Here is a 72,089-nt window from a genome sequence, read left to right as displayed (position 1 = left end):
TACACCAACTGGAAATTTTGTGTATGTCGTATTGTATCTTCCTACAGTCACTCAACTTCGACACCTTACCGCACACCAGGCATCATCAGAGAACAACAGCGGACTTTCATACTTCCTTAGGGCACTCCTGATGATACGCTTGTCTCTGATGAACACTCACCATCGAGGACAACATATTGGGTTCTATTATTTAGAAAGTCTTCGAGCCACTCACATATCTGTAAACTTATTGAATATGCTCGTACCTTCGTTAACAGCATTGTCAAATGCTTTTCGAAAATCTAGAAACATGGAATCGACCTGTTGGCCTCCATCCATAGTTCTTAGTATATCATGTGAGAATAGGGCAAGCTGAGTTCCGCACGAGCGATGCTTACTAAAATCATGTTGATTGTGGACAGAAGCTTCTTAGTCTCGGGAACATTTGTTGTATTCGAACTGAGAATATGTTCAAGGATTCTGCAGCAAACAGAAGTTGGAGAATGTGGTATGTAAATTCCTTTTACCTTTCTTATGGACCGGAGTCACCGGCGCTTTTTTTGAGTGGCATAAGACTTTGTGCTGGGCGAGAGATTCACGACAAATGCAAGGTAGGTAAGGGGCTAATGATACTTCCTGAAATCGAACTGGGATTCCATCGGGACCTGGGGATTTATTTGTTTTCAAATCTTTCGGATGTTTCTCTACCCACGGGATGCTTATTTCTACGTCGTCCATACGGAAGTCTGCCCGAAGGTCAAATGATTGTATGTTTGTATAGTTCTCCTGTGTCAACGAGTTCTTGAACGTGAAATTTAATACTTCGGCTTTCGTTTTGCTATCTTCAACTGCCACACCAGACTGGTCAAGAAGGGACTGAATGCAAGCCTTAGATCGCTTAGTGAATTTACATACGACCAGAATTTTCTCGGGTTCCCTGCCACATCTTTTGCTAACGTGTGACGGTGATAGTTGTTTTATGCTTCGCGCATAGATCTTTTCACAGACGCACGAATCTCTACCAACCTTCGCTTGTCGTCATTTGGGCGTTCCCTTTTGCAACTAGAGCGCAACAGCCTCTGCTTTATCAGCATCTGCCGAATTTCGTTAATAAACCATGGTGGGTCTTTTGCACTGTTTATCCACTTACTACGCACTTAACTCTCCAGGTCACGATTTACAATCTGCTTAAGCTTTGCCCATAATTCCTCTACATCCATCTTACCGGAACTAAGTGATGCCAGTTCACTGTCTAAGTGGGATGTTAATAGCTGATTATCTGCTCTATCTAGCAGAAACACTCTCCTAGAGTGATTTATTAACTTTCGTAATCATAATTTCTATAACGACATAATGATTGCTAATCCCCGTTTCCACACTGACATTGTCGATAAGGTCTGGCCTGTTTGTAGCTACAAGGTCTAAGATATTTCCATTGCGTGTCGGCTGCCGAGCTGGCTGCTCAAGACAATTTTCAGCAAATGTGTTCAAAATTATTTCGCATGACTATCTGTCTGTACCGCAGTGAATCCGTAGACGTCCTACTCTTTACTCGGCAGGTGAAAGTCGTCTCCAACTAATATTTGACGATATGGGTATGTCGGCCGGTGTGACCGAGAAGTTCTAGGCGCTTGAGTCTGGAAACGCGCTACCGCTACAGTCGCAGGTTCGAATCCTGCCTCGGGCATAGATATGTGTCATGTTCTTGTGTTAGTTAGGTTTAAGTAGTTCCTGGGCATTGTTGACCTCAAATGCTAAGTCCCACAGTGCTCAGAGCCATTTGAACCATTTTTGATCTGGGTATCTATGTGCTGTTGACCGTAGACTTTCCTTGAATGACTCTAGAACTGTCACAGCGGAATCGGGTGGTCTGTAAAAACATCCAACAATTAGTTTCACCTATACCTACTATACACTACCAGATGACTTCACTGTCACGCACGACTTCGTCCTCAATAGAGACAATATTTTTGTCAACTGGAATGAACACTCCCCCTCCTATTGCCGGTAATCTGTCTTTTCGAAGTACGTTCCACCACTCGCTAAATATCCTAGAGCTTTCCACTTCGGGCTTCAGCCAGATCTCTGTCCAAAGATTAATTTGAGAGCGAGAACTTCCCTAGAGGGCAGTAAATTCTAGAAATTATTACTCTTACTTTGACAGTTTACTGATAAAATTGTGACAGTCGAAGTTTCTTTATTCTGAATGCCGTTTGACTTCCCTTGCTGTGAATCGACTGGCGAGTGTTCATTAGAGCACCACAAACTATCCCCTAGCCTAATAAACCCTCATGTGCACTCCACAAGTATTCTGCTACCCGAGTAGCTGCTTCCTTTGTGACAACCATAATAAACTTAGCTATTAAAAATGTCATTTTAAAAAGAGTCTCAATTAACTCCAGTGACGCCTTTGACGAATTTCTTAGTAGAAACGATTGATGTTCATTCAGGATATAAGGGGTGTAAGTGGAGATATTCTTGTATGTGGTACCTTAATATGCACACACTCATTGTGTTAGTTGGTTTTCCTCTGTGTCGAATAGTCTTCCTGTAAACCTGGAACATAATCATCTACATGATGTTTTCTGCATGGTTGTAACTGCACCACTAAGTGCACCACACCTGTCAGTATAGACTAATCGTTTTACGTCCACGAGTCCGCATAGAACAACTGACCAGCTGCCCAGGGAAAAATAAGCAATAATGAGTTGCTGTTGCACACATACATGAAGCTACTACCCAACCTAAAAACATATGACTTGTAATAGCTATAATTTTTAGTCTGCAAATGATGTAAATACCGACGTCATGTTTTTCAGTACACTATCCCAGTTGCAACAGTAATATTTGCTTTTTAATTGTATACATATTTTGTAGCTTCAAACGAGACTGTACTCAGTACACTCGAGGTATAAATTAAAAAACGCCTTCAGTCACAATTTTTTGTGTTCTATTCAGTACACGATGCATTTCGGACCCTGTGGGTCCATCTTCAGGTGTAATTCGTCTTAATACATGCTTTATTTGTTCTCTTGAATGAGATGAAATGCATATTCCTGTCACGACATGCGGTTCTAGGCGCGCAGTCCGGAACCGTGCGACTGCTACGGTCGCAGGTTCGAATCCTGCCTCGGGCATGGATGTGTGTGATGTCCTTAGGTTAGTTAGGTTTAAGTAGTTCTAAGTTCTAGGGGACTGATAACCACAGCAGTTGAGTCCCATAGTGCTCAGAGCCATTTGAACCATTTGAACCTGTCACGAAAATGTTTGATGTTAGGTTATGAATTTCGTAAGTCAGACACGGAAAATATATGTATGACCCCAGGTATTTAAATTTGATGACCGATTTCAGCTCATCATCCTGGATCTTGCAAGACCTCATCCTCAGTGCTAAATATTCTGACTTTGAAAATTAGCAGGACAAAGAATATTTAGCACTGAAGGATGTGCAAATGAGGTCTTGCAAGATCCAGGATGATGAGCTGAAATCGGTCTGCAAATTTAAATACCTGGGGTCATACATACAGATGAACGGAGGACTGGAAAGCGAGATAAAACACCGAATAAATTGCGGTTGGAACAACTGGAGGAAAATGAGTGGAGTGTTGTGTGACAGGAAGGTGAGCACTGGGTTGAAAGGGAAAGTGTACACGTCGGTGGTAAGGCCTGCTATGATATACGGGGCAGAGACATGGCCAATCACAATAGCCCAGGAAAGGAAGATGGCAGTGACGGAAATGAGGATGCTGAGGTGGATGTGTGGGGTAACAAGGAAGGACAGGATTAGAAATGAATTTGTTAGAGGAGCTGTGAAAGTGGAACCCATGGGGAAAAAGGTACAAGAAAGCAGACTAATGTGGTACGGACACTTACAGAGAAAAGGGGAAGAGTATATTGGAAACGGAGTTGAAGATTGAAGGAGCGAATAGGAGAGGAAGACCAAAGATGAGGTGGAAGGATAAGATATCCAGGGACCTAAGGGAGAAGGGATGGAAGAAGGAAGAGGCAATGGATAGAGTACTATGGAGGAGAAGGATCCAGAAGAGCAACGCCGACCCTACGTGACGTGGGACAAGGCGACGATAAAGAAGAAGACGCGGAAAATACGTGCGAAACAGTGGAAAAGATGAATAGTGTAAACTGACCAAATAATCCAAGAAAAGCGTTTTTAACGTTTTAGTAACAGCATAAGTTTTTCCTCCATCGTTTTCAAGCATATCACTTCATTCAAGAGGCACATTCGCAAATACATGTTTGTAAACGCTTCACATATATTTTTGTACATGGTGCGGTCAAAGATGAATTTTGTATAGTGCTAAAGACATAATTATTAAACAGTTGATATATGCAGCAACGAATTGACATATGCAGGAAATAACTTTAGAACAGATCTTTAAAATTACTGAAATAGCTGTGGCTTGCGAAACCTGTCTGTCTGTCCATTTAACATCTAATCTGGTTTTTTGATTTTGTGGAGGTATAGCCGGCCGCGGTGGTCTCGCGGTTCTAGGCGCGCAGTCCGGAACCGTGCGACTGCTACGGTCGCAGGTTCGAATCCTGCCTCGGGCATGGATGTGTGTGATGTCCTTAGGTTAGTTAGGTTTAAGTAGTTCTAAGTTCTAGGGGACTGATGACCACAGCTGCTAAGTCCCATAGTGCTCAGAGCCATTTGAACCATTTTTTTTTTTGTGGAGGTATTTCTCCGGCTGTTCTGACAGATTTAGGGTCTTACCATTGGCTTCATTATGTAATACTAACAAATTTTTTTCTACATTGTTGATGACATGTTTCGTTTCCAACATATGTTGTGCAATGGCTGATTTTTTAAAGTGGTTGAGCCTGAAAGCATTTACATGTTCTTGAAAACGGGTTCTGAAGTTTCTGCCTGTTTTCCCTACATAGTAGGCAGGACAACGATCACCTCTGAAGTATATTGCGCCACCATCTGGAAATTAACGAACAACTTCAGTGCGTTCGTCGGCACAAAAATGCAAACGAACTTCTCCTTCTCCATGACAACTCAAGGCGTCACAACAGTCTGCGCATTCGAGAGGAGCTCACAAAGTTTCATTGGACTGTTCTTCCTCATTCATCCTACAGTTTTATAGCTAAAAGTGTGGGGAATAGTATAATGTATTGGAATCCTGAATAAAACCAACCTGATTCTAGAAAGGAAGTGTTGCATTACCTATTGAACGCCCCTTCTGACTGTATCAGGTGCTGACAACGCTGTCTCACACTAGTATGCAGCAACTCAGTATTCTTCACAGTCATCACGCAACATCTGACATTGCTCACGTCCCTTATACACCCTACTAGGCCTAATAACAACATTAAAAAGGATCAAAACTAATGTATGTGGTGGCCCTTCTACCTGTCACAAGGCATTGCAACTCTAATAATTTAAATACCCAACGATGGTGAGGAAGTGCACGTAGTTACAGCTACCTGACATCCAACCAGGTCTTCTGGGTGCTTCAGTCTTTTTTTTTTTTTTTTTTTTTTTTATTAGGCAGCGTATTTATGAACCGAAACCACGTTTCCAATCCATTGTCAAGGAAACAACACCGACTTGACCTTACATTTCAAGAAGAATAAAAGCTTACTAGCAAGATATCAGTCCCAGAAATCGATCTGCGTGAAAATTCCCGCCAGAATTCTGATAATATGCTGTTATAACCTTCTGAGTCTATAGATTTAAACTTGGCGCACGCCGGTTGTTTTTCTCTCTCTCCTCCCCATTGTAGTCGCTTAGTATTCGAGCACAAAGTACCGTACGATGAAGTGAGTAAAATGTTTGTATTCATAATGTCGGACAACCAACACACGATTGTGCTTTGTTCATTGTGTCAAAGTGCGCGTATCCAACCTGTAGGTGGTGCCAAAGATTTCTTTACTCTGAATACTTTCATGTTCTGATTCACAAAGACAGGGTAAATTTATTAAATGAATGTGTGTCTGATTTCAGAAGTAGCATAGTAGCTATTTTCTTTGGACTCCTGACACTATTACAGAAACGGTGTCAATTCATTCTTCAGCATGATTGGCACGATTGAATTGTAAATCGAAAATCATTAACTCCTTTCATAAATTTAATAGCTTATTTTTGCTATTCATTGAATGTGATGTGAGCTCTATTTTCATTCCATGTGTCTAACGTAATGTATTTACTCTGGATATTTTTGGACTGAAATTATAAATCGTCGATACGTTACAAAAAAATGGCTCTGAGCACGATGGGACTTAACTTCTGAGGTCTTCAGTCCCCTAGAACTTAGAACTACTTAAACCCAACTAACCTAAGGACATCACACACATCCATGCCCGAGGCAGGATTCGAACCTGCGACCGTAGCAGTCGCGCGGTTCCAGACTGTAGCGCCTAGAACCTCTCGGCCACTCCGGCCGGCGATACGTTACACCAAAGAGGTTCTGAGTACAAGCAATGTGATCTTTGGCTGCTAGTAGAACTGTCGTTGCCTGCAGCATTCTATGAGAAGTAAGTAAATCGGCTATTGCTTATGTTACTAAGCGCTATGTAAATTGCTAACAGCGCACACAGATAAAGACATAGAGTACATTGAATTTTGGTAATATGATTTGGTAAAGGTTGATTTGAGAAGTGAGAAGATTTTCACGTAGTATTGTTGCTGCATTGCTTGCTCGTGCGTAATTTATGATGAATTTGTGAAAGGTAAATTTTTGGTGATTTCTCCTTATTGGTTTGGGTCAGTTAGATGGATCACACGGAGATCAAGTAAAATTATCTATTCACATGCCTTGCTCTTAGAGGTTATAGATTCGCCACTCCTTCAACCTTTTAGTAAATAATTTCATGGTAGAGTCATATTTTTAATAATAAGCAATTTTTGTAAAGATGATTGTAATTATCGAGGAATTACTCTCAGTATTCACAATACAGTTTTTAAAAGTTAGTCTCTTATCAGTAATTCAATAAATGCAATATCTTTCACCATCTCCTCATAAAAGACTGACTTCAGAATTGGGAAGATTTTCAGGTAATGTTGCTGCTGCATTGCTTGATAGCGCGTAGTTTATAATGAACTTACGATAGGTAAATTGTCGGCGATTTCTCGTTACTGGTTTGAATCACTTAGTTTCATCAAGTCGAGATCAATTAAAATTATCTATTCACACGCCTGCCCTCTGAAGTCATAGACTCACCACTTCTTCAAAATTTGAGTAATTAATTAATCATGGCAAAGTGATATTTTCAATAAAAAGTAATTATTGTGGAGATAATAGTAACTGTCGGGGAATGACTTTCAGTATTCGCAATATACTTTCTTAAAGGTTAGTCCATTTCAGTAATTCAGTAAATGCAATATCTTTCACCGTCTCCTCGCGAAAGGTTTGTTTTTTGCAGTTGCTTCGCCACATTGCACTGAGCGGAACACAGTCAAAATGAAAGTGTAGTCTGCTTAGCATAGCTGCAAGTTCTTGCAGTGCAGTTGCGCAAGGCCTTTCTTTACTTGAGCTGATTTGTTGTTGCGCCGTATTGTAATGCTCATCACTTTCGAGCAGTACAGGAGTACAGATAAGACATAAACATTGGTTAGCAGCAACGTACTCAAGTTAGAAAACCGCAAAGTCATTCGTAGTTAAGCATTGCATTTTAATACCAGGTTCAACTTAGGTATTGTTCAAGCCAGATTACATTACAGTGGAGTGATACAGTTGCGTGTGAATTATTTGAAGTTTGAATTTTTCTTTGTTCAAGCTGCACACATAAATTCACAAGACATCTTGAGAAAAGCATTTTGGATAGTTGTTCTTTCACAAATTCGCTTTGTAACTTTATGTAGAGTTTTTATTCTGTTAGTTTTGAGTGTTGGATCTGCAAGTTACGTACTGTGACGTCACACATTGTAGAAAGTTCACTGCACTCCGTAATACAGAATTTCACAGGATAGCTTATTTAGTATATACTTTTATGTTTCCTAATTATTTGGTAACAGTTAATTAAAATGCAGTTATACAGTTTCAGATTCTTCTGGCGGCTTTTTTTATCGGGCAGTGATACGTAAGCACACTACTTACACTGTTCAGATTACAGCTCAGGCACACACGAAGTCAAAAAATGGGAAACTAGTTCGGTTCAGTTTAGTTCATAATAAAAAACAAAACCCAACAAGTTACACTTTTCTAATAATTACTCAGTTGCTTGGCTTTATTCATCTTGATTTTTAGACGTAGTACTGAATATACACTGACCAGCCAGAACATTACGATCAGTGAGCGTGTTGTCCACGTGTTCAATGTGGGAAGGCATGATTTGTCGGGTGTTCGAGGAGTGCTGTGATAAATGTCTTCAACACGTGGTGGATCCAAGGTGGAACCACGTCCAGACGTCTTGAAGTTAGGCCGCGACCCTTCATTAGAGATGTCGGACGTCGTTGGATGGTCAGCGGCGAACTCTGGTGGAATTAACATCAGACTTTAATGCTGGCCAGAGTTCAAGTGTGTGCGAAAACACAGTGCACCGAACACTCCTAAAGATGGACCTCCGCAGCCGACGACCCAAGCATGTGCCATTGTTAACACCACGACATCGGCAACTAGTCTGAAATGGGCACATGACCATCGGCACTGGACATTGGCGCAGTGCCAGAGCGTTGCATGGTCTGATGAATACCGATACCGTCTTCACAATGCCGATGGGAGAGCGCGAATTCGTCGTCTTCCAGGGAACAGCTCCTTGACACCTGTACTGCAGGACAGAGGCAAGCTGTCGGCTACTCCATTATGCTCTAGGCACCATTCTCGTGGGCACCTATGGGTCCACTGGAGCTCGTGCATGGCAGGATGACGGCCAGGAAGTATCGTACAGTGGTTGCAGATCACCTATATCCCTTCATGAAAGTCTTGTTTCACGACGGCAGTGGCATTTTTCAACAAGATGTCACAAGGCCAGGAGTGTGACGGAAGGGTTCGAGGAACACGGTGACGAGATCGAATTGATGTGCTGGACTTCCAAATCTCAAGATCTGAATCCGATCGAACACATCTGGGATGTAATTGAACTCGGCGTCAAAGCTCATCGACCCCTCCCTGGAATTTAGGGGAATTAGGTGACTGGTGTGTGTAGATGTGGTGCCAACTCCCTCCAGCGACTTAGCAAGGCCCCATTGCTTCCATGCCACAACACATCGCCGCTGTTATTCGTGCCAAAGGTGAACACAGCGGTTATTACGTTTGTGGTCATATTGTTCTGACTGATTAGTGTATGTATACGTGAGGTTGACGTATTAGGTATTGTTTTCGCGTGTTGTCGAACAAGATTTCAAAACACGTTCAGCAGACGAGTTGTATTCCCCCCCCCCCTACCTCCCCCCCCCCCCAATCTTTCCTCGCCGTTAACAGATCCGCGAATAGGAGGGCGCTGAGCGACTGCTACGGTCGCAGGTTCGAATCCTGCCTCGTGCATGGATGTATGTCATGTTCTTAGGTTGGTTAGGTTTAAGTAGTTCTAAGTTCTAGGGGACTGATGACCTGAGATGTTAAGTCCCATAATGCTCAGAGCCATTTTTGAGGGCGCTGATTGTTACCGCACTCTACAGTACCAGGCACTCGAACAATGGAGGCTGCAGCGGAGCGAGTGACAAACAACCGGTACGCACGAAGCTTAAAAGTTGTACACTGAGAAGGTCATTACTGCGTACCGTGAGAATTATAGCCCAAATTTTCGTACCAGATTGTCTGTTGGCGGGGATATCTTTGCAAGTGCTTTTGCCTCCTTAAAATACATCAGTTTAGTGATGCTGCGTTGTGAGACGTACTAGTGATTAACAGATCGTCCTAAAAGGGTATACAAAATGTCGGAAACGAAGCAGGTGGATGGGAATAAAACGTATAAAAGATAGGATTGACAGGAAGTACAAAGTTGCTAAGCAGGAATGGCTAGAGGAAAAATGTAGTATGTAGAAGCATATTTTATTAGGGGAAAGATAGACACCGCCTCCAGGAAAATTAAAGAAGCCTTTGGCGAAAAGAGAGGCAGCTGCATGACCATCAAGATGGTCAACTAGTCCTAAGTATGGAAGGGAAAGCTGAAAGGTGGAAGGCGTATATAGAGCGTCTATACAAGGAAGGTGAACTTGAAGGTACTATTATATTAAATGGAAGAGGACCTAGATGAAGTGATGAGAGATACGATACAGCACCGAAGGACCTAAGTCGAAATAAGGCTCCTGAGATTCATTTAGAACTAGTGATAGACGTGGGAGAGACAGCCATGACAAAACTCTTCCATCTGGTGTGCAAGGTGCATGAGACAGGCGAAATGGCTCGGACTTTAAAAAGAATGTAATAATTCTAATTCCAAAAAAAAGCAGGTGCTGACAGGTGTGAATATTACAGAACTATCACTTTAGCAGGTCACGATTTCAAAATACTAATACGAATTCTTTACACGAGAAATTAAATACCGGTAGAAGCCGACCTCGAGGAAGATCAGTCGAGATTACCGAGAAATGTAGGAACACGTGAGGCAATACCGACCCTACAACTTATCTTAGAAGATAGACTAAGGAAAATCAAACCTACGTTTACAGCATTTGTAGACTTAGAAAAACCTTTTGACAGTGTTGCCTGGAACACTATCTGCGAAATTGTCAGGGTAGCAGGCAGAATACAGGGAGCGAAAGGCTATTTATGACTGTACAGATGCCACATGGCAGTTATAAGAGTCGAGGATCATGAAAAGGTAAGCAGTGATTGAGAAGGGAGTGAGACTGGGTTGTAGCCAATCCCCGATGTTATTCAGTCTGAACACTGGGCGGTAAAGGAAAAATATGCAGTAGGAACTTAAATTTACGTAGAAGAAAGAAATAAAAAGTTTCAGGTTTGCCGATGACATTGTAATTCTGTCAGAGACACCAAAGGACTTGGAAGAGCAGTTGAACGGAATGGATAGTGTCTTGCAAAGAAGATATAAGACGAACATCTCAACAAAAGCAAAACGAGGATAATGCAATGTAGTCGAATTAAATGACTTGATGCTATGGGAATCACATTACGAAACGAGAATTTAAGGTAATAGATGAATTTTGTTATTTGGGCAGCAAAATAATTAAATGTAGGCTGGCAATAGCAAGAAAAAGTCTCTGAAGAAGTGAAATTTGTTAAAATCGAATATAGATTTAAGTGTTAGGAAGTTTTTTCTGAAAATATTGGTATGGAGTGTAGCCATATATGGAAGTGAAATATGGACGACAAACAGTTTGGACGAGAATAGAAGCGTTTTGAAATGTGGTTTTACAGAAGAATGCTGAAGATTAGATGAATAGTTTACGCAACTAATGATGAAGAGGTCCCATACAGCGAGGAGCGTAAGGAAATATGCGGAAGACTCGCACCGCCGACTAGGCACTAGCGGAAGTGGTTTGCCATTGCCTTCCTCCGACCGTAATGGGGATAAATGATGATGATGACGACACAACAACACTCAGTCATCTCGAGGCAGGGAAAATCCCTGACCCCGCCGTGAATCGAACCTGGGACCCCGTGCGCGTGAAGCGAGAACGCTACCGCAAGACCACGAGCTGCGGACACGTAACTGATGGGGAGGTACTGAAGAGAATTGGGGAGAAAACAAATTTGCGGCGCAAGACTAGAAAAAACGATCGGTAGACGACACATACTCTGAGGCAGCAAGAGAAGAGGAACTTAGTGCAGGAGGGAAGTGTGTGGGGAGAGACCACGTGGTGAATACAGTAAGCAGTTTCAGAAGGTTCAAAAATGGCTCTGAGCACTATGGGACTTCACATCGCAGGTCATCAGTCCCGTAGAACTTAGAACTACATAAACCTAACTAACCTAAAGACATCACACACATCCATGTTCGAGGCAGAATTCGAACCTGCGACCGTAGCGGTCGCGCGGTTCCAGACTGAAGCGCCTAGAACCGCTATGCCACACCGGCCGGCAGTTTCAGAAGGATGTAGGTTACAGTAGCATAGAGAGCTGCATCAAATCAGTCTTCTGACTGAGGGCTACAACAATGAGAAAAAGTTCATTTGAGAAGTAGACTACCGATTTCCTGCTCCACGCTTCCCGGATCTGAGAATATGCTACTTCCCTAATTACTTCGACGTCGACGGTACCCTACGTTAAACTGTTCGTTTTTCGTTGCTTTTCATGTGTACTTAGTTCATCCTTTTGTCCACGTGTTGCTCTATCGCGGGAACTATGTGGTGAATATCGAAGACTGTTGATGCAAACCGCAGGGAACGGAGAGAGGTGAGGGGGAGCAAGCGGAAGAAGAAGATGAAGGGAAAACAGATGACCACAGGAGGAGGAGGAGGAGGAGGAGAAGAGGCGGGACCAGGATGTGGACGTGAGCAGGGAGGAAGCAGCGGCCGGTATCGTGCGCGGCTGCGGCTGCGGCTGCGGCTGCGGCCGCTGCGGCGTCGCGTCGTATCGCGGCCGCTTCCTTCCGCCTCCCATCCCCTGATGTAGCTGCCCGCTGTACACAGCGTGCGGTCGCATCCTTGCGCTGTTGCTGATATGCGACCACCGTATTGCATCAGACCAACATCCAGAGTGGGTCCCCGGCTTTGCCCACCTGGTTTTCAGTGTCTAACGCTGAAGATTGATCCCATCTGCTGTCAAACTTCGAAGTGAATCTTCCTCCTTTTTTCATTCCAGATGAAGAAATTACAAGAACTGAACCGAAGTTTCCGTTACTTTCCGCAGATGTGCCGTACGGCAGTAAGGCTGATACTATCACCTTCTACACTACTGGGCATTAAAATTGCTACACCAAGAAGAAATGCAAATGATAAACGGGTATTCATTGCAAAAAATAGATTATACTAGAACTGACATGTGATCACATTTTCACGCAATTTGGGTGCATAGACCCTGAGGAATCAGTACCCAGAATAACCACCTCTGGCCGTAATAACGGCCTTGATACGCCTGGGCATTGAGACAAACAGAGCTTGGATGGCGTGTACAGGTACAGCTGTCCATGCAGCTTCAACACGATACCACAGTTCGTCAAGAGCAGTGACTGGCGTATCGTGACGAGTTATTTGGTTGGCCACAATAGACCAGACGTTTTCAGTTGGTGAGAGATCGGGAGAATGTGCTGGCCAGGGCAGCAGTCGAACATTTTCTGTATCCAGAAGGGCCCGTACAGGACCTGCAAAATGCGGTCGTGCATTATTCTGCTGAAATGTAGGGTTTCGCAGGGATCGAATGAAGGATAGAGCCACGGGTGGTAACACATCTAAATTGTAACGTCCACTGTTCAAAGTGCCGTCAATGCGAACAAGAGGTGATCGAGACGTGTAACCAATGGCATCCCATACCATCACGCTGGGTGATACGCCAGTATGGTGATGACGAATACAGGCTTCCAATGTGCGTTCACCGCGATATCGCCAAACACGGATGCGACCATCATGATGCTGTAAACAGAACCTGGATTCATCCGAAAAAATGACGTTTTGCCTTTCGTGCACCCAGGTTCGTCGTTGAGTACACCATCGCAGGCGCTCCTGTCGGTGATGCAGCGTCAAGGGTAACCGCAGCCACGGTCTCCGAGCTGACAGTGCATGCTGCTGCAAGCGTCGTAGAACTGTTCGTGGAGATGGTTGTTGTGTTGCAAACGTCCCCATCTGTTGACTCAGGGATCGAGACGTGGTTGCACGATCCGTTATAACCATGCGGATAAAATGCCTGTCATCTCGACTGCTAGTGATACGAGGCCGTTGGGATCCAGCACGGCGTTCCGTATAACCCTCCTGAACCAACCGATTCCATATTCTGCTAACAGTCATTGGATCTCGACCAACGCGAGCAGCAATGTCGCGATACGATAAACCGCAATCGCGATAGGCTAAAATCCGACCTTTATCAAAGTCGTAAATGTGATGGTACGCATTTCTCCTCCTTCCACGAGGCATCACAACAATATTTCACCAGTCAACGCCGGTCAACTGCTGTTTGTGTGTGAGAAATCGGATGGAAACTATTCTCTTCTCAGCACGTTGTAGGTGTTGCCACCGGCGCCAACCTTGTGTGAATGCTCTGAAAAGCTAATCATTTACGTATCACAGGATCTTCTTCCTGCTGGTTAAATTTCGCGTCTGTAGCACGTTATCTTCGTGGTGCAGCAATTTTAATGGCCAGTGGTGTAGTTTTAAAAAAATGGCTGATTTATTCAAAGAGAACACTTTCACAAACTGATCCACCCTTATGCATATGGGTACTTGGCTCTTTATTGATTGATGGAGCTGTTGGTTGTTCTTCTGAGGGATGTCAAATTGGCCCGTTACGTCGTCAACATCGCGAGCTGCTTGGAAGACCCTACCCATAATACTCTAACCATTCTCAACTGGGATCAGACTAGGCGACCTTGCTGCCAAGGTTCACGCACGAAGATACACGTTAAGCACGAAGTCAAGGAGCAGAAACTATCGCCGAGTGCGAGTGGGCATTATCTTACTGAAATGTATGATGGACAACTAACCAGAAAGTAGAATGTCATCGACGAACTGCCGTGCTCTGAAGGTGAAGTGCATGACAACCAAATGAAAAGAAATGGCACCCCAGCTCATCGGTCCTCGTTGTCGGGCTGTATGGCGCGCGACAGTCAGGTTGGTATCCCAGCGCTGCCTGGGGCGTCTCGAGACTCGTCTTCTCTGGCCATTGGGGCTGAGTTTGAAGGGCGACTCATTATTGAAGACAATTCTACTACTGTTAATGAGATTCCATGCCGAAGACGCGCATGAAGACGCCCCAGACAGCGGTCAGGTACCAACCTGACTGTGGCTCTCCACGCGGAGTGACAACAAGGAGTGATAGTCTGGGGTGGCACCGTTTCGTAGCTGGAACCCTATGGTTGCCATTCACCGCACCCTTCCAATACAGCGGTACGCCGAAGATATTGTACGCAGCGTCTTCTTGATCTTCATGGCAAGCCATCCTGGGTTCATTTTTCAACAGGATAATGTCTGCCTGCACACGGCGATAGTTGTTTTCTTCGCACTTGCCAGACCCTACCCTGGGCAGAAAGGTCGCCTGATCACTCTCCAGTTCAGGACGTTTCGAGCATTTGGGCGTGGCTCTCCAACTAGCTCCGGATTTTTGCGTTCTAATGTGCCGATTGCAGATAAATAAATTTTTTGAAAATATTATCAGCGATCTTTTATTAATATTATAAGTAAAAAACTCAGTATTTATCGCAAATTTCTGTTAATCGGAGTGACCGGTTTCAATCCTTAAGGATCATTTTCTAAATTTACATCTACATCTATACTCCGCAAGCAACCTGACGGTGTGTGGCGGAGGCTGCCTTGAGTACCTCTACTGGTTCTCCCTTCTATTCGTCTCGTATTGTTCTTGGAAAGAAAGATTGTCGGTATGCCTCTGTGTGGGCTCTAATCTCTCTGATTTTATCCTCATGGTCTCTTTCGCAAGATATACGTAGTAGGGAGCAATATACTGCTTGACTCCTCGGTGAAGGTATGTTCTCGAAACTTCAACAAAAGCCCGTACCGAGCTACTGAGCGTCTCCCTTTGGATCTTCTTTGTTTCTTCTATCAACCCTATCTGGTACGTATCCCACACTGGCGAGCAGTATTCAAGCAGTGGGCGAACAAGTGTACTGTAACCTACTTGCTTTGTTTTTTGACTGCGTTTCCTTAGGATTCTTCCATGAATCTCAGTCTGGCAACTGCTTTACCGACGATTAATTTAATGTGGTCATTCCATTTTAAATCACTCCTAATGCCTACTCCCAGATAAATTATGGAATTAACTGCTTCCAGTTGCTGACCTGCTATATTCTAGCTAAATAATAAAGGATATTTCTTTCTGTGTATTCGCAGCACATTACACTTGTCTAGGTTGAGATTCAATTGCCATTCCCTGCACCATGCGTCAATTCGTTGCAGATCCTCCTGCACTTCAGTATAATTTTCCATTGTTACAACCTCTCGATATACTACAGCATCATCTGCAAAAAGCCTCAGTGAACTTCTGATGTTATCCACAAGGTCATTTATATGTATTGTGAATAGCAACGGTCCTACAACACTCCCCTGCGGCACAACTAAAATCACTCTTACTTCGGAAGACTTCTCTCCATATAGAATGACATGCTGCGTTCTGTTATCTAGGAACTCTTCAATCCAATCACACAATTGGTCTGATAGTCCATATGCTCTTACTTTGTTCATTAAACGACTGTGGGGAGCTGTATCAAACGCCTTGCGGAAGTCAAGAAACACGGCATCTACCTGGGAACCCATGTCTATGGCTCTCGTGGACGAATAGCGCGAGCTGGGTTTCTCACCATCGTCTTTTTCGAAACCCATGCTAATTCCTACAGAGTAGATTTCTACTCTCCAGAAAAGTCATTATACTCGAACATAATACGTGTTCCAAAATTCTACAACTGATCGACGTTAGAGATACAGGTCTATAGTTCTGCAAATCTGTTCGACGTCCCTTCTTGAAAACGGGGATGACCTGCGCCCTTCCAATCTTTTGGAACGCTACGCTCTTCTTGAGAGCTACGGTACACCGCTGCAAGAAGGGGGGGCAAGTTCCTTCGCGTATTATGCGAAAAATCGAACTGGTATCCCATCAGGTCCAGCGACCTGTCCTCTTTTGAGACTATGAAATAACATACGTAGAGATAGAGAGATCTTTGCAGTATCGTATATACACTGAAATACAAACTACATATACCCAGAACGGCAGATGGACTTCCATGGAGCAAGCTGCGCCGACCATCGATGCTGAACTGACTCCTAAATGGATAGGCAGGGAGTGGTCTTAAATAGCACAAGTTCCGCTCACCGTTATGTGTATGACATCAGTGCTAACCAATCAGAAGTATAGTGTGTACTATTAGCATAAAATGTATTACAGTAGTCTATTCTTCTAAGATTTGAAGAAGAGTTTGTAACACCCCACCCGTCACTTATCTGGTTTTGGTGTGTGTTCACCCCAGGTAATTGACTAACAGATCAACAGAGAGTGCAAAACTGCCGCAATGTCGGATAACGCAAAGAAAGTAATAAGACCCTGTGACTCCTGATTGAACTGCGGTGGCAGTGTTGACATAAATTGGTTCAGAATTGATCCCTTTTAATTAAAAAGGGGTGCACATTGATGTTATATTCAGGTATTGAACACCAGATGCAAATGTTGAACATAAAATTAATTAAGAAAGTGGCTTGGGATTTCAACTACTGGATTGAAAACAGATGCAGTCGATTAGCGCAGATTTATTTTAACTCACGACTGTCAATCATCGCATTACATGACTCTCCTAACAGGTAATAAATTGCGTTTGCGTGGAGTAAAGCGCGAAAAATCAAAAGTAATTCCTGTCGACTGACCCAGGTGTAATGCGAAGTGCGAGAAGAATTCTACAATACACGGCCAATGGAACCCTCGTGGAAACTTTGCCGACATGATCCAGCAAATTAATCAGTGGCCGGAGCAGGCGCAATATCACCGAATTCAGCGTGGCGGAGTGGTGTCATTGTGTGGACGTCGGCCGACCTCGTGGTGCTGCAAGGCTGCGCTCGTCTATTCACTCCTAGCTATCTTGCTCAGTACATAGCTGAACCAAAACTTTCTATCTCCAAGCTCAATCGTTCCATTTGCTAAGTGCTAAACTGCAGAGATACTCACTCTTTCTCAGGTAAGCTGAGTAAAGAACGCCACGTCCGCACTCTAGGCAAGCTGGGAACGGAAGACCTCTACTGAGACTTTTGCCAGTCTGCTCTTCGCCTTGGTTTCCCCTCCAGCAAAATCACTTACGCTAATTGCAGCGCAAGTCCCGTTAATTATGCGTCGCTTCCCAGCGCCAACCAATGCCTGCTCTGGGAAGTGAACAAATTCCTACAAAATTTCGCTTCCTCTCAACTTCTTCTATTTAGCTCCCCCCAGGCCACCCATCAAGTTTAGCGTCTGCACAACACCAAGTTTTCCGGAATTCTGACTCCCAGGAGAGTACTTCAAATTCCTTGGTCCTACGTTCCCATCGGAGGCCGGCGTATTCCATTCTGTCGCTCTTCACCTGATTTGCTTCAGACTCTGCGGACCATGAATTCAGCATGAAGTTGCTATAGTCACGAACATGCATATTTTGACCTCTGTTGACCGCTCCACCGTAGCTTTCTGTGGCTTTCTCGCATGTTTCACAGAAAATAGGACAACGGACATTTATCAACAGGCATACAAGTTCTCCATCTGTTTCCCGGTACACCAGCATGGAGTCGAGGTCAACCACCCACTCACTGTCACTCATCTTAAGGCGGCTGGAGGCCGCGCCGCGTTACCGCTTTCTCAGAGCTTGAGCCGCCCTAAGCTGCCTATTGTCACTTCCCTTAGCCACACCCCAGCCGACCACGGTCAACTCTAAATACTTCCATGGGGTAAACTAGCGTCCAGTAAATCGACTCGTTTCCACAAAGTTTTCATGTCGTGTGAATTACTTTAAAACCATCACCAGACATTAATTATTCCAATACGTCCATACTATACCCTCTGCAAGATGCATTGTGCCTTGTCAGTCATTTTGTTCAGCCCTACTGTTCGCTCAATGTGAGTTAGGTGATCTTTAATGACTTCAAGTAAGGGGCATAGTTCTTGCCATCTTACAAGTCATAGTTAAAATACATCTTAGAGTTGCTATGAAATAGCTATTCGTCAGAAAATACAAACTGTAGTAAATAATTATCTTAAAATAAACTAGTCTAGGCTGCCCCCGGTTACCTGTTCCATAAAATACGTTCTGTTCGCAAAGACATATGAAATAGCTGTCAAAGGTTGATATAGCCATAGAGAGAAGCTACTAGCATAGATAATTTATATGTTGAAGGTTGCCGTAGAAACGGCGTCCTCTATCGTTACGACATTCTGAAAAGCTGGCACAGAGTGCTGTAACTACCTGCCATTCTGTGTATATGCAGTTTGTAATTGTATTTCAGTGTATATTCGATACTGTAAGGATCCCTCCATCTGTACATATGTTATTTCATAGTCTGAAGATGATCCTTAAAGACTGAAACCGGCCACTCCGATTAAAAGAAATTTGCGATCAAGACTGTGTTTTTTAATAACCAATTGCTGATAATATGACATGATATTTCTCAGGAGGACGTCCAACAATCCAGCCAAATAACTACCTGCATAAGGCCAGAGGCGGACCTAAGCGTTACTAACTTGCCGAATTTGTGAAACTTTTTTTCTTTGGTAAACCATCCAAATTTTTTTGAAACTGTAATCATTTGTTTGTCTGTACATCTACATCGCATCTACCAATTTCCGTCCCGCTCGGATAATTCTTTCGTGGTGCGTCGTTTTTTTTCTGTGTTAGAGTGCGTTACACTATGACTCAAATGAAGAAAACAGAACCTTTCAATCTAACAAGGCAACCACACGGATATGACGGCTTTGCATTTTTTTATGCATATTTATGGTGCACGAAGTTCAGAATTTAAATATCAGTCAAACGAAGCCGTATGCTGCAACCCTGAGACACTTTCGAGAAACTCGACTGAAGTTTTCCGATTATCTTTTAATACGCTAACGTAAGATCTTTCTTTTTTTTCCGAGAAGCAGTGTGGCCCTATGTTACACATGGGGTGAGCGGAAGGCGGAGCGGGGAGGGGGAGGGGTAGGAGGGTGGTCTGAGTTTGATTCATCACACAATCAAATTTTTAAACAAAGGTGCATCTTCTACGATTATTTATGCGAATCATTATTTTGTAATTATTTTTTAAAATTCAAACGATCTTGATTAACAATATTTTATAAAGATCAGTAATTAAGAGTTTATGTTTGCAATGAAAACTGGATTTTGTATACGATATGTACTTATAAATAAGAGCACGTGCAATTTTTAAAAAACGAGAATTAAATGTGTTACTTAGCATGTATGTGATTAATTTTATAATTGAATGGCCTTGGTATTCGAACTGTACGGCAAATGCGCAAAAAATAATGAACGAAACGAGATTCGACCGAGCGATTGCCAGTCTGGATATCAAACTCCATAATATTCCCCACTCTTTTGGCTACAAAACCCTGTTTTTCAACATAATCACCATTCAGTGTGACTGGGAGACCTGTTTGCCCTCACGTTACTGCCTTACTGGTCAATGTTGTAACCAACGTCTTGATGCATCAATAACCTCCCCATCATGCACGTACTGCTTCCTGCGCAGTATATCCTCCATTGAGCCAAACAGACGGGAGTCGGCAGATGCGAGATCCGGACTGTAGGGTGGTTGAGTTATAACCGTCCAATGAAGTTTTGCATCTCCCCTCGGATGCACAGACTTGTCAAGGGCCTTGCGTTTATATGGAAGTTCGTTTGCATTTTTGTGGCGACGAACATGCTGAGGCTGAGACCACCACAACAGAGATGATCGTTGTCCAATGAGAGAGGACATCAAGCAGAATATCCCTTCAGAGTTCCAGAAGACCGTCACCACGACTTTACCGACTGAGAGGCGACTTTGACCTTTTTCTTCGGAAGAGCACTGGTGTGGCGCCACTCCATGGATTGATGTTTTGTTTCCAGATGAAGTGATGAACTCATGTTTCATCGTCCGTGGCAACGTTCGACAAAAAATTGTTACCATCAGCCTCGTAACGCGCAAGCAGTTCCGCGCAGATAGTCCTTCGTTGCTGTTTATGCTATTTTGTTGAGCGGCGAAGAACACAGTGGGCACGCATCTTTAAGTACTCCATGTGGTAGACGTGTGTGTTGACGTACGGTTGTGTAGGGAGGTGTTTGATTGTAATCCGTTGATCACCTCCAATAAGTGTGTCCACACGTTCAACAATGCAGACACAGTTTTTCGCGGCCGGCCTGCAGGGTGGATATCGGACAGGTTTGCGCGACCTTGTTGCGATGATTACAGACGCTTCGCCCAACGACTCACCGTGCTTTTGTTCTCTGCCTTGTCTCCATAGACATTCTACAAGCAGCTATGAATATCTGCGATGCTCTAGTTTTCCTTCAAAATAAACTCAATGACAGATCTGTTCGGATCGCACCTCGGTTACAGACGCCATTTTGAAGGCTATATATCTCGCCGCCACCTTACGGAACTATATGAAACTATAGAGGCTGAAGTGGGAATATCCCACAATGTCCCGCAACAGATTCTGCATTTCTCCAACCGAAATTTGCCGCGAAGACCGTGTTGCATTACTTATTAAATAGAAAACGCACCTTCGTTTAAAAATAAATTGCTCCACGAAGCGAATGACGACCCCCCCCCCCTCCCCCCCCCACCTCGCCCGCCATTCCACACAGAGTATACAAGTACTCTATGACAGAGTCACGCTGCTTGTCTGAAAATCTACCTTATTTTAGCGTATTAAAGGTGGTCCGAAAAATTAAAAGCCGACTATCTCGAGAATTTTTAGAGTTGCATCAAAGAGCTTTGACTAATCGATATTTGAGTTCTGAACTTCACGTAGCATTATCAAACAATGGTCAACGATTACCGTCTGAATCAAGGAAAAATATAACAGTCATGAGGCATGGCGGCCAATGACATACAAATACAAGGTCGATGCGAAGTCCAACGATAAAATTTTCGATATCGTTCAGTGATATTTTGGGATGAGGGCGCGCTGGCCTCTAAAAACTCGTCAGAGAGTAATCAGAATTCGGGTCCTGTTATGGCACCTGCTTAGAAGGTACTCTTCATTTGTGTGGTCATATCGTCGGTTGTTGCTTTATAAATATCGAAAGCATTTTAATTCCGTCTTTGCAACTGCAAGAAAATGCATGTTTTGCCACCAAGTGTACTTAGTTTTATTGAAATAAAAAACTGCCAGTGGTCTGCACTGAGAGAGTTTTTGCAATTATTTTTAATTTGTTGCTTTCGATATGTACCTACACAGCTATTGCAGCACTGGAAATATGTTTTGATCACGCAGAGTATACATTAGTTCAAGACGTTCCTCGGTACGAAGGACAGATCCTGAGATAAAAAAACTTTACACTCACAGTTGTAAGTAGGCTGTTTAGGTTTTTTGATTGGTAACGCCACCTCTGTATGAAAATCACTGGCTGTGCTGTGTGCAGTCTGTGGCTGCTTTGCATTGTTGTAATACTCGCCATTGTAGTGTTAGGCAGCTGGCTGTGAACAGCGCGTAGCATTTCACAGTTGGAGGTGAGCCGCCAGCAGTGGTGGATGTGGGGAGAGAGATGGCGGGGTTTTGAAATTTGTCATGAACTGCTATATATATATATATATATATATATATATATATATATATATATATATATATATATATGATATTAAGGTAAATACATTGTTTGTTCTCTATTAATATCTTTCATTTGCTAACTATCCCTATCAGTAGTTAGTGCCTTCCATAGTTTGAATCTTTTATTTAGCTGGCAGTAGTGGCGCTTGCTGTATTGCAGTAGTTCGAGTAACCAAGATTTTTGTGAGGTAAGCGATTTGTGAAACGCATAGGTTAATGTTAGTCAGCGCCATTTTTTTTGGAGGGAGTTTTGAAAGTCAGATTGTGTTGCGCTAAAAAAATATTGTGTATCAGTTTAAGCACAGTCTCGTGTATAATTGTTCTAAGGGGACGTTTCATATGTCGACCCTTAACCGAGGATACCTCACTGGAATCTTCTGATTTTTTTCTTGTAGTTTGTGTAATTAGTGTAGCTATTGTTTATTGCTAGCGCGTAATTGTAGACAGAATCTCCTTTATAGTTGCAGTCTTTCATTGTTGTACAGTAAAACAGTTGTGGCATGCATGTAGATTTGCACCAAGTATTTCGCAGCTGCGCTTGCAATTAACTACATATTATTTTCAGTGCTATGTTAATGTGTTCTCTTATTTTTGCTCTTCAAATTGTGCTTTTCTGTGTTATCGTCTGAAATATTGTGACAATAATGGCGTGTGAAAAACGTAACACTAGGCTCCAAAGTAAACTGAGAAATAATAGTGACAACGAGTGTAGCTTGCCAGCACCACTGTGTAATGAATTAACAGACGTTCAAAGTAGTTATTTGGTAACTGTGCATAGGGAAATGGAGCGGGCTGCAAACAATGGCGTAGACAGTGAAACAGGTAGTGAACAGGGAAGCATTATCGATCGATCGCTCGGCAACAGCTCGCCTCAGGAATCCGAAATGACGGGACACAATTTTGCAAATACTGTAGATTCAGGTTTTGCGTCTTCACCGTTTTTTCAAATGAGTCAAGACACATTTTCCGCTTGTCAAAATGTGAATGTTGCCGGTGCAAATTCACTGCCGAAAAGCACTGAGGAACATGTTTCAGACATCAGTGCATTGTTATTACAATTAATGCAACAAATGGGAGAAAAGCTTGAAAAGTTAGACACAATGGAACAACACCAGAGACAAACACAGCAACAGTTAGACACAATGGAACAACACCAGAGACATACACGGCAACAGTTAGACACAGTGGAACAAAATCTCAAAAAGTTAGACACAGTGGAACAAAATCTTAAAAAGTTAGACACAATGGAACAAAATCTTCAAAAGTTAGACACCACACTTGAACAAACACGTGAAGATTTAACTACTGAGTTACATAACATTGAATCGAAATGTCAAAAAGTCTGTAATGACGTAAAAACACAAATTTGTGAGCATTTTCAACCTATTTTTTCGCGTCATGAAAATGCATTACTGAATCACGAAGCAGCCATAAAAGAACTGCAAACTATTGTTCATCAAAATCATGAGACCCTGCAAGCTAAAATTGACTCAGTTGCATCTACCGATTCGGTTATGCAACTTGCAAAAACTCAAGAAAACTTAAAGGACACAGTGGATACTCTGAAAATTGGTTCAGAAAGACACATGAAGGAAATTAGTTCATTATCAGAGAAAGTAGTTGAACTTTCGGATCAGCTAAATAATTTATCTACGAAGGTAGATGATAATCTGAATGACACAAAACCGGTAGTCTTTAATGACACAGAAGAGAGCGAACAAATTAGGAAACTGAAACAAAATCTGAATCAAATTAATACGCAACACGAAAGAGAAATCCGGGAAGTACAAGATCAGCTGACACTGGTAATACAAGAATTACGTATTTCAGAGGACATTCGCGCTCCAACACGGGAAGAGGGACTTAGAAATACGGAAAAGCCGCAAAATAATAACACAGGGCATTTCGGAAGTTATGAAAGAAATGGGCAATGTGCACCGAATTTTGAGATGGAACGGCCGACACGACCTAACAATGACCGATATGCGACTCGCCGACATGATGATTTTGACTATAAGCTGTTCATTACTACACGTAAATTCAAAACATTTAAGAATTCTGGCAACGACATTCATCCACAAGCATGGCTCCATCAATTCTCTCATTGTTTTCCTCCCAACTGGTCGTTAGAACACAGATTAGAATTTATGTGTGGCTACTTAGAGAATGAACCAGCTGTAAGAATGCGATCGGTCATTCACGATTGCCACAGTGAAGGAGAATTTTACCATGCCTTCCTCTCAGCATATTGGTCTCAAGCCACACAAGACCGAGTAAAACATGGCATCATAATGATGAAACATTTTGAACAATCTGAATTCTCCAGTCTTGTGAAATACACTCCTGGAAATTGAAATAAGAACACCGTGAATTCATTGTCCCAGGAAGGGGAAACTTTATTGACACATTCCTGGGGTCAGATACATCACATGATCACACTGACAGAACCACAGGCACATAGACACAGGCAACAGAGCATGCACAATGTCGGCACTAGTACAGTGTATATCCACCTTTCGCAGCAATGCAGGCTGCTATTCTCCCATGGAGACGATCGTAGAGATGCTGGATGTAGTCCTGTGGAACGGCTTGCCATGCCATTTCCACCTGGCGCCTCAGTTGGACCAGCGTTCGTGCTGGACGTGCAGACCGCGTGAGACGACGCTTCATCCAGTCCCAAACATGCTCAATGGGGGACAGATCCGGAGATCTTGCTGGCCAGGGTAGTTGACTTACACCTTTTAGAGCACGTTGGGTGGCACGGGATACATGCGGACGTGCATTGTCCTGTTGGAACAGCAAGTTCCCTTGCCGGTCTAGGAATGGTAGAACGATGGGTTCGATGACGGTTTGGATGTACCGTACACTATTCAGTGTCCCCTCGACGATCACCAGTGGTGTACGGCCAGTGTAGGAGATCGCTCCCCACACCATGATGCCGGGTGTTGGCCCTGTGTGCCTCGGTCGTATGCAGTCCTGATTGTGGCGCTCACCTGCACGGCGCCAAACACGCATACGACCATCATTGGCACCAAGGCAGAAGCGACTCTCATCGCTGAAGACGACACGTCTCCATTCGTCCCTCCATTCACGCCTGTCGCGACACCACTGGAGGCGGGCTGCACGATGTTGGGGCGTGAGCGGAAGACGGCCTAACGGTGTGCGGGACCGTAGCCCAGCTTCATGGAGACGGTTGCGAATGGTCCTCGCCGATACCCCAGGAGCAACAGTGTCCCTAATTTGCTGGGAAGTGACGGTGCGGTCCCCTACGCCACTGCGTAGGATCCTACGGTCTTGGCGTGCATCCGTGCGTCGCTGCGGTTCGGTCCCAGGTCGACGGGCACGTGCACCTTCCGCCGACCACTGGCGACAACATCGATGTACTGTGGAGACCTCACGCCCCACGTGTTGAGCAATTCGGCGGGACTTCCACCCGGCCTCCCGCGTGCCCGCTATACGCCCTCGCTCAAAGTCCGTCAATTGCACATACGGTTCACGTCCACGCTGTCGCGGCATGCTACCAGTGTTAAAGACTGCGATGGAGCTCCGTATGCCACGGCAAACTGGCTGACACTGACGGCGGCGGTGCACAAATGCTGCGCAGCTAGCGCCATTCGACGGCCAACACCGCGGTTCCTGGTGTGTCCGCTGTGCCGTGCTTGTGATCATTGCTTGTACAGCCCTCTCACAGTGTCCGGAGCAAGTATGGTGGGTCTGACACACCGGTGTCAATGTGTTCTTTTTTCCATTTCCAGGAGTGTATTTTGAAGACATGTTGCACAAGAATCAGTACCTGTCAAACCCACACAGCCCCTCAGAACTCATCTGCATTTGCTTAATCAAATTACCTGAACATTTACGACATATTATTTTAGCAGGACGTTGCAAAGAAGACATTGAGGCTTTTCAGGGACAGTTACAAGAACTGGAAATTGACACTGACAATCGGGGAACGCGGAAACAGGAACACAACAATTACAGGTCACATCCGTCGCAATTCCGCGATGAAAGAAATAATAACTGGACACGACAAGGCTATTGTTACAACGTAAATCGTGACCAAAACAGACACCACCCGTACGCCAACTGTTGGCAGATTAGTAGTTACAGAGAAAGATCGCATTTCCGTAGTAACGAATATGACAGAGATTACCTTAGAAACAGACAATATGGGAACCAAAACAATTATCATCAAGGGAGACAGAATAACTTTAGACGCAACGGTCCAGCGCGCAGTTACGATTCAGGGAGAAATTCTCCACCACGTGACCGACAAGAAAGAAACTATGAAATCTACCGACATGACGACAGACGAGATAATCATAACGACAGACCTGAATTTCATCAGAACTGGCGGGATTCAAACAGAGCAGGGCACTTTCGACAACGTGAATTTGTAGAAGCTAGGTCTCCTAATCCCAATAACGACGCGCGCCAATAAAGGAACAGACAATGACTTGCACCGCAGGCAGCCACCTGCGCCGGCTGGCTCAGAGAAAAATAACACAGACGCTAACCTTGAGAAAAGATTTAGCATTCCTTACCGACGTATAAAACATGACAATTGCTTTTCAGTTGAAAGTCTGCGTACTAGGAAGAGTAAAGGTTTACACCACATTTCACATGTAAAACCGTTTATTGAATGATAATCTGCTTTTGAACTTTGTCTTTGCCATATAACTTTTCACTTTACATTGCTAGTATGCTTTGTCAGACTTAGAATCTGTTAACATACAACAATGTTTGAAGTTAACTATCCAGTCAAGTACCAAGAGAACGTATTTAAACAGAAATTACGAATGCATTGTTATAGTGAACAGACTTCAAAGTGTTATTGTGTGTGTACATTCTTGCTTGGTAGTTGCACGATTATGTAACGACTATAAGGCTTACATACTTAGAACATTTACCAGTACTGCTAATGAGATTTTAATGCAACATTTTGGTTTACTTGAAAATAAATTATGGATTTAAGGTGCTTTCTGAGAGATACCAGATGACACAATGGTTAGTTTATGTGACAGCTACACGATTTTATCACAACACTACTAATGAGTGACAATTTACCTTGTTGCTTTTGCGGTGTATGTTTTATATCTGCACAGTTTTTCGGTATTATTCTGTAAAGTAAAACATGTTTTAGTAGTAACTTTTGTGGTATAGCAACAATGAGACAGCCTTTTTCGTGGCACAACAGTATGTTACTGTACAGTACTTTCTTCATCACGCCAATAAGCATAACAACTAAGATATCTATACGCAAAGCATTTCACTTTTTTTTATCATGAGGTAAGTACATTGACTTCAGCAGAACTTTGCTTACAGAGGACGATAACTATGACAGTTCCACAGAATTATCTTACAGCAAGCCGTACATTTAGCGCTACAGGACATGCATTTGAGTGATTAATTGTGTACTTAAAACATTTCTTTTTTTAAGATATTTGAAGTACAATGATACAAAGGTTTTCCGTGATAGATTTCATTCCATTGCTGTAATCTGTAACACCTGAGGTTATAATTACATTAATCCTCAGGGGGGTACGCGCCTACTTCGTGTACCATGTGTTTGGCAAGCACAAGGAGCCCTAGCTAATATGGTATTTGCTTATACAACTTTACACATCGGTACCATATTTCTCTAACACATAATTACACAGCTATCTGATCATTTACCTGAGAGAGACAAACACTTCTTTACTACATCAGTGACTCATGCTTATGTAATTACACAGTTGGGTAACTTCACACTTATGAAATTGTATTTTGTCCGTACTTTTGTGAACTGTTCATATGTTTTCGGACCCATTGTGATGTTATGAGAGCTTTGAATGATATATTTGGTATGGGATCATGATTTTTAAAGTACGTTTGAGGCAGATGACACTTTTGACATGAGCAGAGAATTTTTTTTAGGTTTAGAAATTATTGGAGGAAGCTACGACGTTTTTGAGATTTGACTGAGGTGTTTTGATGTTATTTTTACGATGACGATGTGCACTATGCTGTTGAGATATGTTTATGATCAATAAGATGATGCTACCGTATATGAGGAATAAGAAGGATGTTGGAAACCAAGAATCGTACTTCAAGAGTTGTGAAATGTGTGTAAATGCGTGAATGTATCACAATGCCGGCGAAAATTTTTTGGACACTGTTATATTCATAGGATTTTGTTTCTACACATTTGTAACCAAATTCTCAACCTGAGAATTTTTTTATATGAGACTGTCACTATAGCGAAAACTGCTCTCGTAAATATTTCGGTATGAAAGGTAAGTGACCATGACGTAATTCGTTGTGAGTGGCCAGGTGTGCCAGCCGCCTTGAGAAAAATCCATTAGGTGGTAGAAAAAAAATAAAAGGGAGGCCATTATCCTCGCTATTGACATTCCTTTGTAGAAAGCATCGTAAATACGACACGCTAATAATAACGTGGAAACATTCTTACATCTGCACACCTGATTAGGACAAGTGTCTATCTACGAGAATTGAGAGAATTTCTACTAACTTATGAAATGCCTCATGACTACTGAATGATTATTTTATGCTTTACTTTGTACATAGTTGCTTATTTCATTTGATATCTGGTTTCCAGCTGTCTTGCAGCATTGGTTTCGTAAAATAAAATTAAATGCATTTGCTAATGTGAACACTTTCTGTCAACAGATCTATTAAATAATAATTTTGTGATCCACATTCTTCAAAAAAGGAGCACTTGGAAAGGAAAGAACAATAAGAAGGGACTAGTAACAGTAACTGCATACATAATATTATTTTCAAGTACATGGTAATATTTTTTTTTACAATACGTTGCTGTGGTGCACCACTTTAATTACATAGACATTAAGATGTGAACAGACATTTCCCTTATATGCATTGTTGTCTTTAGTGTACTATTTTTTCTGCTTGAGCTTTGTCATGTTTAGGTATAAATTATTTCATTTTCTGCTGTTTGCCAGGCATAATGCTACTAAATTTCACTTTGTATTACCCTGTTAAGCTAGTTTTGCTACTGATTTATTTTTCTTGTTTGCTGCACAGTGCCTTATATTAGTTGTAATATTGCAATTGCTTTGCCTATTTAAATTTTTTGTCATTGATGTTTGTGTTAATTGTTTTATGCTGCTGCATTGCCTCGTCCCTTAGTTTAGCATCTGAGCTCAGTAGATTTATGTTAGCTTAAGAGGGGTAGACTATATAAGAAACTAACTATGATGAATTGGAAGAAATGCATTGAGAAGTTATACGAAAAAAAGTACAGAAAGCAGGTATAGATAGGACTTTTGGAAATAATGAAGAGCGAAGGGAGATCTCCGAGCAGTAAAGAAAGTTTTGTTTGCAAAATACTGCAGTAGAACAAACCCTGTCCTTTCCTTGTATTATTCCGCTATATGCTTGTGTACCCTTGGGTATTTATGTTTTTCCTGTATTTATATGTTTATCTGATAAGACTTGTGTTGTAGAATGTTTCTAATACTCAGCTACATTCACTATGATGAGGAATACTGTTATCCTCAAATATAATATGTTATTTACCTTGTAAATATGCTTAGACATTATTTATTAGGTTTTGTTTTAATGCTCATGTGTGAAGTTGAGGTTTCGAAAGTTATTCTGATCTTTTATGTATGTACTCATGTCATAATTCCTGTAACACTGACGTATATGTTATTTCGATTCTTTTGTAAAGCCTGTATTACAAATGTTCTCTGTATTGTTATGTTCTTTAATGATGTATTTTTGTACCTTTGTAATTGTATTCTTATGTTATAAAATTGTAATTGACACCAGGTCATCAAATTAAGTAACTTGTAAGTTCCATTTCACTGCACACATTTCTGTTGGTCAGAGTATATGCACAATATGTGAAAAAAAGAGGACTGTTAGTGTTTGCACGTGTGTTGATAATTCAGCAAGGGACTGGTTAACAGCATTGCTGGTTCTAAGGACAATTCAAAAACTTTGTGAGTGTACAAGTGGTGGTTTATGGACTTGCTATATTCTCCGCAAGACTCTTCGATGGTGATTGTGCACCTGCACAGTCGCAACAGATGGCTGTTGGCCGTCTCTACAAGGTCTACAGTGGGTCTGCACCTCTGGTGGCCCACCAATACCATACTCTCTACCAGGGCTACAGTGGGTCTGCTCTGTGATGACCTACCTACAAATATTCTTCAAAACGTCGACTGACTCTGCTGTGGGTTTGCTCTGTTGTGGCCCATTACCTGTCTGCATGTCAAGAGTCAGCACTGTCTTTCCGTTGGAAGGACAACACTACTTCTTCAAGACTGCATGGAAATCCACTACTTCTGTGTGCAATTTCTTTTACTAATGATACTTTGTGAAAAAAAAACTGTATTTACTATTATGATGAATGATCAAAACTATCTTTATGGGCTGTGAGAAAATTTTAGCTTTTGACCAACATTGTATCAATAAGTGTGTGCATTTGATTTCTTTGTTATTGTAATTACGATTATGAAAAATTTTAACAAATATGTATTGCCCAGTGCCCAAAACAATTTGTAAAATTTTTTGTGGGGAGCATGGGGGCTATGTAAGCAGGCTGTTTAGGTTTTTTTATTGGTAACGCCACCTCTGTGTGAAAATCACTGGCTGTGCTGTGTGCAGTCTGTGGCTGCTTTGCATTGTTGTAATACTCGCCATTGTAGTGTTAGGCAGCTGGCTGTGAACAGCGCGTAGCATTTCACAGTTGGAGGTGACCCGCCAGCAGTGGTGGATGTGGGGAGAGAGATGGCGGAGTTTTGAAATTTGTCATGAACTGCTATATATATATATATATATATATATATATATATATATATATATATATATATATATATAAAGGTAAATACATTGTTTGTTCTCTATTAATATCTTTCATTTGCTAACTATCCCTATCAGTAGTTAGTGCCTTCCATAGTTTGAATCTTTTATTTAGCTGGCAGTAGTGGCGCTTGCTGTATTGCAGTAGTTCGAGTAACCAAGATTTTTGTGAGGTAAGCGATTTGTGAAACGCATAGGTTAATGTTAGTCAGGGCCATTTTTTTGTAGGGATTTTTGAAAGTCAGATTGCGTTGCGCTAAAAAAATATTGTGTATCAGTTTAAGCACAGTCTCGTGTATAATTTTTCTAAGGGGACGTTTCACAGTATACTGAAACAAGTAAACGAGACAAAAATGTAACATAGGATACACAGATGTGTGCTATAAATACGCTAGTAGTAACGCAATAAAGGATGATGAAATGCCGTTGGTACACAATACAGATATTCGCAATTAAAGCAATATCAATGACGACGAATGTATATTAACAATAAAATTTTTAATGTGGTGGGTCTGCAGCTGCAATGAGTTCTTCAAATGATTTCATCATGTCTTCGGCTGACATTTTTATTTGATGTATAATTGTAAAAACAGGAAGGAAAATTTGAGCTATACCTTCGTCTGGACTGTTGATTTTGACCTAATCAACACTACTTTGAAGCACTATGCATTTCTTAATGTCAAAGACAACATCACAGCAACACTCCTGAGTTAATAACGAGCATCAAAACGGATACAGGGATTAGTGAACACAGGGTTGTCGTAGCGAGACTGAATATTGTAACCTCCAAATCCTCCAAAAGTAAACGAAAAATATATATAATCAAAAAAGCAGACAAAAATTAACTTGACGCCTTCCTGAAAGTCAATCTCCACACCCTCTACATTAATAATGTAAGTGTAGACCAGATGTGGCTTGAATTCAAAGAAATATTATCGGCAGCAATTGAGAGATTTATACCAAATAAATTAACAAACGACGGAGCTGATCCTCCTTGGTACACAAAACGGGTCAGAACACTTTTACAGAAACGACATGCCAGATTTAAACAGACGCAAAATCACCAAGGTTGGCGGTCTTTTACAGAAGCTCGAAATTTAGAGCGGACTTCAATGCGAAGCGCTTATAACAGTTCCCACAACGAAACTTTGTCTCGAAACCTGGCAGAAAATCCAAAGAGATTCTGGTCATATGTGAAGTATGTAGCGACAAGAAACAATCAATGTCTTCTCTGCGCTATAGCTATGGAGATAGTGTCAAAGACAATGCTGCCAAAATAGAGTTACTAAACACAGCCTCCCGAAATGCCATCACAAAAGAAGACGAAGTAAATATTCCAGAATTCGAATCAAGAACAGCTGCCAACATGAATAACGTAGAAGTAAACATCCTCGGAGTAGTGAAGCAACTTAAATAACTTAATAAAAACAAGTCTTCTGGTTCAGACTGTATACCAATTAGGTTCCTTTCGGAGTATGCTGATGCATTAGCTCAATACTCAACAATCATCTACAACCGTTCGCTCGACGAAAGATCCGTCCACAAAGACTGGAAAGTTGCACAGGGCACACCAATATTGAAGAAACGTAGTAGGAGTAATCCACTTAATTACAGCCCCATGTCATTAACGTCGATATGCAGCAGGGTTTTGGAACATATATTGTGTTCGACCATTATGAATTACCTTGAAGAAAACGGTATATTGACACACAGTCAACATCAGAAAACATCGTTCTTGTGAAACACGACTAGATCTTTATTCAGATCGATTCCATATTTCTAGATTTCCGGAAGGCAATTGACACTTTACCACACAAGCTGCTCGTAGTGAAATTGCGTGCTTATGGAATATCGTCTCAGCTATGTGGCTGGATTTGTGGTTTCCTGTCAGAGAGGTCACAGTTCGTAGTAATTGACGGAAAGTCATCGAGTAAAACAGAAGTGATTTCTGGCATTCCCCAAGGTAGTGTTATAGGCCCTGGGCTGTTCCTTATCTATATAAACGATTTGGGAGACAATCTGAGCAGCATCCTTAGGTTGTTTGCAGATGACGCTGTCGTTTATCGTCTAATAAAGTCATTAGAAGGTCAAAACAAACTGCAAAACGATTTAGAAAAGATATCTGAATGGTGCGAACATTGGCAGTTGACCCTAAATAACTAAAAGTATGGGGTCATCCACATGAGTGCTACAAGGAATTCGTTAATTTTCGCTTACACGATAAATCAGTCAAATCTAAAGGCCGTAAATTCAACTAAATCCCTAGGAATTACAATTAAGAACAACTCAAATTGGAAGGAACACAGCCGGCCGGTGTGGCCAAGCGGTTCTAGGCGCTGCAGTCCGGAACCGCGAAACTGCTGCGGTCGCAGGTTCGAATCCTGTCTCGGGCATGGATGTGTGTGATGTCCTTAGGTTAGTTAGGTTTAAGTAGTCCTAAGTTCTAGGGTACTGATGAGCTCAGGTGTTAAGTCCCATAGTGCTCAGAGCCATTTGAACCTTTTTTTTTTTTAAGGAACGCAGAGAAAATGTTGTGGGGAAGGCTAACCAAAGACTCAAGGACTGCGTTTTATTGGCAGGACACTTAGAAAATCTAACAGATTTACTAACGAGACTGCACTACACTTGGCCGTCCTCTTTCAGAATACTGCTAAGCGGTGTGGTGTCCTTACCAGATAGGACTGACCGAGAACATCGAAAAAGTTCGAAGAAGGGCAGCACGTTTTGTATTATCACGAAATATGGGAGAGAGTGTCACTGAAATGGTACAGTATTTGGGGTAGACATTATTAAAAAAAAGAGGCTTTTTTCGTTGCGACGGAATCTTCTCACGAAATTCCAATCACCAACTTTCTCCTCCGACTGCGAAAATGTTTTGTTGACACCGACGTACATAGGGAGAAAAGATCGCCACTATAAAATACGGGAAATTAGAGCTCGTACGGAAAGATATAGGTGTTCATTCTTTCCGCTCTGGACGAGATTCGAATAATGGAGAATTGTGAAGGTGGTTCGATGAACCCTCTGCCAAGCCCTTAAATGTGATTTTCAGGGTATCCAAGTAGATGTAGGTGTAGATTTTTGGATCTTAATGGTTACATATGTCTCGTGTGTTTTATGTAATGTTATCAACTTCGCCGCTAGTTTTTTCTTTGATTTAAAAAAGTGGAGGCAGTTTTAACCCTGTACCACGGGTCGAAGGGAGGTGGCGACTTTTGATTATCTACTTTTTTTCGAGTCTTCAGTCTTCTGACTAGTTTGATGTGGCTCACGACGAATTCCTCTCCTGTGCCAACCTCTTCATCTCTGAGAAGCACTTGCAGCCGGCCAGAGTGGCCGAGCGGTTCTAGGCGCTACAGTCTGGAACCGGGTGACCGCTACGGGCGCAGGTTCGAATCCTGCCTCGGGCATGGATGTGTGTGATGTCCTTAGGTTAGTTAGGTTTAATTAGTTCTAAGTTCTAGCGACTGATGACCTCCGAAGTTAAGTCGCATAGTGCTCAGAGCCATTTGAACCAAACGCTTGCAACCTACGTCCTCAATTATTTGTCGGTGTTCAATTTCCGTCTACCCTGCACTTTTTACAATGTATAGCTCCATGCTCGCACTAGATCACAAAGTCTGACAATCATTATTGGAAGGCAACATGTGCAGGTGAAACCGAACTGCATGACAAAACTTCGGTGATTGTTTCGGGATTTGTCATAAGGCGCACGTGGTATGTAGTAGCTCGTTACAGAGTGATAATGCAATTAAGCAAATGCAACTATATGGTAGTATGTTGTATGTTAAACGGGGACCTAGAAACGACAGAGAGGCTCCGTCCCCGCCGCAGCCGCAGTGGTCCACAATCCCAGACGACTACCGCAGTCCACTTCACTCCTCCGCCGCCCCATACCGAACCCAGGGTTATTGTGCGGTTCGGCCCCTGGTGGATCTCCCCAGGGAACGTCTCACACCAGACGAGTGTAACCCCTATGTTTGCGTGGTAGAATAATGTTGGAGTACGCGTACGTGGAGAACTTGTTTGCGCAGCAATCGCCGACATTGTGTAGCTGAGGCGGAATAAGGGGAACCAGCCCGCATCCGCCGAGGTAGATGGAAAACCGCCTAAAAACCATCCACAGACTGGCCGCCTCACCGGACCTCGACACAAGTCCGCCGGGCGGATTCGTACCGGGGACCAGGCGCTCCTTCTCGCTCCGGAAAGCCGTGTGTTAGACCGATCGGTTAACCAGGAGGGCAACGATGTGGTACAAGAGAGCTTCTCGAGTCAAAAACATCTATGATGTGTGTATGCAGACTGAAGCGGCGAATGAAAATTTCTGTCAAACCCGTGATTCTAATCCAGGTCTCCTGCTCACTTTGGAGATGCACTAACCACTGCACCACCCTGGCACACTGCCTTTGCACACCTGCACGGAGGGGTGAATGGGAATTTCGATGAGGCGTGCTAGGTAGTCTGTGCAGTTCTGCAAACCACCTGCGCCTTGATGGTGAAGGGGTTAGCGCATTTGCCTAATGAGCAGGAGACCCAGTTTCGAATCCCGGCTTTGATTCAAATTTTGATTCGTCGCAACTGTAATTCAGATTTTTTTTACCTGTATTACCTTTGTTTCTGTGAAAATCGACAAAACATACACCACAAACAGTAAACATACCCATACTGTTTTGTATCACTATCAACACAGAACAGTGCCGGCAAAACAAACACGAGACAGAACAAAGCAGACTTGAGGGCGCAGAGTGAAATGGGCATTACCTGCCATTACCACAAGCGCTAGAACGAAGACAAGGAACGCAAGAGAAGAGAAGGCGACGAAACGACGTCGGCCAGTGGTGCGCCCACCAGGACCGCACCACGACAGAAGAGGCCTCTACAAGAGCAGAATATAAGTGCCGCTCCTGCCAGCCTCCGCCGCTCAGCATTAGGACAGAGTTCGCTCAGTTGTAGACCGGCACTCGCAGAACAGTTATTAGTGAACCATAACCATTGCTTACTTGGACATTGGCTATAGCGAAGAAAATTACATATTTGCATGTCGCCCATCGCTTGTGACACAGTTGTAAAGCCTAAGTGTAGTCAGTCTTCTTAGTTGTAACAAAAACTGTTAATCTTATTTGCTTGATTTGTTGTATAGCATTCCGGGGACGCAGCATCATTTAAGCACCATGTGAGCGACGAGTGCGCCGGACCCCACACCTTTCACAATAATAGGTATCCTCACTTTATGAAATACGTTTCTTCCCAAACAAGACACACAGCGCATACTGTCGTCATTTCGACCTTTGTGTAAATATTTTAAATGCAACACAAAGATAAATAGGACTAACACACGAATTACTGTGTAACGAGTCACCGGAGGTGGCAGGTTCCTTTTACCTCGAAAAACTCTGTAAATGTTCCTGAAAAACTTCCGAAATGTTGTCGGTGGAGGTTGGAATAACCGAAAAAAATTATAGCATAATATTTTTATGACTCATCACTTTTTTCGGCATAACAATAGCCCCTTGTGTGGAACTTACATAAAAAGTCAATCTCTGGTTATCCAGTGAATGGCTGCAGTTGTACAGATGGGTGGAATGTAGAATTCTAATATGACACATCGTGCTTTTTCAATTAATTACTATTGAAATACATTTTTAATTTTTATGTCGCTGATACCTTCAACCACAGAAAACTGACTTCATGTACGATAGTATAACTAACTGTGTTATAAGCAGAATGTTCCACTAACGGTACATATTAGAGTTTTAAATCGAAATAAATGAGTTCATTATATTACAAACTTCTACAAAAATTTGTATTAATGCAATTATTTGTCTGAGTCAATTATTTTTTCTTTACAAAAAGCTTGACTTAATGTTTTAAAATCAAACTCAGCTTAACTGGTATCAGAATGGCTAGCTTTGGTCTTCAGTCCAGAGACTGGTTTAATGCAGCTCTCCATGCTACCCTATCCTGTGCAAGCTTCTCCATCTCCCAGTACCTACTGCAACCTATATCATTCTGAATCTGCTTAGTGTATTCATCTCTTGGTCTCCCTCTACGATTTTTACCCTCCACGCTTCTCTCCAATACTAAATTTCTGGTCCCTTGATGCCTCAGAACATGTCCTACCAACCGATCCCTTCTTCAATTCAAGTTGTGCCACAAATTCCTCTTCTCCCAATTCTATTCAACACATCCTCATTAGTTATGTGATCTACCCACCTAATCATCAGCATTCTTCTGTAGCATCACATTTCGAAAACTTCTATTCTCTTCTTGCGTAAACTACACTCCTGGAAATTGAAATAAGAACACCGTGAATTCATTGTCCCAGGAAGGGGAAACTTTATTGACACATTCCTGGGGTCAGATACATCACATGATCACACTGACAGAACCACAGGCACATAGACACAGGCAACAGAGCATGCACAATGTCGGCACTAGTACAGTGTATATCCACCTTTCGCAGCAATGCAGGCTGCTATTCTCCCATGGAGACAATCGTAGAGATGCTGGATGTAGTCCTGTGGAACGGCTTGCCATGCCATTTCCACCTGGCGCCTCAGTTGGACCAGCGTTCGTGCTGGACGTGCAGACCGCGTGAGACGACGCTTCATCCAGTCCCAAACGTGCTCAATGGGGGACAGATCCGGAGATCTTGCTGGCCAGGGTAGTTGACTTACAACTTCTAGAGCACGTTGGGTGGCACGGGATACATGCGGACGTGCATTGTCCTGTTGGAACAGCAAGTTCCCTTGCCGGTCTAGGAATGGTAGAACGATGGGTTCGATGACGGTTTGGATGTACCGTGCACTATTCAGTGTCCCCTCGACAATCACCAGTGGTGTACGGCCAGTGTAGGAGATCGCTCCCCACACCATGATGCCGGGTGTTGGCCCTGTGTGCCTCGGTCGTATGCAGTCCTGATTGTGGCGCTCACCTGCACGGCGCCAAACACGCATACGACCATCATTGGCACCAAGGCAGAAGCGACTCTCATCGCTGAAGACGACACGTCTCCATTCGTCCCTCCATTCACGCCTGTCGCGACACCACTGGAGGCGGGCTGCACGATGTTGGGGCGTGAGCGGAAGACGGCCTAACGGTGTGCGGGACCGTAGCCCAGCTTCATGGAGACGGTTGCGAATGGTCCTCGCCGATACCCCAGGAGCAACAGTGTCCCTAATTTGCTGGGAAGTGGCGGTGCGGTCCCCTACGGCACTGCGTAGGATCCTACGGTCTTGGCGTGCATCCGTGCGTCGCTGCGGTCCGGTCCCAGGTCGACGGGCACGTGCACCTTCCGCGGACCACTGGCGACAACATCGATGTACTGTGGAGACCTCACGCCCCACGTGTTGAGCAATTCGGCGGTACGTCCACCCGGCCTCCCGCATGCCCACTATACGCCCTCGCTCAAAGTCCGTCAACTGCACATACGGTTCACGTCCACGCTGTCGCGGCATGCTACCAGTGTTAAAGACTGCGATGGAGCTCCGTATGCCACGGCAAACTGGCTGACACTGACGGCGGCGGTGCACAAATGCTGCGCAGCTAGCGCCATTCGACGGCCAACACCGCGGTTCCTGGTGTGTCCGCTGTGCCGTGCGTGTGATCATTGCTTGTACAGCCCTCTCGCAGTGTCCGGAGCAAGTATGGTGGGTCTGACACACCGGTGTCAATGTGTTCTTTTTTCCATTTCCAGGAGTGTATTTACCGTCCATATTTCACTTCCATACATGGCTACACTCCAAACCAATACTTTCAGAAAAGGTTTTCTGACATTTAAATCTATACACGATGTTAACAAATTTCTCTTCTTCTGTAACGCTTTCCTTGCCATTGCCAGTCTACATTTTATATACTCTCTACTTCAACCACCATCCGTTATGTTGCTCCCCAAATAGCAAAACGCATCTACTACTTTAAGTGTCTCATTTCCTAATCTAATTCCCTCAGTATCAGCTGATTAATTTCACTACATTCCATTATCTTTGTTTTGCTTTTGTTGATGTTCATCTTATATTCTCCTTTCAAGGCGCTGTCCATTCCGTTCAACTGCTCTTCCATTTATACTCATCACATGCATGGCAAATGATAACCCTTGATAACCACCATGATATAAACCAACATATTAATTCTCCTACAGTGTGCCTGAGGATGGTCCGCTTACGACCGAAACTGGTTGTGCAATACTTTGAGGAGACAAAAGTCACGGGATACTTCCCAATATCGTTTCGGACCTCCAACTGCCCGGTGTAGTGCGGCAACTCGACGTGACATGGACTCAACAAATAGTTGCAAGTCCCCTACAGAAATGTTGTACCGTGCTGCCTCTACAGCCATCCACAATTCTGCAAATGTTGCCGGTGCAGGATGTTGTGTACGAACTGATTTCTCGATTACGTCTCATAAATTTTCGACGCCATTCATTGCCATCCATAAAAAGTCCATCGTTTTTTGGGAAGATATAGTCCCTGAATGGCTGTAAATGGTGTCCAAGCAGTCTAACATAGCCATTTACAGTCAACGATCGTTTCATCTGGACCAAAGGATCCAATCCACTCCGTTTAAACAGAGCCCATACCCTTATCGAGCCACCACCAGCTTGCTTAGTGCCTTGTTGACAGTTTCGTGAGGTCTGCGGCACGCTCGAAAGCTGCTGTCAGCTCTTACCAGCTGAAATCGGGAGTCATGTGACCAGCTGGCCACGGTTTTTGAGTTGTCTAGGGTCCGAGCCCAGGAGATGCGCTGCAGGCGATGTTGTGCTGTTACTAAATGCACTCGAGTCGGTCGTCTGTTGCCGAAGCCCATTACCGATAAATTTCACCGCACTGTCCTAGCGGATACGTTCGTCGTACGTCCCATATTGGTTCCTGCGGTTGTTTCAGGCAGTGTTGTTTGTCTCTTAGCACCGACTATGCAAACGCGTCGCTCTCGTTCATGGCATGAAATCTGGTATTCTCGGCACTCTCTTGACGCTGTGGATCTCAGAAAACTGAATTCCCTAAGGATTTCCGAAATAAATGGAAATGCCGTGTGTCTAGGGCTTCCCGTGGGGTAGACCGTTCGCCTGATGCAAGTCTTTCGAGTTGATGCCACTTCGGCGACTTGCGTGTCGATGGGGATGAAATGATGATGATAAGGACAACACAACACCCAGCCTCTGAGCGGAGAAAATCTCCGACCCACCCGGGAATCGAACCCGAGCCATTAGGTATGACATTTCGTCGCGCTGACCAATCAGCTACCAGGGGCTGACATTTCCGAAATGGAATGTCCCAAGCGTCTAGCTTCAGCTATCATTCCGCGTTAAAAGTCTGTTATTTCCCGTCGTGCGGCCCATCACATGATCCACCCAGTACAAATGACAGCTCCGTCAATGCATTGACCCTTTATACCTCGTGTACCCGATACTACCGCTGTCTGCATACGTGTGTATCGCTATCCCATAACTTCTGTCACCTCCGGGTAAACCTACACATTACTTCTGAAACATTACGCCTGAGAATGTTCCATTTATGACCGAAACTGGTTGTGCAATACAGTGTCAAAGACTTGTGTGCAAAGCACGATCTTCAGAAAATATCTAGAAACTTTCGATCATCTCGTTCCGAAAGCAACTTCATGACTTGTAAGTATGCGCACCGAGTAAATAAAACAGTTCCCGCCAGCAATACCGTGACTTTCATTGAGGAGCTCGGCTACTGGTCAGCGTGACTTGCGGCTTTTGCCACGGCGCGTTGCCACTGTCCCTCTGCTTCGACGCTGTAACACTACTCTCCTCCGCCGCGCACGGCCCTGGCACGACGCTGAGCAGCGGCGACAGGTGTCCGTCGCGCCTTGCCACGTGGCCCGCAGGCTCTGCTGAATGGCGATGGCCGCGGTCAGCAGGCGGAAACCGCAGTCAGGGAGGAAGCCGCGCGCCGCGGTGATTCCCCCACGTGCCCCTGGCGCTGACCGCAGACTCCAGCCCGCTATTGCCAAATCCGCGCCACCCTGGCAGCCTCACGTGCCAGAACACCACCGGTGCACGGAGCTTCCAGGATTTCTCGAGGAAAGGTTTAACGCATTAATCGACAACCACGAGTACTCGGCAAACTGATCGCTGACGTCAATTTCCTGTTAGCCAGTACGAGTAACAAGTCACCAGCACAATCGTTCGGAAACAGCATTGCAAATTTAGTGAATGTTAGATATCAGTTACTAATGAAACTTCGTGGCAGATTAAAACTGTGGGCCGGACCGAGACTCGAACTCGGGACCTTCGCTTATCACGGGCAAGTGCTCTACCGACTGAGCTACCCAAACACGACTCACGCCCCGTCCTCACAGCTTCAATTCTTCTAGTACCTCGTCTCCCACCTTCCAAACTTTACAGAAGCTCTCCTCGCGAATCTTGCAGAACTAGCACTTCTGGAAGAAAGGATATTGCGGAGACATGGCTTGTCCACAGCCTGGGGGATTTTTCCAGAATGAGATTTTCACTCTGCAGCGGAGTAGGACACGAGGTACTGGAAGAATTGAAGCTGTGAGAACGGGTCGTGAGACGTGATTGGGTAGCTCAGTCGGTAGAGCACTTGCCCGCGAAAGGGAAAGGTCTCTAGTTCGAGTCTCAGTTCGGCACACAGTTTGAATGTGCCAGGAAGTTTCATATCAGCGCACACTCCGCTGCAGAGTGAAAATCTTATCAGTTAATAATACTGGCGGGAAAAAAGGCTGTTTTTGAAAAGTAAGAGAAATAACTGGCAAACTAATACTGACTAGAAAGGGCTAAAAATACGGACGTGCGATTAATTTGTGAGAGCAAAAGACGAATAGTATGTAATATAGACCAAAGCACCAAAGAAAGTGGTATAGGCATGCGTAGTCAAACACAGAGATATGTAAACAGACAGCCGGTCGGTGTGGCCGAGCGGTTCTAGGCGCTTCAGTCTGGAACCGCGCGACCACTACGGTCGCAGGTTCTAATCCTGCCTCGGGCATGGATGTGTGTGATGTCCTTAGTTTAGTTAGGTCTCAGTAGATCTAAGTTCTAGGAGACTGATGACCTCAGATGATAAGTCTCATATTGCTCAAAGCCTTTTGAACCAATTTGTAAACAGACAGAATACGGCGTTGCGGTCGGCAACGCCTATATAAAACAAGTGTCTGCCGCAGTTGTTATATCGGTTACTGCTGCTACAATGGCAGGTTATCAAGGTTTATGTGAGTTTGAGCGAGGTGCTATAGTCGGCGCTCGGGCGATGGGACACAGCATCTCTGAGGTAGTGATGAAGTGGGGATTTTCCCACACGACCATTTCACGAGTGTACCGTGAATATCAGCAGTCCGGTAAAACCTCAAATCTCCGACGTCGCTGCGGCTGGAAAAAGATCCTGCAAGAATGGGACCAACACCGGCTGAAGAAAACCACTCAACGCCACAGAAGTGCAACCCTTGTGGAAATTACAGCAGATTTCAATGCTGGGCCATCAACAAGTGTCAGCGCGCGAACTATTCAAGGAAACATCATCGATATGGGCTTTCGGAACCGAAGGCTGCACTATACAATGGTTTACGCTTCGCCTGGGGCCGTCAACACTGACAATGAACTGTTGGTGACTGGAAACATGCACCCTCGTCGGACGAGTCTCGTTTCACGTTGTATCGAACGGATGGACGTGTAAGGGTATGGAGACAACCTCTTGAATCCGTGGATTCCACATGTCAGCAGGGGACTGTTCAAGCTGGTGGAGGCACTGTAATGGTGTGGGGCGCGTGCAGTTGGAATCATATGGGACCCCTGATACGTAAAAATACGACTCTGACAGGTGACATGTACGTAAGCATCCTATCTGATCACCTGCATCCGTTCACGTCCACTATGCATTCCGACGGACTTGGGCAATTCTAGCAGTACAGTGCGATACTCCACACGTCCAGACCTGCTACAGAGTGGCTCCAGGAACACTCTTTTGAGTTTATACCCTTCGTCTGGTCACCAAACTCGCCAGACATGAACATTATTGTGCACATCTGGGATGCTTTGCACCGTGCTGATCAGAAGAGATTTCCATCCCGGCGTATTCTTACGGAATGACTGACTGCCCTGCAGGGTTTATGGTGTCAGTTCCCTCCAGCACTGCTTCAGACATTAGTCGAGTACACGCCACGTCGTGTTGCGGCACTTTTGCATGCTCGCGGAGGCGCTACACAATAGTAGGCAGTTGTACCAGTTTCTGGGGTTCTTCATTGTATTACGTGACGTTACGGAACGAGCAGAATGAGTAGCCTAATTCCTTCACAGGGTTTTAGCTGTATGACGCCGGAACACGAATTTATCAAAATTATCTTGACAGTCTCAGTATAAGAAGCAACAACAGAAGCAGTTATAGAGAAAAAAGAACATCTGAAAATGTTGTGACAGTGTTTCTATCAAAGTCATTTACTTTATGCAAAAGCAGACAGCTGAAGAGGTCTTAAATCGTATATTGTATACGGCTGTCAAACAAAAGCCATGTATCTGGACAGCCGTATATAATACGGATTCATCAATAGATATGACGAGAGATGGACCCACCAGTCGAAAATGAGGCAGGGTACATCGTGTTATCCGTTAGAAACCAGTAACAGCAGGACGCCTCAGTTAGTGGAGCTCGAATATGCCCTGATCATTGAATGTCAACAGTTACAAGAGGCGTTCAATCAGTAATGCCGGCCGGAGTGGCCGAGCGGTTCTAGGCACTACAGTCTGGAACCGCGCGACCGCTACGGTCGCAGGTTCGAATCCTGCCTCGGGCATGGATGTGTGTGATGTCCTTAGGTTAGTTAGGTTTAAGTAGTTCTAAGTTCTAGGGGACTGATGACCTCAGAAGTTGAGTCCCATAGTGCTCAGAGCCATTTGAACCATTTTTGAGCCAATCAGTAATGCAACACATTTTCACGTCAGAAGTTGAGTCCCATAGTGCTCAGAGCCATTTGAACCATTTTTGAGCCAATCAGTAATGCAACACATTTTCTTTCTCGGCTAGTTTCGGTCGGAAAAATGCTGAATTGTTTGTTCGACATATATGGAATATTCCCACATCAGCAGCTGCAATTTCATTAAATTCCGATAGGTGGCACTGCTATATATAGGCTTCAAAATGGCGTCTTAACGGAGATGCGTCGCAAGCAGAAAGCTGTTGTTGAGTTTGTTTTGGCGGATAACCAGAGCGTCTAAGATACTCATGGACACTTGCAGAATGTCAGCGGAGACCTCGCAGTGAGCAAAAGCACGATGAGTTGTTGGGGTCTGTCACGATCGCAAGAAAGTTACGCAAACCTGTCCGGTCTGACGCGTGCCCGCCGACCGCACACAGCTGTGGGCCCTGCAACGCTGGAACCTGCGAATTCTCTGCTTCGAGATGAGCCACCAATCGCAATCAAATACCTCGCTGCTCAACTGGACGTATTTGTTGGTAGTCCTGACACACTCGTCCACGACTTGGGATACAGAACGGTGTGTATCAAATGGTTCAAATGGCTCTAAGCACTATGGGACTTAACATCTGAGGTCATCAGTCCCCTAGACTTAGAACTACTTAAACCTAAGTTACCTAAGGACATCACACACACCCATGTCCGAGGCAGGAATCGAATCTGCGACCGTAGGAGCAGCGTGGTTGCGGACTGAAGCGCGTAGAACTGCTCGGCCACAACGGCCGGCACGATGTGTGTCCCAGGATTCCTCGTCTCCTGACAGAAGACATTAAACAGCAACGGTGTGGAATAGCTTGCGCGGTACGAGGTTGATCGTACCGATTTTAGTCGAACATTGTCAGAGACGATGAAACATGGCTTCGTTACTTCGAACTAGAAGCAAAACTGCAATCGATGGAGTGGCGTCACAACACCGCTTCTCCGAAGGAAAACTTCAGAGCCGGTAAAGGTACGGCGAAGGTCTTCTGTGACGCTGAAGAGGTTATTGTGTTTGATGGCCTCCCTTATCGTGGAACAGTCAATACTGAAGTATACTGTGCTTCCCTCAGGAAACTGAAGGAACGCCTTCAGCGTGTTCGTCGTCACAAACATACCAACGAACTTCTCCTTCTCCATGAAAAAGCCTCTCACAAGTATGTGCATCCGAGAGCTCCTCATAAAACTTCACTGGACTGTTCTCCTTCATCCACCTTACAGCCAGAATCTCGCATCTTCCGTCTGTTTGGCCCAGTGAAAGATCACTCTGCGGGAAGCATGGGTAATGGGGATGTTGCAATGTCGATCAGTAGAGTGTACCAAGTGGGCATACAGGCCTTCCAAATAAGGTGACGTTAAATCCGTGGTGCTGATCGGAGGTTATGATGAAAGATAGTATTTTGCGGCCAGAAGGGCGGGAAATAATATGGTGTGTTGTAACGCTGAATAAAACCGACCAGCTTCAAAATAAAGTGCTGTATTACTTATCGAACGCCCCTCGTATGCGCATGCACCTTATAATTGCAAATTACGAGTTGTGTCCCTCTTGCCAACATGATAACAGCTGGTCAGATGAAGTCAGTCGGTACTGACTTGCTGTGTGGCCAGCGACAATGCGACAATACGAGAACGAACTCAGCTGTTTACGCAGTTGTCTGTAATGAGATGCAGGCGGCGGGAGGAATTCCCGTGGCGCGTTAATTTCGACCGCCCAGAGGCTCGTCTCGTCCATTAAGGAGGGAAGGCACGGCGCGCTTTCGCCGGCTGATGGAGCGCGTTAGACTGAAGTGCAATAATTCACGAAGGCGGCTAACGGACCGGGTATGCAAATAGAGACAGTAACAAGCGCGCCGTCGGTGTGACCGGTTCCGTGTGACCGCGGAAGCGGCCATCTCCGCGCGTGGGCGACCCCTCGCCACTCCCCCCAGCATCGGCGTCCTGCGTCTGGCTCGAGGCTAGCTGGCCGTAACTGGTGCTGCAGGAATATTGTATTCTGATCGATCGCTGGATCAGGTAGAGCAGACTGTGTTGACTGTTGGACACAACAGGTACACACTCGGCTGAAAGGGACGGAGGCAGCATCAAACAAGTCGAAAAGCTAATGGCCTGATGAAAAAAATAAACTGGATTCTGTGTGTAAACTTATCTCTACATCTACATCATTACTCTGCAAGCCACCTGCCGGTGAGTGGCGGAGGGTACTTTTGGTACCACTGATGATTCCTTCTTCCCAGTTCCGTTGACAACTGGCGTGTGGGAACAATGACTGTCGGTAAGCCTCTGTATTACCTCTGATTTCTCCGAATTTTATCGTCTTGATTATTTTCCAGTACGTATGAAGGAGGAAGTAATACGTTGCCTGACTCGAGATTTCTGTAAACCTCCCCATGATGCACAATACGAATGCGTGACGAAACGTCACGCTATCGAATGGATTACCAATGGCGTCCCCAGTTTTAGTAACCTTAGCAAATATTTTTGTAAACTACACTGAACAGAGCATTTTCACAAAAATAGAGAAAAAGGATACAACATATTATACTGGTTCGGGTATATGCATGACATCCTTTGCTTAATAGACAAACCACAATCAAAAATTGAAAAACTGTGTTCTGACATCAACAAGGTACTTAAAAATATAAAATCAGCTATTGAAAGGGAACAGAATAACCAAACTAGTTTTCTAGATATAACAATCAAAGGACAAAACAATAAGAGCCTGCCGCGGTGGCCGATCGGTTCTAGGCGCTTCAGTCGCAGGTTCGAGTCCTGCCTCGGGTATGGATGTGTGTGATGTCCTCAGGTTAGTTAGGTTTAAGTAGTTCTAAGTTCTAAGTTCTAGGGGCCAGATGACCTCAGATGTTAAGTCCCATAGTGCTCACAGCCATTTGAACGAAAACAATAAGCATATTTTTTAAATTTACCGTAAACTCACCGCAACGGATATTATCATTCCCCAATCCTCAAATAACCCACACTCACAAAAGCAAGCAGCACTTCGACATATGTTCCATAGACTCAACACAGTGGCACGCAACAAAGAAAACTGCCAATAAGAACTTGACATAATATTGCAAATAGCACAAAACAATGGTTACAATAGTAACATAGTCACAAAGCTAAACGAAATTAAAAGTTAAATAAAAGCAGAAAGCACCAGGCCACAGACAACAACGCATCAAAACCAAACACAAACACTCAGTACCATAACAACTACTCAGAATATTGACAAAAGTATGAAAGAAAACACAAGATGGTACACAATGACATACAAACACAAACTCACACATAAAGTCACAAACATTTTCGAAAGGCAGGGAATAAACATAACACACACAACAAACAATTCTGTACAAAAATACAATCCAAAACTGACAATAAACAGAGACATTTGCCAGAAACCAGGCATATATCAACTACAACGTAACACTTCTGATGGCGGCTACACAGGACAAACAGGCAGAACATACGATGTCAGATACAAAGAACACATGACGGCGTGGAAGTATGGGACAAGCCACTGCACATTTGCAGAACGCCTAAGAAAACATAACCACAAACTAAACACTAGGAGAAGACATGTAAACAATTCGAGTCAACAATAAAAACACCTCCTAACCCAGCAAGAAAATTACCACATCCAGAAAACCAAAGCAGAAAAGAGACCCTGTTGAATGATCAGGTACACATGCCAAACAATGCACTGTTTACACTAAAAGATAAAATAGTGGAAAAACACTTCAAAGGATAATAATAATACCACACAAAATCTTTTCACTCTCTTCTCCATGCACCCCACCACAGAACATTTAAACCAAAACTCATATAAGGTTCTCAGCAAAGATTTCCACCACCCTCTAACAGTTATTACACTTACATTCAACACTCTACATCTCTACCCATCAACTCCCCACCCAGTCCCCACAAACACACACACACACACACACACACACACACACGCACGCAAACACCGAGAGTGGGAGAGAGACAGAGAGAGAGACACAGAGAGATATAATCATCATGAATAGATGTTAGTTTCCAACATGTACTTCACTAGTTTGTCAGTATTTAATTAAACAAACCGAACACGAGGAAACACATAACGAACACAGAATATTTACGTCTTTAAAAGCACAGTTTACGAACAAATAACTATAACTAGCAGCAAAAGAATAATAGTGCACCACGAAGAAGAAGGAGAAACTTGGTGAACAGAGTGAAATAAAAAGTTCAGAATATAAAATTGTGCGTATATTTCGGAAATGAAGAGGTAGTGCGACCTCCAAAGGAGATGAGAGGAAACGCAGATGCCAACAAACCGGTAAGTAATTACTTATTTGAAAAAAAAGAAAAAAAAGGACGTGAACTGGTTGATAATCTAAAAATAAGAAAATAGTATCGTTCTAGATCCCACTGAGACGCCTCAGAGTAAGAAAAAGCCGAAACGCGTCTGGGGAAAGTAAATTAAGTCGCAGCAAGAAAAGGCGGTTTTGTCCACAAAACAAATATTTCTGTACTTGCTGCGGAGGTTGGCCACGCAAACAAACTTGTGACATAGATAGTGTCTTGAAAAGAGGCTATAAAATGAACATCTACGAAAGGAAAGAAAGAAAAGTGGTGTAGTGTTGTCGAATTAAATTCGGTGATTCAGACTGAATTTCATTAGGGTGTGTGACACTAAAAATAGTACATTACTTTGGCTATTAGGGGCAAAGTAATCGACGATGGTGAAAGTAGAGAGGATATAAAATGCAGGCTGACAATAAGAAAAGTGTTAGGCAATCCGTTATTAAAGTATTTGTATTGAGTGTATCCTTGCACAAGAAATGGAACATACACATTGAATAGTTCTGACAAGAAGGAAATAGATGCTTTTGAAATGGGATGCTACAGGAGAATGCCGAAAATGGGATGAGCAGGTCGTATAACTAATGATGAGGTAGTGAATAGAAATGGAGAGAAAAGAATTTTGTTTCTAATGGGTCTGCAGCTCGATATAAGTCGTGTAAAGACATTAAGTCCAAAAAGTTGCTTCTATTTTGAGATGTTTATTTAATCACGACAGTCCTGTGTTAGCACTATTGACATCATCAGGTGATCTGAAAGTAATGGTTTTATTATATACTATTTTCTAGGGCAGATGATAGCCTACTTGTCATATATGAGATTGACAATCATACATTTATGGAATTCTTAACCTACCTATAACGTCGCTGGTTAGTCAGTCAAGCGTTTTTCTTGCGTCTTTTAAAGCTATTTTATGACGTAGCTTTCATAGGCTATATTTATTGGAAGCTATAGCCTGAATTTTATATGTTGTGTGTTACAATTTTTTGTTTGACGTTCAACTAACGATGTTATAAGTTTACATTAGAGCAGTTACTTATCGAGTTCCCTTAGTTACCTTGTTGTTTATCTCTATTGGTTTGGCTTAGCTTATGTCTTTGGTTGTTTATCCGCTTTCATGACCGATGATTTTAATAAAGTTTTCTATATAGTGTTTATGATTTAGATCTAATTGCTCGTTGAGTATTTGTTGTGGATATTTGTGTGCATGTGTGTAGATTTCGATCTCTTCCAGAATATTGATTACGCGACCTTTAGGTGTTATATGCAAAATTTGGATTGCTTTTTCTACATTGTCTGTGGTATGTTGTTCTATCTGTAGGTGTTGAAAGAAGGTTGATGGGTTGCGTTCAGTGTTTCTAGTGTGTTCTCTGCATCTGATAATAAAGTTCCGGTCTGTCTGACCCATATAGAACTTATCACAATCTTTACAATGAATTTTGTATATACCTGGATGTATATTGGTAATTTAACCTTTATAGGTTTAATTTTTAATTTTTCTTTAGTGTGGTATACGAGGAGTACGTTTTTTTCTTTAACATTGTGTTTAGTGTGTTTGGTATGTTGCCTATGTATGGTGTTGGTATATATGTGAATTTCTGTTTGGTTTGTGTTTCTCACTGAAGTGTTATTTCATTACGTATTTTTTATTTTAATGGTGTGGTATTTTTGTCTTATATCTGTTGGACCAATTTTGGGTTACAACCATATACAAAATATTTTAAAATTTTTATTTCTTTATGTATTTATTCTTGTTCTAATGGGAGGTTTATTATCCCGTTGATCATGGCATGAAAGTAGGCGTATTTATTTGCTTTTGGGTGGCACGAAGTAGCATCTATAATGTTATCTGTTGTGGTAGGTTTTCGGTATATATCGAATTTGTGTCTATTTTCAACATTTTTTATGGTAAGGTCTAGAAACTCTTTCGCTTTGTTGTTTTCTAGTTCCATTGTAAATTTTATTTTTGGATGTAGTGCATTTAGTGCATTGCGTATTAGCTCGATGTATGTGATATTTTCATCAAGTAGCATTAGGGTGTCATCAACATATCTATTGTAATATACAATGTTTTTTTTTCAATAATGGGTTTGCCGCGCGGGATTAGCCGAGCGGTCTCAGGCGCAGCAGTCATGGACTGTGCAGCTGGTCCTGGCGGAGGTTCTAGTCCTCCCTCGGGCATGGGTGTGTGTGTTAGTCCTTAGGATAATTTAGGTTAAGTAGTGTGTAAGCTTAGGGGCTGATGACCTTAGCAGTTAAGTCCCATAAGATTTCACATACATTTAATAATGGGTTTGTGTTTTTGAAAAGTTTTTCTTCTAATGAATTTAAGAATATATCTGCTATAGTTCCTACAATGCTGCATCCCATGGTAACTCCCTCAGTTTGTATGTAGAATAAAGTAATTTTGATGTAGCATCAATTTGAATAACTCTATAATTTTTTTAGTGCCCATTACTGAAGTTTTCCTATACTGTAGTAAATTATTTTCAATTATGGTTATTGTTTCGTTGACTGGTATGTTAGTGTAGAGGTTTATTATATCAAAGGATATAAATTTTCCATTTTTTGGTATTTTTATGTCTTGTAGTTTTTTTGCTAATTATCTTGAATTTCTTGTCGTATAGTTTGTCTTGACCACTAAGGCTACATGGACAACCCAAAATACGTAAACCATTAGTTCCTATCCACCTAGTGGTGAATAGCATAGATAGCCCAACTTATCTCGTTAGTCAAAAACTAAACAACATACTAAAAAAAATATTATACGTACATGACTAAAAGGAGGGATTGTTAATATCCAAGACTATATTTTATTCAGAACAATATTGACAACAGTATTTTGTGTGGAATTTGAGCGAACGTTCTCGTGATATTAATAAAATAATAATAATACATAAATATTGTCAATTTTATGTGGAAATTATATCTCAGACAAAACTCATGGAAAAAGATAATGGAAATTTTCAGATATTCTTATCTATGATTCTTCTGGAATCATCCTTCTTGTTCGAACTGTTGTAATGATCGGACGTGATTGATGTCTTGTAGCACTGAGGTCTGTAAGAAACTGTATTATGTTGTTAAGTAATATTTGAAAAACAGAGTTTCTGTGTAATGGTAATCAATACTTGTGTCTGAATTTTTATTTTAATATGAATCTCGTCCTACATAAAGATAAGTTTTCTGTTCAGCTACAATGGAGCGCAGCCATTAGAGCTATTGATCTACAACGCGGTTTATTGGTAAAATGCTGAATAATGAGTGATTAAGATGGAGAAATACTTGTAAATGTTAATGCAAATACACTCCTGGAAATTGAAATAAGAACACCGTGAATTCATTGTCCCAGGAAGGGGAAACTTTATTGACACATTCCTGGGGTCAGATACATCACATGATCACACTGACAGAACCACAGGCACATAGACACAGGCAACAGAGCATGCACAATGTCGGCACTAGTACAGTGTATATCCACCTTTCGCAGCAATGCAGGCTGCTATTCTCCCATGGAGACGATCGTAGAGATGCTGGATGTAGTCCTGTGGAACGGCTTGCCATGCCATTTCCACCTGGCGCCTCAGTTGGACCAGCGTTAGTGCTGGACGTACAGACCGCGTGAGACGACGCTTCATCCAGTCCCAAACATGCTCAATGGGGGACAGATCCGGAGATCTTGCTGGCCAGGGTAGTTGACTTACACCTTCTAGAGCACGTTGGGTGGCACGGGATACATGCAGACGTGCATTGTCCTGTTGGAACAGCAAGTTCCCTTGCCGGTCTAGGAATGGTAGAACGATGGGTTCGATGACGGTTTGGATGTACCGTGCACTATTCAGTGTCCCCTCGACGATCACCAGTGGTGTACGGCCAGTGTAGGAGATCGCTCCCCACACCATGATGCCGGGTGTTGGCCCTGTGTGCCTCGGTCGTATGCAGTCCTGATTGTGGCGCTCACCTGCACGGCGCCGAACACGCATACGACCATCATTGGCACCAAGGCAGAAGCGACTCTCATCGCTGAAGACGACACGTCTCCATTCGTCCCTCCATTCACGCCTGTCGCGACACCACTGGAGGCGGGCTGCACGATGTTGGGGCGTGAGCGGAAGACGGCCTAACGGTGTGCGGGACCGTAGCCCAGCTTCATGGAGACGGTTGCGAATGGTCCTCGCCGATACCCCAGGAGCAACAGTGTCCCTAATTTGCTGGGAAGTGGCGGTGCGGTCCCCTACGGCACTGCGTAGGATCCTACGGTCTTGGCGTGCATCCGTGCGTTGCTGCGGTCCGGTCCCAGGTCGACGGGCACGTGCACCTTCCGCCGACCACTGGCGACAACATCGATGTACTGTGGAGACCTCACGCCCCACGTGTTGAGCAATTCGGCGGTACGTCCACCCGGCCTCCCGCATGCCCACTATACGCCCTCGCTCAAAGTCCGTCAACTGCACATACGGTTCACGTCCACGCTGTCGCGGCATGCTACCAGTGTTAAAGACTGCGATGGAGCTCCGTATGCCACGGCAAACTGGCTGACACTGACGGCGGCGGTGCACAAATGCTGCGCAGCTAGCGCCATTCGACGGCCAACACCGGGGTTCCAGGTGTGTCCGCTGTGCCGTGCGTGTGATCATTGCTTATACAGCCCTCTCGCAGTGTCCGGAGCAAGTATGGTGGGTCTGACACACCGGTGTCAATGTGTTCTTTTTTCCATTTCCAGGAGTGTAGTTATAATACAGAAAGGATTTAATGTATATTATTTTTTGAGAGTGAACAACGGCTGATTCGTATTCAGTGAGTGATTGTCTTATGTTAACCACCATCTTAGTGATGGAGAAATACTTGTAAATGTTAATGCATATAGTTAAGATGCAGAGTTTTTTGAGAGTGAACAACGGCTGAACCATATACAGTAAGTGATTGTCTTATATTAGCCACCATCTTAGTGAGATATTGCAGCGGCAGTTTTAAATCAAACTATTAAGGACACATGAATCTTGATGGTCAATTTTCGCGATAGTAATTATGTATTCGTGACCCAGATCCCACCCAGAAATCACAAATCCGACGTAGGTTATGAATAATCTTTAAATATGGTGCAAACAGCATCTTATGAGGTGAAACTATTCTCTGCTAATGTATGAACCCTGATTATTTCGTAAAACCTTTAGGAAATATTTTTTGACACGAAAGAATACATTAGTGTTGTGTGCACGTGGTATTGTGTGTAAAAATAGATCATTTTGTTTAAGGAAAAGTGTTGCCACCTCGAATAATAGTTCGCTAAATTGTGTGAGATCACTCTTGTGAACCAAATTTATTGCCATCTTGGGTTGTCGGGTGTTCTGCCGGATATCAGCGTCGTACTTGCACGATATTTCGGTCACGTAGCTCGTAACCTTTATCAGGTGCGACCTGAGACTGCTCCTCGAGTGGACCTGGTCCATTATTTATGCCTATGGCCTTCCCCCTCCACCAACGGCTGCAGGCGCTTCCTCTGTGGTCCGCGCCCATTCCCTGCGACCTGCTGGAGCGTTGCTGCTCCGTTTTCTGTCCGCTGCGGTTCTAGGTGTTCCGTCTGCGGTCCGCGCCCACCAAACCCGCTCCTGGGGGTTTCATCTACGGTCTGGGGTACCAAGCGTTCCCCCTGCGGTCCGCGCCCGCTCACCACGACCTGCCATTTACACTGCTTGACAGACAACGTTGGTACATGTTCCAAGATGGAGACTTCTTTAACAGGATAACTATCTTTAGCCGGTAGAGGCAGTGATTAAATGAAATACGCTAATAATAAGTAATTGGTTTTGTTGTAGTCCTGCCCACGATTTGTAAAATATCGCAATCTTAACCGCACACCACAAGGTCAACCCACCAGGTTAGCCGAGAGCGCTAACGCACAGCTTCCTGGACTCAGGTAGGCGCGCCAGCCCCGGATCGAATACGCCCGACGGATAAACGCCGCGGGCCGGTGTGCCGGCCAGGCTAGATGTGGTTTTTAAGCGGTTTTACACATCCTACTAGGTTAATACGGGGCTCGTGCCCCCATCCCGCCCCAGTTACGACTGGAAGACATTTGAACATGTTGCCACTATTCCATGTTACACTAGACACAGACAGCTGGGGTACACTAATTCCGTCCCGGGGGGGAGGGGGGGGGTACAGTGTGGCGGAGGAAGGATATCCGCCCACCCCTTAACATTGACATTGCCAAATCCGTACCTAACCATGCCGACCCTGCGTAACTGCGGGATAAAGGCACAAGCCAAAGAAGAAGAAGAGACTAAAAGGAGAGGTCAGTTGATAGGACGTATACTAACCCATGAAGGAATAGTAAGTTGGGTAATGAAGAGAAGGGAGGAGGCGGCGAGTTGTAGAGGGAGAGACCAAAACACAAATGCAGTAGGCACTTCAAGTCAATGTAGGTTGTAGTAGTTATGTAGAGGTGAATAGAACTCTGTAAGACTATGTGGAGAGGACATCATATCAGCCTTGGGGCTGAAGATCAAAACAACAATAACAGCACTATGTTTCCAAGTTCTCTTTTTTAACATTTTATATCAGAAAAGCTATTCAGTACTTCAGTTACTCTTCTTCCTTTGTTGTTGTTTCCTATTTTTCCAGTATTCCCTCATTTTCTCCCCATGAAGTCTCTTCTTTTCTTCTGTCCATGTTGTTCCCGATTTTTTACTTCTTCTGCTTTGAAAGCCTTCCAAATTTAGTATTTTGTTTATAAAACGGTTTCTTTCTGCTATTTCTGAGACTTTGATGTTGTTTCTTTCAAGATCTTTTCTTACTTCTGTAATCCATGTAATTGTCGATTTCTTCTTCCAGAAATATAGGAGTATTCAGTTTATTTTTTATATTATTTTTTTATTGAGGGTCTGGATAGAATGAGTTACTCAGCTTCTAACGTCTTCCTTGTCATTCCCCTCTGTTACCTGCCAACCTGCCATCCTGTATAGGCGAACTGTTTCATTTATTTCTTACCACATCCTACCCAATTTTTGTGTCAAACGAAGGAAATTTCTACGCTTCTCCTCCACTTTCATCTTCGCTTTGTTTATTTTTAATTCACATTCTGTGTTATATGTAGCTATGGCTAGTGTGTAGCTAGAAACTCTAAAGATAAAGAATGTTTTGGTATGATGAGTCGCTCAATTCTCTCCTCCCCCTCGCGCTGCCCCCCCACCCCACTCAGAGACTTTTCTAATCGCTTTCACTAACAGCGAGCAGGAACGATCGTTTATCGTTTAATTGCGAAATTTTCAAATATGTGACAATATTGACGATCTCTACAAGAGTGAGATCAGTGGTTTAATATATACTGTATAGTATAATCTGACAGACAGTCTAAGGTTACGGAAACGTGACTGAAGAAGCTTCAGTTGGGAAGTGCTGCATCTATTTGATGACAGACAGACGAATTTTCGTGATTAACGACTTGATCGATCTTCAGTTGCGACTGACGCGCTCAATTAAAGTGCTGAGGGAGGAATTCAACAGGATGTACTTTTCACTATTGCTAGACTTAACTTTTTCTTTCTAGAAATTTCACAATTAGGTCTTTAAGTTGTTAGTGTTGATTACAGCTACAAATATGTGTGTACGAGGTAGCGTTCTCGGTTCGAAAGATCACACGGTGAAGTCTATCATGAGTGGATGTCTCAGTTGCTGGTGTATCTTCCGGTTATATGGTAGTGGTCCGTGAAACTTTCCCATTCCCAAGGTTTCATCCAGAACTGCGTTGGACGTCTTCAGGGGTGCTCCTTTTTCCGCAGAATCGGCAAGTCTCAGTGCACCTCTGAATTCGTCCAGCGCAGATCCAGATGAAACGTTAGGAACTGAAAACTTTCAACGACCACGACCATACGACCCAGGAGATTCACCTGCGGTTTTGACAGATGAACACAAAAGACAACGATTGAGAGCTGCGCTGACTTTTTTCATTCAGTATACCAAGAATGGCGTTATTTTTTCGAAACAAGTTCTTACTCATGGCGAGATCTATGTTTCCCTTAAAAGTCCAAAACCTACGCACCAGTCAATGGAATTGTATAATTCATTACCTCCTGAACAAAAAATTCCAGACAAATTCTAAGGACCAAAAAAGCTATGGTCGCATTTTTTTGGGATCGATGGGCGTCCTGCACATCATCTTGCCTAGAGGAGAAAGTAAAATGCAGATCCTTCACCGACTACTCCTCGCCGTTCAAACCAAAAGGCGTGGATTATTGTCCAATAACACTCTGCTTCTTCGCGGTAGTGCTCGCCCGCATTGACGAAAGATTTGCTTCAGCAGTTATGTCATGTTTCTGACTATCCGTCATATAGCCGGGACTTCGCTTCGAGTGGATACTCACCGGAGTGGGAGAGAGGAGAGATAGTGTGTCTTACTGTACTTTTGCTTAACTTCCGACCGTGTGCTGGAGTTAGTTGGAACTTTTGCAAGGCTGGTGGACTGGAGCCGCTACATTCCCACTTGATTCCATGTTGCGGCCGAATTGGAAATTCATACATGTGCCTTCTACCCACTGTGCGCTTCCTGCAGTCCAGGCCTAGCTGTTAATTTTTAGAAGAGCCTGAAATAGGTAATTAGCCTAAGTCGATAGTGTCTGGCACACGGCATCGAGAGCTATGGAACTGTTACTCCACGACTACCACAGCGAAAATTATCTGTTGAGAACTTTATGATAGAACTGTTTCTTCGGACGTCACAGGAAAATTGGCATTGAAGTTCACTTATTACTACTTGCCACGGTTAAAATTTCATTTGTCTGTTTCTCAATATCTTTATTGTGAGTGATAACATTTACCTTAACCGCCTCTGGGAGAAACGATAACAGGTCAGTACTGTTAATGTTTTTATTACCTCAGCTGGGCACTTTTATAACTATTACTTGCGTTTCTCATCTTATATGATAATCTCGGGAATGCCAAAGCAGAACGTAGTTTCTGCAGCGCGTAACCACAATTATCTCTTATTAACGTTCTGTTGTAATATGTAAATGTTTCAAGGTCCTGTTTAAACTGGTTTTTTAACGACATGATTTCTTATTTTTAATTGTGTTCCTCTCTTCCTGTTATACTCCTGCATTATGTATCTTGACTAATTGTTATCAGTATTCCATGGAGCAATTGTCTTATCTCATTACCAGTGAACCTGTAGAATGTAATGTCTTACTGTCTCGAAGTAAAAGCTGTTTAATTCTGTGTGTCAAAGGTTTTATTCTTATTAACCTCACAGAGACTGAGAACAACCGAATTTAGAAAATATTCTTTCATGATTAAATGTTAACACATGTTTTGCAAGAAATTGTGTGTTTCTTATTTTGGTAGAAGACTAAGCCAAACAAATTTTGTGCTAATACTCTGGTCAAAATTATTCCTGGCGCCTCACAACTTGCCTGCGCTTACCTATCAATTATCACCTCTCTCTCAAGTTGTAGGATGTTTTGGGCGGAAATGACAACTATTTCAAAGAGGACGTTTGTGACTGTTTCTAAAACTTGGCAGCTATTGAGGATGCAGAAGGCAAAGGAAAGCTTTTGGAGCGCTACGACAAATGTTTAAATTTGCACCGAGAGTACTTACGGAACTACGATATTGCAGTGCCTGTGTTAAGCGTATCCAAACGACTGCATACGTTATGAAATACATTTTATGTATTAGAATATGGACGACCATCAGCAGTAGAACGGAATGACGACAGTGAAATATGTGCCGGTATTTTCGCTTATCGCGAGAAGTCACTTCACCATTTGGCTATACGACTCACAACGAGTCGCAAACTTTCATATGTCGTCAACCATTTGTCTACAACCCATACTGCAATTATGCTTGTTCAAAGGAACTTTGGATCGTAATTCAGAATAACACAGGCACTGCGCACTGAAACATCGTACACTACTGGTCATTAAAACTGCTACACCAAGAAGAAATGCAGATGATAAACGGGTACTCATTGGACAAATATATTGTACTAGAACTGACATGTGATTACATTTTCACGCAATTTGGATGCATAGATCCTGAGAAATCAGTACCCAGAACAACCACCTCTGACCGTAATAACGGCCTTGATACGCCTGGGAATTGAGTCAAACAGAGCTTGGATGGCGTGTACAGGTACAGCTGCCCATGCAGCTTCAACACGATACCACAGTTCATCAAGAGTAGTGACGGCGTATTGTGACGAGCCAGTTGCTCGGCCACCATTGACAAGACGTTTACAATTGGTGAGAGATCTGGCGAATGTGCTGGCCAGGGCAGCAGTCGAACATTTTCTGTATCCAGAAAGGCCCATGCGGTCGTGCATTATCCTGCTGAATTGTAGGGTTTCGCAGGGATCGAATGAAGGGTAGAGCCACGGGTCGTAACACATCTGAAATGTAACGTCCACTTTCAAAGTGCCGTCAGTGCGAACAAGAGGTGACCGAGACGTGTAACCAATGGCACCCCATACCGTCACGCCGGTTGATACGCCACTACGATGACGAATACACGCTTCCAATGTGCGTTCACCGCGATGTGGGCAAATACGGATGCGACCATCACGATGCTGTAAACAGAACCTGGATTCATCCGAAAAAACGATGTTTTGCCACTCGTGCACCCAGGTTCGTCGTTGAGTACACCATCGCAGGCGCTCCTGTTTATGATGCAGCGTCAAGGGTAACCGCAGCCATTGTCTCCGAGCTGATAGTCCATGCTGCTGCAAACGTCGTCCAACTGTTCGTGCAGATGGTTGTTGTCTTGCAAACGTCCCCATCTGTTGACTCAGGGATCGAGACGTGGCTGCACGATCCGTTACAGCCATGAGGATAAGATGACTGTCATCTCGACTGCTAGTTGGCCGTTGGGTTTCAGCACGGCGTTCCGTATTACCCTCCTGAACCCACCAATTCCATATTCTGTTAACAGTCATTGGATCTCTACCAACGCGAGCAGCAATGTCGCGTTACGATAAAGCGCAATCGCGACAGGCTACAAGCCGACCTTTATCAAAGTCGGAAACGTGATGGTACGCATTTCTCCTCCTTACACGAGGCGTCACAACAACGTTTCCCCAGGCAACGCCGGTCAACTGCTGTTTGTGTATGAGAAATAGGTTGGAAATTTTCCTCATATCAGCACGTTGTAGGTGTCGCCACCGGCACCAACCTGGTGTGAATGCTCTGAAAAGCTAATCATTTGCATATCACCGCATCTTCTTCCTGCCGGTTAAATTTCGCGCATGTAGCACGTCATCTTCCTGGTGTAGCAATTTTAATGGTCAGTAGTGTAGTTGTCCGAGTACAGGCTGTAGACGCATAATTAACGATCTGTGGAAGTCTGGTTCTGGCCGTGAGTCGTGCACGGAATACGAGATGGTAAGTCAACGGCTCGCGGTAAGCGGGAAATGCGTGTTCGAGTCCCGGTTCGGTACAAATGTTCACTGTCGTCATTCCATTCTACAGGTGATGGTTGCCCATATTCGCAATTCCGAATATATTAAATGTACTTATAGAGCAAGCTATGAAATCATAATACACTGAAAATTAAGTCCTCCTCCATTATCTTGAATAGAATCGTCTGGATAAAATACGTTCTTTGGAAAGACAGTCGTAATTCTTCAGTGCGGCAGCTTCTCTGGAGGCACGGCTTCCACCCGCTCGCCGCACGTGGTGTTGCATCACGGTTCCCCGTTTGATTGTGTTCCAAGACGCGGCGGCAGACTTTTCTCAGCAAGTGCACTCTGGAGGATCGTAAGGGAGCGGACAGGGCGTGGCGGCACAGAGGCGTCCGAAATAGCGGGCTGCCGGTGTGTTGGTGGTGGTGCATGGCCGCCACTGCGGCACGTGCGACTCCGCTGGCGGCGGTGGTGGGTTCGGAGGTGGCGCACATGGCCGGCCGGCTATGTCGATTGCGCAGTGCAGCTCTGCCGGAAAGATCACCTCCCAGCCTTGCCACTGCCACAGGCTGTAATCCACTCATCATAAGAATAAACCTGATGTAAACAAGCACAAACGCGATGGTTGGTAAAAGCCGTAGCACACGTACACAGGTGTTGTTGCGCCCTTGGAAGTAGGTCTTACTTATGTACACTACTGGCCATTAAAATTGCTACACCACGAAGACGGCGTGCTGCAGAAGCGAAATTTAACCGACAGGAAGAAGATGCTCTCATATGCAAATGATTAGCTTTTCAGAGCACTCACATAAAGTTGGCGTGCTGATATGAGGAAAGTTTCCAACCGATTTCTCATACACAAACAGCAGTTGACCGGCGTTGCTTCGTGAAACGTTGTTGCGATGCCTCGGGTAAGGAGGTGAAATGCGTACCATCACGTTTTCGACTTTGATAATGGTCGGATTGCAGCCTATCGTGATTGCGGTTTATCGTATCGCTACATTGCTGCTCGCGTTGGTCGAGATCCAATGACTGTTAACAGAATATGGAATCGGTGCGTTCACGAGGGTAATACGGAACGCCGTGCTGGATCCCAACGGCCTCGTATCACTAGCAGTCGAGATGACAGCCATCTTATCCGCATGGCTGTAACGGATCGTGCAGCCACGTCTCGATCCCTGAGTCAACAGATGGGGACGTTTGCAAGACAACAACCATCTGCACGAACAGTAAGACGACGTTCGCAGCAGCATGGACTATCACCTCGGAGACCATGGCTGCGGTTACCCTTGACGCTGCATCACAGACAGGAGCGCCTGCGATGGTGTACTCAACGACGACCCAGGGTGCACGAATGGCAAAACGTCATTTTCTCGGATGAATCCAGGTTCTGTTTACAGTATCATGATGGTCGCATCCGTGTCTGGCGACATAACGGTGACCGCACATTGGAAGCGTGTATTCGTCATCGCCATACTGGCGTATCACCTGGCGTGATGGTATGGGGTGCCATTGGTTACACGTCTCGGTCACCTCTTGTTCGCACTGACGGCACTTTGAACAGCGGATGTTACATTCCAGATGTGTTACGACCCGTGGCTCTACCCTTCATTCGATCCCTGCGAAACCCTACATTTCAGCAGGATAATGCACGACCGCATGTTGCAGGTCCTGTACGGGCCTTTCTGGATACAGATCTCTCACCAACTGAAAACGTTTGGTCAATGGTGGTCGAGCAACTGGCTCGTCACAATACGCCAGTCACTACTCTTGATGAACTGTGGTATCGTGTTGAAGCTGCATGGGCAGCTGTACCTGTGCACGCCATTCAAGCTCTGTTTGACTCAATGCCCAGGCGTATCAAGCCCGGTATTACGGCTAGATGTGGTTGTTCTGGGTGCTATGCATCTATGCACCCAAATTGCGTGAAAATGTAATCACATGTCAGTTGTAGTATAATATATTTGTCCAATGAATACCCGTTTATCATCTGCATTTCTTCTTGGTGTAGCAATTTTAACGGCCAGTAGTGAATTAGGTGTATTATTACTAAGTTACGTTAACTGTTACTTTAAGATATTTGCAGCCATCAACGATTCCTTAATCACGCATTAGTTTGTATTTCTAAAGTCGTCTATAGTCACAGCTTTTGCATTGTTGTGCGCTGATTGTCGCCCTGTTAATAAGCAGTATGAAAATGGCTGAGGCTTCTTCCTGTTCCAAAGTGAAACACACAAGTGGTACACGGTTAAAACTGTCGAGATATAGGTTGTTCTTAATGTTTGTAATAAATTTACAGAGAAAATCGGCTTGGAATTTTTCCGAGGAACTGTATTAGATATACTTGACACACATGTAAACATTCGTGTGTAGCGGGATCTTTAGGGTAGTATGAATAGCTGGTTCAAGTCTCGCCCGAGTCAATTTTTTTTCTCATTCTATTTGAAATACCTATATCTTTTCTTTTTCTTTCGCATACGCCATAGTCCCGCAGCGATCGCAGGGTCGGCGTGGTTACAACGGGTTTGGCAGTGTTAGTGTTAGGGATGGCCGGATGCCCTTCCTGCCGCCACCCCATACCCCCCTGGACGGAATCAGTGAACCCCAACTGTCTGCATCTAGTGTAAATCGTGAAGTAGTGCGGACGTGTAGCAAATATCTGCTACGCGTGTAACTGAGGCGGAACGTGGGGACCAGCCCGGTATTCACCAAGCGGGATGTGGAAAACCGCCTAAAAACCACATCCAGGCTGGCCGGAACACCGGTCCTCGTCGTTAATCCGCCAGGCGGATTCGATCCGGGGCCGGCGCGCCTACCCGAGTCCAGGAAGCAGCGCGTTAGCGCGCTCGGCTACCCTGGCGGGTTTGAAATAGCTATATCTCGTACTTAAAAATTCATGGCTCTGACCACTGTGGGACTTAACATCTGAGGTCATCAGTCCCCTAGAACTTAGAACTAATTAAACCTAACTAACCTAAGGACATCGCGCACATCCATGCCCGAGGCAGGATTCGAACCTGCGACCGTAGCGGTCGCGAAGTCTCAGACTGAAGCGCCTAGAACCGCTCGGTCACGCCGGCCGGCTTATAAATTCATCATCGTTTTTTGTGATTAATGCACGTCTTCTTGTTTTTAATTACATATTACACGCGAAATTCCTGTTTTCATTTCAAATATAAATTCTAAATTAACGATATTTTATGAAAGACTGTTAATAAATATTGCTTAAATTAAGAACGGATAACAATTTAATTTTTGAGACGAAAATGAAAAACTAAATATTCATTTGGACTACGTCCATTGTTCTATACCACAGATGTAGATATGTGACGTAGAAACATGGAAAACAATCATTTCCACAACATAGAGCACACCATACAAACGCAGCATATTTACATTTGCCAGTGTACCATTAGAATATGAACCCAACAGAACTGATCTGGAGCCTAGTTAAGGGATTTGGCCCGAGAAATAACTAGACTGTTAAGCTGTTAGACGTACTGGAAGACGGGATACAGAACGGCACGTCATAGAAGAGCAGAAAATATGGCGCCTGGATGGCTACGTGGATTATGTTGTTGATGGACTCTCTCTCTTGTTATATATATATATATATATATATATATATATATATATATATATATATATTATTTTTTTTCTCGGATTCGTATAAGGAAGGAGCTAAGACATTACCAGACAACTGATTGTAACTAATACCTTCAACGTGCGGTGAAATCCCTGCAGTAAGCTTTTGCATGACACATAGCTCACTCAGAAAAATTACCCTGTGTTTAACTTAGGAACTTTCATCACTCTTGTTTGTAATTAGAATTCTATGTCAGGTGAGAACGAGAGCATTTTATGCTTTCCGTCTGGTCACCTAAGAACCACGGGGTAGTGCTGCAGTTTTGCCGATTATTATTTCATTCTCTTTAAAAATTAAATGACATTCGGAGCTATATTGTCTCTCAGGCCGTCACTTTTTACGTCTGAACTGCAATTGCTCACGTAAGTGTAGGCTATTGGGGCCACTGGTTGGCCAGTTCTGTCCGAGTTTAACGCGCCAGTAAAGCTGTTGTCCCGCACATTACTGCGCAGTCTATATGCGGGTAACAGCATAAAACGTATCCTTATGTTCGTACTTGACTGTACTGGTCACAACTTGGCTCGCTCCACGTGAAACGAAATCTAATGAGATTCAAGCAAACACGGAAGAATACGTGGCGTAAAGTTTACATCTCCCGGCAACAACAGTCTGCCTGTGAAACTACGAAAATGAGAGGCATTTTCTCTGACACGGCAAAATACTCAACTTCCTTATGCTGTGCAAGCCTCTTCTTCTCCGCATAATCACTGCAACCGATGTCATTTGAATCTTATTACTGTATTTCAGCTTTTGTCTTCCTCTACAATTTTAACCCCCTGCCCCCCTCTGCATGTCTTTCTATTACCAGACAGGCCTAAATGATTAAATCAGTGTAATGCGCTTCTCTCGCCGAGTACATGTTTGACTCATTGCCTGTTGTTCGTAAGCACATGTGGTGGAGGATGTATTACTGGAGATCGACCTCGGAGTCGCGGGTTCAAACTCCGGTACGTGTTCCTCGGGGACCGGAATAGACTGCCGCCGGGCTGGTAGACGTCACGGTCAGTGGGTCACGCCCCGGCACGCCGCCGTCGTCTGTTCTGGGCGGCCGCCAGCCGGCGGCGCTCCGCCTCTAACCGGTTACACCTCTGTAGCACCCAGCCTACCTGCAAGCGTCTTCACTGAGGAAGTGGAAATGTTCAGGTATGCGTTAAATTTATATCAAGTTTTAAATGACTCATTAGTGTATCGAAATACTGTAAGATTCCGTATCTCGAAACGTATACTAAGTTACAAGACGCTGTCATACAAGGAGTTGGGAACGCCAGAACTCCAGGCTTTTCGCGCCAAAGATGCTCACGCCTCGCTGGTAGTTTACTCTTGTGACTGGGGCGAGAGCCAGAGTGGGTTACGGTGATCGTGAAGTACAACTGTCAGCGTATGTCGGCATCAGCTTCCTACTGCTGTTAATGACGTAGAAGAAAAATGATAGTATTGAGCTCTATGTAAGCCTCACGAATTTTTCTGTTTTTTGTTACCACGATATATGAGCAGTTTCGTTTTTTTTAGCGAAAAATGCGCAATATATTTACAGTATATTTATGCAGATGAAAAAGTATATATAGATTATTCAAAAAAATTGCTTTGAGGCACTATGGGACTTAACTTCTGAATTCATCAGTCCCCTAGAACTTAGAACTACTTAAACCTAACTAACCTAAGGACATCACACACATCCAAGCCCGAGGTAGGATTCGAAACTGCGACCGTAGCGGTCGCGCGGTTCCAGACTGAAGCGCCTAGAACCGCTCGGCCACCATCGGCCGGCACAACTGAAGAAATTAACCATGAGTCACGCTGTAAGTAGGCTGTTTAGGTTTTTATATTGGTAACGACATGTAGCGCTCTATATGAAAATCACTGTCTGTGCTGTGTGCAGTCTGAGGCTGGTCGGCATTGTTGCAATATTCGTCATTGTAGTGTTGGGCAGTTGGCTGTTAACAGCGCGTAGCGTTGCGCAGTTTGAGGTGAGCCGCCAGCAGTGGTGGATGTGGGGAGAGAGAGGGCGGAGTTTTGAGAGCGGATGATATGGACGTGTGTCCATCAGAAACAGTACATTTGTAAGAATGGATGTCATGAACTGCTATATATATTATGACTTTTGAACACTATTAAGGTAAATACATTGATTGTTCCCTATCAAAATCTTTGATTTGCTAACTATGCCTATCAGTAGTTAGTGCCTTCAGTAATTTGAATCTTTTATTTAGCTGGCAGTAGTGGCGCTCGCTGTATTGCAGTAATTTGAGTAACGAAGATTTTTGTGAGGTAACTGATTTGTGAAAGGTATAGGTTAATGTTAGTGAGGGCCATTCTTTTGTAGGGATTATTGAAAATCAGATTGCGTTGCGCTAAAAATATTGTGTGTCAGTTTAAGCACAGTCATTTATAATTTTTCTAAGGGGGCGGCCAATACAGCTTACCACGCTACAGCCAGTACCTTGCGATGCAACGTAGCGATATTACAGTCGCATCAACGTAATTGCGACGTGCTTACAAGGGAACCTCCCATCGCACCCCCCTCAGATTTAGTTATAAGTTGGCACAGTGGATAGGCCTTGAAAAACTGAACACAGATCAATCGAGAAAACAGGAAGAAGTTGTGTGGAACTGTGAAAAAATAAGCAAAATATACAAACTGAGTAGTCCATGCGAAGATAGGCAACATCAAGGATAGTCTCAGCTCGGGAGCGCCGTGTTCCCGTGGTTAGCGTGAGCAACTGCGGAACGAGAGGTCCTTGGTTCAAGTCTCCCATCCAGCGAAAAGTTTTTCTTTATTTTGGCAAAGTTATGATCTGTCCATTCGTTCATTGACGTCTCTGTTCACTGTAATAAGTTTAGTTTCTGTGTTTTGCGACCGCACCGCAAAACCGTGCGATTAGTAGACGAAAGGACGTGCCTCTCCAATGGGAACCGAAAACATTTGATCGGAAGGTCATAGGTCAACCGATTCCTCCACAGGAAAACACGTCTGATGTATTCTATACGACACTGGTGACGGCATGTGCATTACATGACAGGATTAAGTTGTCGACCCACCTAACTTGTACACTTGGCGAATGGGTAAAACCATTCTTCTACGTTGCCCGATTTAGGTTTTTCTTGTGGATGTGATAGTTACTCCCAAAAAGTGATGAAAACATAAGAGTTTGTCACATAAACTGCAACAAATGAATCCAACAGTTTCGCAGTCGCTCACTTTCCCCTGTGCTCTGTCAAAACATATGTTTCAAATTTTTCCGTGTGTAGACCGTCAGATCCTGCCTATGTCCAAGCAAATCTGAACATGTCCTGGAATTTTGGAGAGCGAAGTTGATTATGTGTGAGTGCCTGAACTTTGATAATTGTCTGAAAATAATAAATTAAACTTTTCGCTCGAAAGGGGACTTGAACCTAGGACCTCTCGGCCCGCAGGTGCTCACGCTAACCACGGGACCACGTCGCTCGTGAGCTGACATTGTCCTTGAAGTTGCATATCTTGCACATGGACTACTCGGTTTGTATATTTTGCTTATTTTTTTCATAGTTCCACACAACTTCTTCCTGTTTTCTCGATTGATCTGGGTTCAGTTTTTCAAGGCCTATCCACTGTGCCAACTTATAACTAAATCTGAGGGGGGTGCGATGGGAAGGTTCCCTTGTTAGTAGCCCTGAACATCACGAGTGGTTCGCGGATGACTGCCATGGGCTGTTCCCAAGGCAATGGGAAGCACTAGCCAATAAATGACGGTAGACCCTAACCGCCGTACACTGAACCCCGCAGTGTTGACGCCTCTAGAAACTGCAACGGAATGGGGCGGATACGTGCTCCCAAACTACTTAAAGACTCACTCGCTGAGCTACGGTACGCCTCCGCGGTAGACGGAAGGGTCCTTGTAGTCTACCCGACGGGGGTAGAGGTGGGCCGTTCCTGCTGTCCTGGCCGCCTAGAGTCACCAAGATCCGGCCCTCAAGTCGGGTGACCTGAACTGGAGTGAATTCTCAGGACGCAGAACTGTGTCTGCCTCTATCGCCACGTCGCTTCAAAGACGATTCGAAATAACGGCCAGAGAACCAGTCTAGATTCCGCAATCTTCAGCGTTTTCTATATTAAATAAACGGGGAATGTTAAATTTGTCTGTCCCCTCCAACCGATAGACCTCTACGTAGACAACAACTAGCTAGTGTCTGTGGACTGGGAAAATTAATTTAGTAGTATCAGAACAGAAATTAAATTTGATGAATTGTTAATTAATTACTCGGATTCGATTTGGAGTTCGAATCTATGATGAAAATTAAAGGATAAATTTTATTGCTGTGTCTGAACTTTCCAAAGTCACTGCGTTACATTCGTATGAATTGGTGTGAGTCTGTAGATTCAGCGAGCCTAGGGGCGAAGATCAAAGTGTGGCTGCTTAAGAAGACACGCCGGCCAATCAGATTAGTAGGCAGGGAGGTCATGTCACTTTAGCGTATTTTATCACCAATTAAAGTCCACATTAACTGACATATGTAATGTAACTGAACATTTTAACTGTAATTATATGAGATTTTCTGAATAGGTAGTTCATATAATATAATTAAACATTTCATTTATGGTTAATGAGATTTATGTAGCTGTAGCTTCCTACTTACAATCGTTTGCAGTTGTGGATAAAGTTTACTGGTGGAAACTATCAGCAGCGCCTTCAAATACTCATTTGTTTAGATCTGTACACATCTTTTGAATATTTTATTTTGAAGGATGTTTTTTCGCAGAAATAAATAGTGCTGAAAGAGAAAACAAGCCACAAGCAAACTTACTAAACTGATCGGACAGTGTGAGTGGAGAATTTAATGTGTAATATTTTAATACGTATCTATATAAGAATCGTTGCATTGCAAATCAACCACTGCCATCTGAAATTCCGAGGGAAGAGTTTCCATGTCGCCGTTAAAATGATTTTGAAAAATCTTGATATTGTATCAAAATATGATAAACGAGGTTCAAAATTAATTTTTAAAGCACTCAAAGTTTCAGTTGCGAAATCCTCCGGCAATGGAGTCTCTGATTACTAACTGAATGTTTAGCGTGTATTAAAATGCTCGAGACATATTTTGTTCAATTCAGACTGAATCAAAACAATTTTTTGTCGAATGGATGTAATGTGAGTGTACAAATCAGGCAGTAGCTGGTTTCCTTGTTGTAATTTTAAATTAAGGTAGTTCACATGTTCGTGGAATCTATGTAAAATGATAATTTCCATAATTACTTTACAGCATAGCCAGACGGAGATTCTGTTCATTTAAAAAAAAATTTGATTTTATGTTCGGAGATAAAAAAAATCGTGTCAGAGCTTTTCCAGAGCGAAGCCAGCGTACTGCTGTATAATATGGTAAGTAATTTTCTTCAATTTCTTCAATAACGTCGCGGGATGAACGATATTTTATGGCATTTTATCTTATATAATTAACAGCTGACATGAGTGGCTTCAAAACTTTTGACATATCCCAGCATTCTCCGCACAAGGACTGTTGATGAATGACGGAATGTACGATTAATAGTTTTGATCCACCCTCATTTTCTAGCACCTTTGACACGAAAGCAATGACACCTTTCCTTTTTCCCACTCACGTTTCTGCACCATCAGCTGTCATGCACTTTAGGTTTTTCCATTGAAGATTGTTTTCCTGAACAGCATTTTTTGCTGCTTAAAAAATTTCTTCTCCCGTGCCCGTGCAGTGAACGCTAAGAAGCTCTTCACACAAGTTTTTGTTTACCCCTCCAACAGAAATTAACACTTGTGCTGTTGATTCATTCAGAGCCAAGAATCATTCTAAGTGTATAGTTTTCTCAGATGATTGAGTTAATATATCTTCAGAAATATCATTTAATCTTCGAGACACAGTGTTTGCTGATCAGCTGATGTTTCTAAACATATTAGCTTTATCTGGACAAATTTCTTCAACTGCTGCAATCTTGCAATCCATTATTAATTCGCTGTTAGCAAATGGTGTTCATGTTTTGCTATTGAGTGAGCCACGCGGAAACCAGCTCAAGGTGCTGCTTCTCTTTCAGAATTTATTTTCTTGAACAACATTTGCTGAGATTTCAAATCGCGTTTGAAAGACGCGTGTATTCGTAACCTTTATCTTGTGGTAAATTTGGAATTACTCTGAGGCTATTTGATCTCATAATGACATTTCATGTTGTATTCTTTGAGAACTGATGCTGTTTCATACCAAACTATACACTTTGCCTTCTCACTTAACTCAATCAAAACTTATTGATGTCCCCACTGCTCTTTAATATTTCTGCTGTCACTATCTCTCTTCCATTTCTTTTGTATATTCACACAGATACACACAAAGGGATGTACCTGCAAATCAAAATGATGCCAATTATTAGCATTAAAAGCTAGGATTCTGAGTGAAGAATTGCACTGGATTTATCGTTAAGGCAATTTTAATTAAACTAAATACTCACAGTTAAACACACTATATTTACATTAAGAAGCTGTAGTCACAAAACACACTAGTCCCACTACATTTTTCTTTTCAAATCGTACAAGTTGCCTCTACGTACAAGATAGTGCCGCCGCGAGGCGAGAAATTTTGCGGTGGGAAGATATCCCACAGTGCTGGTACCATATGAAGCTCGCACTGCTTTCTTACTACTTACTGTGGTGTAGAGTACTCATCGAAGTAACAACTTTTCGTGGAAATGCGTTAAACGGCCTTCACGAGTGGTATTTAATTGTAGCAAGGTATACGAAATAATATTAAGGTCACAGCTCCAAGTCGAACAATAAGCAGTGACTGTATTAAAGTGTCAGAGCCGGCCGTTGTGGCCGAGCGGTTCTAGGCGCTTCAGTCTGGAACCGCGCGACTTCTACAGTCGCAGGTTCGAATCCTGCCACGGGAATGGATGTGTGTCATGTCCTTAGGTTAGTTAGGTTTAAGTAGTTCTTAGTTCTAGGGGACTGATGGCCTCAGATGTTGAGTCTCATAGTGCTCAGAGTCATTTGAACCAATTTTTGAAAGTGTCAGACCTCAGAAAACTTAGACTATAGCTGGGTCTTAGTTCTTGGGACTTGGTGGAAGAGTCATTGCGAACCTTAGGCTACAATGTTGTGAGACCCCTGGTAAAGAACAATTAAGGACCAAGTGTGGGGAGTTGTTCGACGAAGGATGCACTCCGTGGGAAGCATTACCTGGATGACGGATATGTTACCGATGCAGAGAGAAGTTGGACCCGACGTCCACCAGTTGAGTGGTACCATGCGGGAATACAGTCTCGCCCGGCAAGGTGGTGTAAGATCGTCGCACTGAACAATGTTGAAAAATAGGGCTTCTGCAGCCGAAAGAGAGGGGTACTGGAATCCTAAACAAAACCAACCTGCTTTCACAAAAAAAAAAATCTTGCATTACCTATTGAACACTCCTCCTACAAGCAACATGGAATGGGGAAAAATATAATACTTTCACAAATCAAATGGTTCTGAGCACTATGGGACTTAACATCTATGGTCATCAGTCCCCTAGAACTTAGAACTACTTAAACCTAACTAACATAAGGACATCACACAACACCCAGTCATCACGTTTCACAAATCCTTTATGTAATTTAAGTTCCAAAACGCGTCCATCGTAATTTTTAATAGTGACAATAATTAAATGTACGTGTGTTCTCCTCTTACTACACTCATGCTCATAAATTAAGGATAATTGCAGAATGTGGTGCTACACAACGTGGCACTACAAAAAACTGGCGCTAACAGCATAGGCACATAGGGAGCACACACGACACAGATCTGTAAGTCCACGGTATTGGTGATAAGTTGATAAAACCGTCCCGAAACACATGTGCTGCAATACGCCAGTTTCCTGCGCATGTACCTCGACATCAATATGGGATATGATCACCATGCACACGTACACAGGCCGCACAACGGGTTGCCACATTCTGGATAAGGTGGTAGAGCAGCTGCTGGGGTAAAGCGTCCCATTCTTGCACTAGAGCCTGTCGGAGCTCTTGAAGTGTCGTAGGGGTTTGAAGATGTGCAGCGATATGTCGACCGAGAGCATTCCAGACGTGCTCGAAGGGGTTTAGGTCTGGAGATCAGGCAAGCCACTCCATTCGCCTGATATTTTCTGTTTCAAGGTACTCCTCCACGATGGCAGCTCGGTGAGACCGTGCGTTATCATCCATCAGGAGGAAGGTGGGACCCACTGCACCCCTGAAAAGGCGGAGACGCAAAATGACGTCCCGATATACCTGACCTGTTACAGTTCCTCTGTCAAAGACATGCAGGGGTGTACGTGCACCAGTCATAATCCCACCCCACACCATCAAACCACGACCTCATTACAGGTCCCTTTCAAGGATATTAAGGGGTTGGTATCTGGTTCCTGGTTCACGCCAGTTGAAAACGCGACGAGAATCACTGTTCGGACTATACCTAGACTCGTCCGTGAACATAACTTGGGGCCACTGTTCCAATAACCATGTACTGTGTTCTTGACACCAGGCTTTACGGGCTATCCTGTGAGCAGAGGTCAGTGGAATGCACCTTTCAGGTCTCCGGGCGAATAAACCGTGTCTGTTCAGTTGTCTGTGGACTATATGTCTGTAGATAACTGTACCAGTGACTGCGGTAAGGTCCTGAGTGTGGCTACCTGAAGTTCTCCGTGGCCGTCTGCGGACCCTGATGGTGAGATATCG

The sequence above is a fragment of the Schistocerca nitens genome, chromosome 7, assembly GCF_023898315.1.
Source record: "Schistocerca nitens isolate TAMUIC-IGC-003100 chromosome 7, iqSchNite1.1, whole genome shotgun sequence".
NCBI lineage: Eukaryota > Metazoa > Arthropoda > Insecta > Orthoptera > Acrididae > Schistocerca > Schistocerca nitens.
The sequence above is the reverse complement of the archived record's forward strand: the minus strand, read 5'-3'. Positions refer to the sequence as shown.